General features: G+C 46.1%; 1 protein-coding gene and 1 pseudogene across 1 annotated transcript; one reads left to right on the top strand and one right to left on the bottom strand.

Annotated features, from left to right (window-relative positions):
* The first annotated feature begins 7,212 nt into the window (after positions 1 to 7,212).
* On the top strand, positions 7,213 to 9,224 carry LOC146170831 (uncharacterized; annotated as a pseudogene).
* A 19,676-nt stretch (positions 9,225 to 28,900) lies between these two features.
* LOC146170830 (uncharacterized) lies at positions 28,901 to 58,658 on the bottom strand. The gene is made up of 8 exons (XM_084586744.1): positions 58,548 to 58,658; positions 57,379 to 57,470; positions 56,131 to 56,329; positions 50,717 to 50,768; positions 35,613 to 35,710; positions 32,468 to 32,559; positions 32,059 to 32,290; positions 28,901 to 28,924 (listed from the first exon to the last, which is right to left on the bottom strand). The coding sequence occupies exons 1-8, from the start codon at positions 58,656 to 58,658 to the stop codon at positions 28,901 to 28,903; spliced, it is 900 nt and encodes a 299-aa protein (XP_084442870.1).
* Positions 58,659 to 72,089: the final 13,431 nt, after the last annotated feature.

The raw sequence follows: 72,089 nt of genomic DNA, 5'->3' as shown, positions 1-72,089 counted from the left end.
AGCTTTGCAACGCTTTTGCGCGTTTTTTCCACAGTTTTGACATATTTCGCTCAACTTCGACGTTCGTAGCTGTTTTATTGTATGCACACTATATCGACGTCCTTGGCTACTTTAACGCTGAATTGAATTTTGACGCTGAGGGTTTCACATCGTCATTGTTGAAAAATGAATTGATTGACGAGTTAAAGAATTTATTTATTTATGTATTGCTACCTCAAATGCCCACTAGGGCCGTTACATGAGGGGTGGGCTAACAAATCAAATAATGAATTTTGTGATGAATGACTTGAAAAATTCATGGTCAGGATGGGTTATTTGATATCGCGAGGCCTGACAATAAAGTTTGTGGGCGATTCCTCTACCCACAAGACGCACAGAAAGGCCAAGGTTGGACATAAAATCAAAGGGCGTTTATTCGTCATTCGCTGTCCGTGGCTGAGGTCAGCGGGATTCCGGTCGGCAGCAGCTAGCTCGAAGACCGAAGCGTAGAATAGACCCTTAAGGCGACAGTAGAGAGTTTTAGAATAGGGGGCCCCAAGCTTTGGGGCCCCCAAGGAGCTTGGGGCGTCGAAATGCGCATGCGCAGAACGTAAGGCGCGCTTGGGGTCTTGGGTTAACGCTTGGGGCGGCCCTTATTTTTCCAAAATAGCGTTCGCCCCAAGCCGCCGTTGGGTCGCTTGGGTTACGGCAACATGGCGGCGCTCGGCCAAGCGGCGGCCGCTCGCCTCGGCACACATTCGTCGCCACCGCTTCATGGTGTCACGCGTTCATGGAAAACGAAAGGCCAACGAAGCTTATGCTATGTCTCATGATGCCCGCACAACCAAATTTTAGCGATAAAACGCACTATATTTTCAGATTGCTTCCGGATTTACCGAGCTGTTAGGCTTAGCGAGTTCGCCTCCTTTGGTTGCCATGGGGACCAGACGGCGGAAAGCGAGGAAGGTTCAAATGAGGTTTCCCGGTCTCGGCATGGATTGACAATTGGCCGATTTCGTCTTGTCTGACGAAAACAGTTTATATAACCGGTAGTCTTAAGATAGTTTTTGCACAATAATAGTACTTTTTGATGAATAATATAACGTTATTTGCTTTTATATAATAAAATGCTTTTTCTTGGCTACCATCGTGGCGCTGCAATCGACGAACGCAAGCCCGGCTCCGCTGCGTCGGGAAAACCCCTATTCTAAAACTCGCCGCTCGGCTAGCACGTTGTGCTGCCGCGCGCTATTTCCTTGGGGGCCCAAAGCCTTGGGTCCCCCTATTCTAAAACTCCCTATTTGTGTCTCGCTTTTGTACCCCGCGTGAGGACCGGCTCTCCCAACCCGCGCGGGAGGATGAAGGGGTATTCGGGGGCCGCAATGGGGGGAAGTCCAGGAAATGCGTGCGGGATTTGAATGGGTTTGGCGCGGCCCCACACGCCTTGCAACGTTGTTGCACGTCTTTCGCACCCTTTTCACGTATTTTACACAACTTCGACGTCCGTGGCTGTTTTGACGTCTGCAACACTATATCAACATCCTTGGCTATTTTGACATCGAATTCACTGTTTGCTTCTAATTAACTAATCACTCCAAATGAAGGCAATTTTGCACATAGACACATTTTTGCCCTCTACCTCATAACACCCTTATTTTACTCATCAATAAATTAATTTCTCGACAGGAACGTTGTCATACCCTATACGGAAGCAGAAATCCTGACCACCCCCATCAGCCTACGTGCAATGGTTAAGGCTCTCGGCTACTGTGCCCAAGGATGCGGGATCTAGTCATGGCCGCGGCGACTGATTTTCGATGGAGGCGAAAAGAAAGGTGCCCGCGAGCTGCGCGATGTCAGTGCACTTTAGGGAACGCAAGGTGGTCAAACTTTCCGTCGCCCTCTACTACGGCGTCTCTGAGCCGCTTTGGAAATTTAAACCCTATAAAGTAACCAAACCAACATGAACCTAAAAAGGCTTTCCCCTTAATAGCCGAGTATCTTGAAGAAAGCAGTTGCCCAGGCCTACAATGCGGAGGGTTTGAACCGCCCTGGCAGTTAGGAAGCAATATTTGTGCTAAGCGCTGTAAACATGTTCTTCAAAAAAAATTATTTAAATGAACACACCATAAATAAGTCCTCACAGCATGGCTGCCGGTCTTACGGGTCAATATCGACCGTGGTAATAGAACTAACTTAGTACATCCATTCTTCCTTACACAACTGGACCACAACAATAGTTTCATTCGTGGACTTTAACAAGGCTTTTTGATACAGTTGCATATCCAGCTTTGTTGTAAAGAATGAACTCTAGAGTTCATTTTTTACGACAAAGCTGGATATGCAAAAACAATGATAGCTATGATTATTTTGGCTGGTGGTAATTTAGCATTTTTCGCTAGGCACCTATAACTGCCAGTAGATTGTTCATTTTAACAACGTTTTATCTCGCGCCTAGCATTTTTGACAGGGATTCCCCATGGCATTATGTTTTCACTATACATTAAATACATACCAATAATATCCTGTGTATGCGAAATTAGTATGTACGCTTGTGACGCTGCTATAATTTTTGCTAGAGGAGGAGTGAGAAATGTAAGAGCCATTGTCAATAATGAACGAATACATCTGCATATTTCCGTAATAAATATACACTCACACTTAATAGCTCAAAAGAAATACATGTTTGGCGCTGCATATAATTGTATTCACCTCTAGTTAATAAAAAAGAATTTCAACAACTGCAGATTTGAAGAAGACAGTATATATTTACCTTGTGTTAGATTATAGGATGAATTGGGACGCACGCAATAAAAGCACATATACTCAGTTAGCATTATTATGTTGCGAATTTCTCAGAAGAGACCACTTAGATATACTTATTTTCGGAATGATTTAGTACTCCGTATTTCACTGTGATTTCACATATGATTCGGACTCATGAACTTCGAATTTCAAACCCATTTGAACGCAATCATTCGTCTCCTGACAAGCGTTTTACGCATTATGCCTTTTTGTAACAGCAGACAGAAACGCCATCCACTCTTTCGAGAATTAAAAACAGTTACATTTATGCTTTCGGTATGACTAATGGTGTCTATCACAGTCAGTATCAGTATTTGCAACAATTAGCCCTTAACAGTTGATCTGTTTACTCTGCCAATGAGTAACACCAAATATGCTAACAACCTGAATTTCAGCCTTCCTTTAACACGCAGTGTTTACGGCGAACGGTTATTGCAGCTATAGGGTGCCAAAATGTGAAATAATAATCAGAGTGAAGTCAATGCGTCCAAAAAAACTACGCTATAAATTTTTGTCTTGATAGCGTATAATTATGTGAATTGTTCCCAAATTCACCTTTCCTACCTGAACACAAAAAAGTTCCTTTATTAAATTTTGTAGCGAGAGCTACATTAGCGACCTTCTCGACATTTCGCCGTGCCTGTCCGTGCCTGTCGGGTGCTGGTCCGGTGCCTGTCCGCGCCTGTTCGAAGAGCGAAGAAAGAAGTCGTGGGAGGTGCTAGCTGGAAGCTGACATGGCCAAGCACTAACTGGACGTAGGGCTTTCTGAAGCTACGTTTGGCAGGAGCTGTCAACTTGGGTCTCTCTTTTCATATGGGAAGATATCACAATCATCCTGCCAAAACCCTTGCATTCACGTTATCCCTACGCCACGCAGGCACGTTCAGGTAGCTCGGTTGGCTGGTAGCTTACGCTATCGCGTCATCGCAAAGGTGGGAATGAAAACAGAGAGAAAGAGGCGCCGTAGTGAAAGGCTTCGGACCACCGCACGATAGAGGATTTTGCCTCATCGCACTTAGGTGGTCAAAAGTGCCCCTTATGGCATAAATAAAAATGAAACCATAGAGTAAACTACTATGTGTAAAAGCCATGCCTTTACTTTCAAGCCGAACCTAAGCGTAGCCATGCAGATAGCTCTCGCGTAACTCCAAGTTTAACCACAAGCTAAACGACAACTAATTCTTTTCCTTCGGCGTTTTATTCTGCTGCTGAGCGCGTAGGAATTGAGCCCCTACTAGGCTCGGCTATGGTTCTAAAATATTGTGATGTATAGTATAAATTGGGAGCTAATAAAACTGGAAAGAAAGGGAGTGGTCATAAAGCTGGCAGCAAATGTTTACGCATGTACGTGTGCACAATAAACACTACTTCGCTCTTATTACAGAAACTGGCCCCTTGAGACTTCTGTGAGTATGGTGGTCAGCAAATGAAGATATGAAAGAATATGGACGGCTCATTATGAGATAAATACGAAGGGAGCCAACAGCAGCTGACATAAAAAAAAAAGATTTTTTTAATGAAATAAACCGTTTATGATATCCCTGATGCCAGTCGCTTTCATGGCTCAGTTCATAGGTATGGGATAGCATGCGGGCATCATCGTCTGTTGCCATTAAGGGCTACTGTGTCAATAGGCAGCCCTGGAATAACTTGATTCCAGATCCTTTGCATTTCCCAATAAGTCTGGTAGAGACTTCACCACTACTGCCTGTGGCCGGAGAGTAAACTGAATCCAGTTGGGTGCGTGTTCTTATGGACATGACAACGAGAAAGAGATGGTGTGGATTTTCGATAAATGTACGCAGTGATTGCTCCTTCCTGCTGCTGCCGTTACTTTTTGTCCAGCCAAGCCTACATAGTTCGCTGAAGTGATAATATAGCAACGTGCAGATGTGCGTCCTGATGTTTAAATAGGGCCACATTATCGCCTTCATAATCGCGGTGTGTTGTTGGACAATGTTCTTTGTGCTTACCACTGAGTACTGTTCCTATTAAAAGGATACATAACATAGCTTAAAGAGGTATCGATCGGTGAGTACGGACGAAAAAAAATCAACAGCTAGGCTTGTAACGTGTGTAAATCATATCAATGCAACTAACATCAATAACGTAATGCCACTCAATTATAGCAACTCAGGATTCATAGGGATGCAGTGATACTAAGGTTGCTCCCGGACCCATCTGCCCAGAAAATTTATGTGATAGTTGCAATACTTCTCTAACAAATGGTGGACAAAGTATCATAATTCTCATGTTAGTTCATTTATGCCCTATTCGAGATACGGAATGTGCTGGCTTTCGTCAAAGTGAGAGCAGATCGCTTCAGGGCAAGTTGACGTTTTTTCGCTCACTCTCTCGCTGTCCACCATGCAAAAATCAAAAGAAAAGTGCGTCAGTCTTTTATTGTGCCCTATTTCATCTGCACAAAACGTTTTCGGCCCGATATTATTTTTGTAATAGTAAGTACTCGCTTATCCATGCTTGAAAAGATAATTAGACGGTAATCATTGCCGTCATGAGACTATTACATCAAACGATATGAATGTTCAGACGGCAGTAGATTATTTTGTAAAAGTGGAAGCTTCATTCGAGCACTGAGGCCCTTGTCCTCGAAAATTTAACGAGATACATGAGAGGGTGACTTGCATTTTCAACAGTGTTATTGGCACGGTTCGTTCATTGCAAAGAGGAACCCAGCGATCCAGTTTTGGTCAAATGAACTATAGTAGGAAAAAGCAGTAAGCGACTCATGCGTGAGGCTGCTACTCAAGAGGGAGAACTGGGATACCTAATTCAGCAATCGAGGCCGCAGTTCACGCCCCCCTTCCTTATCGGAAGAGGAGCCAGCCTTCGTGCAAGTACATTTAAAAATGGTCTTTTGCTCTGTCTTTATTCATTTTACATCATGCTGCCCACATCAGGATATTTGCTTATAGGGCCTTTTAACCCAGTAAAATAATTGGAAGTAACTTTCATTAGTGCCAAATCGTGTTTTTCTTTTCGTCCCTTGTAGAGCTGCTGTGACATCAACTGAGGGCAAAGTGTTCACTGTACTATATTTGCCACATTAGAACTTATTTTATTTCAAGTTTATTCATATACAGCTTCAAATAGGCACGATGTTGTCTCCCATGTCGCCTAGAATGACAGTTTCTTCGTTCAAAAGAGGCCTTTTTCTGGCATGAGTGCGTAGGTGGCGTCATCGCGCGGATTCGGCGCGAACCTACACTCTGATCATAAACGGTTTCGACACGAGGCGGCGCACAGTACTCATAGCATGTCAACCTGTCGGTTCCGTTAAGTATACCTTACGCACGCACATTAGCGCGTAAGTTGACTTTATTAGCAGAGAGGAATTATGAAGAATGACTCTGGTAACAGCTAAAAGCAGCGCATGCTGTTTAAGGCGTTCAACAGGGGAGTTCTGCTGCTCAGAGCAATGTTAAGGAATCGAATCCAGGTTCCTGCGGCTGCCTTTTCAGGGAAGCGAAATACTGAAGCCGATTTTGTGTTGCGCAATACCTGTGAGACATAAGTGGCCGAACTTCGTAAAGAGGCTGCAACTACAGTAACTGTTTATTTTTTAACTCTTCCTTGTAAGCCTTTCTGAAGTAGAGGCAGATTAATCACTGAAAGGGGTTGTTAGTACAGGAAGTCCAACGTGGGTAAGGAGGTTAGGCAACGCTACGTGGCTCATTATGGAAGCCTCGCATATTAATGCTCACAGTGAATTAAGTGTCACTTTCGCTGCTGTTTGCTTCAGAACACTGTTCTCATAGGACGTCGTCGTCCTGGGCCATCCTTTTCATGCACTATCTGAAGCTCCTCACAAAACTCCCAGAATTCAAGGCCACTTCACTGCCATATTCCTAGCACTTTATCGATGATGGTGATGGTGGTTAGTTGAATAGTTGCATTTCCGCCGGCACTAACGTTGTAGCTGGGGTGTACTACTGAGTGAGTCAATTATTGTGAATCAGTTAGTCAATGACTCGTTTGTAGTATTCTTGGATAGGACCTATAAGACTGGGAGCATAATTCGTACAATAATTAGCTTCATCTATGCAGCCAAACTATTTCGTGCTATCTTAAAGGGTCCGGATCAATGCGAACACATCGTCCTACTATAGTGCCTAGAATATACTGGCTAGTGTGCTGAGCGCGCGCCCCGCGCTATGCGAGAGGGTGGCTCCTTCCGTGATGCCTGCCCGCTACTGTCAATAGAGGGCGCTGCTCGTCGGGAGGGTGACACAGTCGCAGCTGCGCTGGCTGCGCAGACTGGTCGCCGCCGGTTTTGACGTGTGTTGCAGCTTTCCACGTGCTTCTTCAGTGATTGTTTTGTAGCTTTGCTACTTTTGTGCTTGTCTTGTGGCTGCTCTGTCATTGGGCGTGAAGTTTCGAGAATTGTTTCGGAAGTTCGCGAAACAAATGCCAGTGGCGCAGGACGATGTCAAAAGCAAAGCGGCAGTGCAAGGAACGAAGTGTTTTGTGCCGCTTTGTCGGAGTGGTTACAAGTCTAGCAAAGGGCGTGTCTCGATGTTTACTGCTCCAACCGACCCTGTGCGGCTCGCGGATTGGGAAAGGAAAATCAAGAGAGCGGACAGAAAGTTGACGCCGTCAGCTGTGGTGTGCGAAAAACACTTCGAAGACATCTGCATCGAGCGCTCGTTCAAGGTAACAGTCAACGGCGTTGTTAATGAGATTCTCCGAGAGAAACCCCGTCTAAAGCCCGATGCTGTCCCGGCTGTTTTTGAGAACTACTCTCCACACCTTGTGCCGAAGACGGCACCAAAAAGGAAGGAAAGAAACATATGCGAGCAGCAACCAGCTCGTAAACGCCATAAGCGGGACGCAGGGACTGGACCCGGCGATTCGGGCTCGGAAATCAACGAGGGCTCCTGTTTTCTCGAAGCTGGCTTTCAAGACTGCAACGACTCCTCCGGCTCCAGTGAAGCGGGCATTGTGGGTGAACAGAGTGCCAGCCAGGCTACACTGCAGGCACCTAACCACCACGGAGGCCGTCATCCGTTTGAGGACATTCTCATTCCGGTTACATGGATGTGGATACCTTCCGTGGATGACAGCCTAGCTTATGCTTGCTGCGAAGCACAAGCAAATAATTTTTTCAAATTTGTTCATGGAAAGAGTGGTCAGCTTTGGAAAGCCTTCAGCTGATGAAAGCTCGGTCGTGGCCACTGTTTATTTGAGAGGCCGAGAGGATGGCAAGAAAGCTGTCAGGACACGGAATGAGGCGGAATCTTTGATTGGAGATGTTAATATGAAATACCTGTGCGGTGGCTGCGGTATGAAGCCTACCTCAACAAAGTATGCTTCATACCGGGAAATGTATTTTGCCGAGAGGTGCCTCCTCACAACTGAGTCCAGAGGAGAATCTTGTGCGCAATGCAAATACCAACGCAAGCTTGCCCAAAACCAAATGCGCAGAACAAAGAAAAAAAGTGCGTGCAATGAAAAGAAAAAGTCTAAGAACATCATTCGCAATTTGGCCAGAACAAGAAGGACGCTTACCAGTGCACAGGCACAAATTTCCCAAATGAAAGAACGAAACGAAGCACTAAGTGAACAGGAATTTCAGAAAAGAATCCAGGCACTTCCTCGCAAGCAGCAGCTGGCTGTGAAGAACTGTTTTCTTGCTGCTAATGATAATGGCGGGCTCATTTACCCAAGTCAAGCCTTATCAAGTGCTGTAAAGCTCATGGAAAATAGCTTTACATCATTTTTCAGCAAGAACAAGTTGCATATGGAAAGCTTACTTGAGTTGGCCAGCCTTTTACATTCCCTAACGTTTCCAACTCTTGGGTGCCCCGAGCATCAGAAGCAGACACTGTCAGCTGTGCTAAAGTTTTATGTTCTGTTGAGATTTAGATTCTTTGTCAAGGGACTTAACAAGGAACGAGACGGACAGCGAGAGCGACTGAAACTGTTGAAGTTGCGCCACTGCAATTGAACGCACTTTTCGTAGCTTCTGTTCGCCATAAAAGAATTGCCTTCCACTCGCACTGTCACCTTCGATTAAACATGCTGCCTTCGTCCTATTAAACCGAATCTGTGTTTCGTGACTTGTATTCTTTGAGTTTGAAATCCTCCAAACGCGAAAGCTCTCATGTGCGTTTACCGGGTTAGCCTGTGGCTCATATAAAGATCGAGCTTTCAAGTTCGAGTAATCTGCACAAAGCAATTCGATATTATCATTAGCATGTTAAAACGTTATATCAATCCTAAGCTCCTGAAATAGCTGTAAAACAAAGTATTAAACGTGAGCCAAAGCAACGCGCAGCTCCCTTTCAAACTCTCAGCAGCGCGGCGCAATGTGCGCGAGAAACCGGCTCACACCCTCTCGCACCACAGCGCCGCTATGCGGCCGCCGCCGGCAGGCATCAACTCTGGTGCCACCGCGCCGCCCGCGCTCAGCACACTAGTCAGTATATTCTAGGCGCTATATTTCTACACCCAGGACACACACTTCCGCCAGAACAAGACTTTCCGTCAGTCTGTCTAACGACCATTGATGGTTTTTGCCTGGCCAGGTTGGCTATTTGTGTTGGCGATTTGTTGGCGACATACATCTGGCCACGGTTAGGTCAGTGTGTACCCCTTTAAATACGTTGCACCCGGCTCAACAGGCAACTCATATAGGACCTTTAGCACAACTTGCGAGCTGCGAGGGGTTCATTTATCTTGACCATTTTCATCCGCGTCACAAACTAAAAATTAATGCGAGACTTAATAATAGGTTAAAATAGAAGATAGCGATTACTATTGTAAGCGGTAAGCTGGACTCATGTTTCCATGCAAGTTATGTACGGAAATGCATGCATATTTGACAGGAAGTTATGCATGCATATTGAGCAGGATACTAAAAGGAACAGCGCAAACAAACGGGGACGACAGGAAGAAACAACAGGAACAGGCGCTGATGTTTCTTCCTGTCGTCCCCGTTTGTTTGCGCTGTTTTTTTTGGATGATGTATCACCAACTCGCCCGCTTAACTATCCTACTAAAAGGAACAACGCATAAAAACACCGTGCGCATGCGCCTTGTGGAGAGGACAACGTATGGATGATATTTAATTCAGCAATGGGCGCTTCATTTTCAAGGCTCGCAACTAGCCCGCACCTAGTCAGTTGGCTCTCTCTCAAGATTTTGATCTCTCTTTACCACGCGCTAAAAGCTAACCATATGTGATGCTTTTTTTCCTTACTTAAATTTCTGCCATCTAGTTTATGGAACAACCTCAAAAACGACGAAGCTTCACAAATTATTTTTGCAACAAAAAAAAAGGCAAAAAGACACATTGGTAGATTTCGTTTCAAGGCTGATACCTGTCCTTTCCTGCTTGAGCATAAAACTGTGTCAGTTAATATTATGTACGAGTATCGACTAATGTCTAATCTGAGGTTTTCATCTCCTGTGCTTACTTTATTTCTCAAATACCTTGTCAAACTGATACTGAAGGGCAAACTTGTACCACAAGATTAGGAGAACAACGATCTGTTACAAGAAACCGAGTATACTATGGAAATGAGTGCATTTCCTCATGCCAACCATTTTAAACAAACATAACCTATGGAACACATATGGTCCCACGTTGAGCCTAAATAATGTAAAATGTATTTTGTTCAGATGAAGAAGTAGAAGTCTACGTATGCGAATTTAAACAATCTGTTGACTCCAAGTGGAGCCATATATATATATATATATATATATATATATATATATATATATATATATATATATATATATATATATATATATATATATATATATATATTCATTTCATAGAACTGTCTCAAGCGTGTTTATTGTTTTCATTTCAAGCCCAGTGCTAATGCTTGGTCCGCGTGCCTGGCCACGCACTGTATGCCACGTCTACGTGCGGCACCTCAGGCACTCTCAAGCTGCTGCATTCCAGGTTTTCGTGTGGGGTCCCTTTCCGCTGTATTAGAATGGGAATAAGGTTGCCTTATTAGTATTATTTGCAGTAATGTGTTCATTAAAATATCTTGCAATATCCTGCAGTTGGCTCACAATTAAATGGTATTCCAGAAATCTGGACGTGTTCGAAAGCGCATCAGCTGTTCAAATTTCAAATGCCGTTGGTACATTTGTGAATAAGTTGATTTGATGAGAAGCTTGTGGTTGCCAAAATGGGCAGGAATTCTCGCGCTCAGGTGCGGGCCATGTAAACCAGGCCTGGTTTGAAAATGACCTTCTCACCTTCTCTCGCTGTACCTAAAGACGTTGAAAAGCATGAATCTCACTGTATGAAGGTGTGTTGAATGTACGATTGAGGAGCAGGTAATGAAAAAAGTAAACCTAAATAAGCTTGTAAGCTTCATGTGTGACAGGGAGCGAATGTATGAAAAGAAATGCCATTTACCTTCGTCAGAGATAAGACATTTCGCACTGCTTTCGGTTCAACGGTTCTTAAGGGATGTTAAATTTCGCTCATGAATTGTCGTAATCAAGGTGGGTCTATGTAAATGTGCTCTAGTCTTTACAAAGTAAAACAGAAGACAAGTAGTACAGCTGGAAACAATTTTAACACATGATGCTGTACCCTTTGTAGATTTCCCAATTAGCTTTTTGCAGTATAAGTTGTCTAAACGCGAGGATCGTTCCTCATGCAGGTCTCTTGGCAAGCTGCCATGGTTTGATACCGGTTGGGACCGGTCAGGCAGCGGCGGTCGAAGTGGTTAACGGCCGAAACCCTCAAGCACTGCACCTCGGCTTCGGCGACGGCGAAGTAAGGAAACCTTAGGTTGTCGCTGTAACAGACCTCAGGAGTGGCCGCCCGGCAAAGCAGCTTTCCAGTCCTGGCACCGCACTTGGCTAAACAGTCTTGCTGGGACTTGAAAACGTCGCTGCGATACGAAGGACACAGGCCGGAGGCGAAATTCCAGGAGCGACACGCATGGCCATCGAAGTGCCACCACTCACTGCGGACGTCTTCCCTGCGTACACAGCGCGCGGCCGCGTTAAACACGAGCAGATGCTGGGATTCAAGCGGTGAGCTGCGCTTCTGCAAATGACCTCACTTAACTGCAGCCTCAGTCACAAGGATCTAATGGCTTTTGGGTGCTCCAACACAAGTCGCATATCTGGAGGATTTGCTATGGCGTGATCATGGATATAAGAGCCACTTAATCTCTATTAGGTTGAGGTAGAATGAAGTTCGCAAAAGTTCCGGGCACATTGTCTAACATAAAATGCCGTTGTTTGAAAAGTCGAGTGGCGCGACAGCCTTCGTTTTAATAATATAACGTAATGCTCATTTTGCATTCTGGAAATATTGGTCAGAGATAAGGACAGCGACAAAAACAAGGAAAAGAGAGCTAGAAGGAAGCACAACATGGTTGGCGGCCGCCATTTGAGAGATAGTTTTATCAAGCACAAAACATGTTCAAGATATGTAACTAGTATCAGATTTTTGTATACCTTGTATTGTGTAAGAAAATAAACTTATACTCGGCTTCGATCAGCGCTCTTGTTCGCTGTCCTTTCGTGCAGCGTCCTTTTCGGTCTGTTTCCAGTGTGTTTACGCCAACACTTTAAACCTGAACCGTCCCGAACGCAGTCTTGTATTTTGTTAAATAGTCTTTACCTATCCAACGGATTAAGGTTAAGAATACCTGTAATTACCTATCCAACGGATTAAGGTTAAGAATACCTGTAATACAAAGCCTCGCTGATGTACCATCCATCTTCGTTGCTTTGGTTAGGGAAATAGGAAGCGCACATTAGGGAAAAACAAAACTCACTGATGTCATTACTGGAGGATGAATGATACTCTCGCTCGCAGTGTGCAAAAGAAATCTCGGCAGCGCAATGCACATGCTGATGGCGCTAACGATTTTTTGCGCTTTCTGCATCTTATATAGCACCTCTCTGACGGGCCTGGTGTTCAGGCGGGGGGGGGGGGGGGGGAAACGCGGGGTAGAGCAAAAGACACGAGTTTGAACCCGTTCTGTTTTTCTCTCTTGGTTCAGGGTTCTTTTATGTCGAATAAATAGCTACACTGACTCTCGTTGCGTCGCATTCAGCTTCGGAAACAGCATACGGCGGTCACGTTGCAAGTTTTCGATGGACAATCGCCCAGCATTTTTGTGGTTCCGGCACAAAGCTGGGCCATTTCTTCATTTTTATGGTGATAAAATAATCTCCACGGTACTTTTTAAGATTATTACACATCTATCACTTATGAAAATGCACTTTACAGACCGCTGCCTTCCTCATAGATCGAACTATTAGGCTACATTCATTGAAATCAACACTAAATCAAGGAATTTATTCCCGTAACTTCATTATTATTGCCCCAAGAAAGGAACAACTTTAAACCGAAACGATGTGCTCACAAAACGACCAAAAGCCAACACTGAGCACCATCCTTTTTTTTGTAACGAAATACTCCAATGCCCTGCCAAACATAAACAACATTCTGCGGAAAGACCCCTGCATGCTAACGCGTAATGAACGCCTGAAGAAAATGTTCCCAGAGTAACCAAAGGTAGCATACAAACGTAGCATTACCTAACCTAAGAGATATTTTAGTACATTCTAAACTCGACAACAGGTATCCAACACAACCACATTCTTGGTTTCGCTCGGATGTAAGACGTGCAAACATTTACAAAAAAAAAAAAGAAAATTGCGGTTAAAATACTGCAAGCGATTTCACTTTTCACATACAATCGGACTTGAGCCTTAAGTTCGAAAAAAAAATATTCTCCAGTCAGGCTTTAAATCGTCAAGAGACAGAAAATATAGAGAAGCATATCTAATTAATAAATTTAGAACATTGGAACCAGCAGAAATAAATATCTCAAAAGGAACAATAGAATCTCTTACATATATTCCCTCTGCGCCATAACTAGTCGGGAAAGCAATCACATATAGCATTAATTGCACAGTTAAGAACGCAGCATGGTTTGTTCAAAGCACATGTACACTCTATTCTCCCTCTGCAATAGCATACGCTGCACGTGGTTTTCCAAGCATGTTTCCGCCTTGTTACTTCCTACTTTGGTTTACCCTTGAACCCTTTTCTTCAGTACCTGGCAGGTGTGCTTCAGTTGACCTGTTATTATTCGGTTTCTTCGTCCTTCTACACTCCTTGTAGAAAGCTTTTGAGAATTGTTCCCCTGCATCTGTACTCTTTATCAGATTGCTTTGGAATGCCTGTCCCCTTTAATAAAAGGCGTGTCAACGTCGAATCTGCTTTAGGTGGTGACTCATCACCGACTACGCATTGTAGTTTTCCTGCTCCTGCCGCTTTTTATTTTCTTTTTCAGGCCACGGGATCACAGGTTCCAGGCTAAGAAATACACACCAGATGAACATTTTTTCACTCATCGCCCTACTTCTGTCTCTCCCACCCAACTCTCTCCCCCCTCCCTAGCTTTTCTTCTTCGGGAGCAAAAGCATATAAAATCCCCGCCAGTGATGATCGCGCCGACGAGACGAAGACAAGGGAGCTTGTCGAAACGATGACTCTGCTTGCGAACTGACGCTTCCCCTCTACCCTTATTCAGTGCTCTTTCAACCTATTCGGTTTCGTCAAAGACACATTTGGCGTGATAGGCATTTTGAATATCAAATTCTTTACTCACCTACCACATTTTTGGAACACAGGTCCCGCCAGACAGTGCTCAGGGCGGATTTTCGTCTCTACGCACGCCTCCCGGCAGCTTCTCTTTGAGGTGAACTTATTGTTCCCGCGACTGCAAAGGCCCACGTGATCGGCAGCCACCGATACGCAGGCGTTCACTGCTTGTTTGTAGTAAAATTCCACCCTTGGAGTCTGGCAGTAGGTGAACACGAATCCACCGCAAGGCGACTGTTCCTGAAGAAGGAAAAAGCTGCCCTTTTAGAGTTCTGACGGTTGTGGTTTCGAGGTTTTCTTGCTATCGTTTTGGCCGATGTTCTTGTTTCGATGGTTTTTCGAGGTGGCATATCTGTTCTCTAGGTTGGCTTAACGTTAAGATGCTACAAATGATCATGGAGCTAATATGACGCCCTGAAAACAGTAAACGAAAAGCTACAAATTGTCTGCTCAGCACAGCTCAGTGCAGTGATTTCTGCATTGTTCAAACCGATACGGCCTTACACTATTGTCGTTAAGTTTAGTGAAGAAAAATAGGCCAATATTTTCGCTGTGCATTCATTCACCGAGAATAAGACCATGGGTTCAAAGTGAGCTATTAAGAATGCAGCTTTTGAAATAAAGGTACCACGCTCAAGTTACGTGTTCTCAAAGGCTGGATCTACGCTAATGTCAAAAAAGAGCTGCTCAAAACATAACTGTGGGTTTGAGAATTGCGCGCAGCTTGAATACCTTTGCCTCGAACCGGCATGCAGATGGCAGCGAAGTTCACCTGCCCAGTAGTGAAGCGACAGCGTGTTTCTCCAAACTGCCGCGTGGGACTTACTCCGCACGCTTATTTGTCATGTCGCCTGAGATGAACAGCACAATGATCTTGTCCAGAATTAAGTAGCCAAAGTACTCGAGTTGTCAACTAGGACAACATAAACTTTATAGTGCCTGTAATACTGTCAAAGCTTCCCAACACGAAAAATGTCACCGTATACCAGACTAGCGTGTGTTCAGGCGATACGGCGTTGCTGTTGAAGAGTCCCTCTCCTAAGTAAGCTCCACCTTAGTGTGCCTAGTGCACGAGAGTAAATTTCATCTAGCGGTTTCTGTAGTCAAACAACTAAAAATGCGTGGTTACAGAAATTGTACTCACAGGAACATTGCTTATGTTAGCCAAGGGTGCGCCGGACCAGTGCTTCAAGCTCCCTGCCATCTTTTCTTGAGTGCGAGGCTTTGCTGGTAAACCTTCGTCTTGAAGAATACCCGCAGTGTCCTCGTTGAGTAATATCTCTCCTTCTTGCATCGGTGCATGTAAAGGGGGCCAATGTGTGCGCATCCCCACCTGTCCCTCCACAGTTCCTGTCGGTTGTGTGGAGACCTCAATGCCCTCCGCTTTTATTCCTGAAAGCCCACTTTTCCCTTCAGGTGATACAGCCCCAGCCGGTTGAGCAGCGGCCCTTCCTGCAGCTTGGGCCTTGTCCTTCTGAAGTATAATTGATGATATTTCTCCATCGCTGCCTCCCAGCGTTTTGCCGACGTCGGCGGCAATGCCCACCAAAAGCGGCACTACTGAGACAGCCAGTACAGCAAGCACCGTGTTTCGAGCTAGGACGATGCGACGGAATTCGCGCTCCGTCGATTTGTCCTTGCAATTTGCTGTGGCACTATAAGGCGACAAGGACGGGCCTGCGGATTTGCAGCCGTGGTTGAGGAAGTAGCGCTTGATTTCATCCGGAACCCAGTACAAGGCCATGCTGCTAATGCTGTGCGCTGAAGAGTCATCGTCACTTTTTGCTGTACCGCTGTTGCTGCTATCCATGGCGGTCGCGCAAGAAGGGTTCACGTCGACATCTTTACGACATTTGTAGGCCCGGGACGTCGAACATCGCGCACCACGATTGCCGCTTTTGACACTATCTCGCTCATTTTCGGATAGCGAGGCGAGTGCTGACACAGGCATCGGGCAATTAATCTCGCCTGCGTTGTCCGCCCAGGAACTTTGCACATCATAAACCGGCTGCTGCAGTCCATGCACTTGGTAGAAAGGTACCAGGGTAACGAACCTGGAGGTGCCTGGAGGATGTGTTGACAGCTGTGATGGGGGCTGTAGAGAGGCGCTCATGCCATGCTGTTGCCGATTTTCACGGTAGTAATAATCCATGACGAACTGTTCCGATTTCGGATGAAAGCAGGGCGCTATGACTGCTCGTTTTCTTCTCTTCCTGTTGCCTATAGGCACGTGAAAGAGCGCAGAAATGGAATGTTCGAATAGCGTTGGTGAAAAAAAAGAAACAGATTTTGAGGGTATCGTTCGGGCATTGACATAGGTAGAAAACATCTACGCACATAAACTGGTGTTACCTGTAGAGGCATATTTAATTAGGTAGTCATTTTCTTTCGGTAAAACGTACTATGATAATTAGGTTAGGTGATGACACGCTGACTTGTACAATGAATTGTGGCCGCCAGATATGCGTTCAAAGAGTACCGGCACTTAACTATACATGGTGGTTTGCATGATAAGGAGAGCTAGCAGTGAGGCAAACACTGGTAAGTCGTGTTCGCGCTCTGAAGGAACATTCGGTGGCTCTTCGAAAGAATGGGGAGCTTTTTGGGGATTCGTGGAGGCGCTAATGCAGATGGGGTGATTGTTTTTATTACTTAGAAAGGTGTTTTTTATTAGACACCTTCAGTATGCTGTGTACCGCGCTAGCGTTAACGTTATCCGGGTACCGTGAGCAGGCCCGCCATTTGTATCTACGCGCTGTTTGATCTCGATGTACGGCAAAGCTCATTGAAGGTGCAGATGGCGCCAGGCGCCCGTCAACTACGGCTACACCTGTCGAGTTGGAACCAATGAGCTCTTGCGCATTGAAGGTGGACCGGCTCCCAGTGGTGCGGTAACGCTAACCATGTACACGCCCTGCTAAAGGTGTCTACTCTCCATACCTGCTATAGGGGAGTGGCCAAAAATTGGGCGTTAACGAAATAGTCTCAGTGAAAATTTAAACCTAAGGCCAAATTAAAGTCTGTGTCAATCGCTGACTGCTACATGCTTACTGCCCGACTCCTATTTATAACACCTATAGTCGCTACTTCTTTCTCATTCTTTTTACTTAGCTGCCGTGAAGCAAAGAGCTCAATTAACTAAGAAGTTCTAGGTATAGCTTATAAAGAAAGTATAATTATGCTTTGTTGGAGACAAAAATCCTTCAGAATCTGAGCGCCTGCTGAATATCGGTAAACGTGCCGCCTGCAAGTCTGCAACCACGGCTGTGCAGGTTACATCAACTTTTCGTGCATTGGTGTCAGCCGACAAAGCCTGAAGTTTTGCTACAATTGTACCAAATGGAAAAGAAAAAGAATAGTAGCACTAGTGAATATCGCTTATCCATCCTTATCCACCCCTTCCATCACGAATCGGCGTACCAAGTCGAATTTGCAGAACACAGCACGAAGCGGCCAGGTCCCACAGTGGTGCACTTTTGTGCGCGAGCGCTCATTCCGGAGATGTTTTGGTTGAAAATCGTACAGGTAATAAACACGGAAGGTTTATTCAGTTTTATTAACGAAACAAATAATGGCAATGATGCTGATGGGAGCCGGGCTCTTTGAAACGATGATGATGACGAGCAGGACGATGATGTACTGTAGCGTGTCATTCTTAACTGGCTGCCGCTGAAGACCTGCGCCCTAGTCGCGGTAAGCTAGAAGGGATAAAAGAAGAGGCTGTAATTCTAAAGCTCAAGAATCAATAAATATTTCACCGCCACCACAAAAGAGCGAGTGAAATATGGAGAAGAAGGGAAACAGATTGCATGCTCAGTACGCGTCGGATCACAGCAGATCACATTCGAAGCCGGGTCTTTGGATGACGACGACGATGGACTGTGTAAGTTAGCCATTTTAACGGTCGCATATAAATGCGTCCTGACCGGTTGATATATAAAGGAAAATCAGGGGATTCCAATTCCAGTCTCAACTGTAATTTAGTACCTCAACTGCTTTCTCCATTCTAGTTTGTCTGTCTATATTTTAAACAGCGATTTCGGCTCAAAAGTACCTCTTAGTACAAATTCTACCCTATTGATTACGACTCGGAATGTACAGTAAGTGGTGAAATAGCCGATTATGATCACATACTGCGGAATAGTAAAGAGGAGCCACACCCGTAATCGCTAACACAAGTTCCTACCCGACAATGGGAGGCCGTGGTGGTTATCCCCGTTAGCCCAGACCAGGGAGTTCAAACCCGGGTTATTGAATAGGCTACTCAGGTCGCTGTCAGTAGTAGAATGATAACCATCCAGGTTGGACCATCTGAACTTTGCCTCTTCTGAGGAAACAATTATTTTTCGCTCTAATATCTCTCCGTATAACCTGAGAAGTGACAGCCACCTAGGAAAGCGCAGGAAACAGGATAATTTAGGCGCTGCTAACTGCGTCTTAATAAAGTGCTGTGCGCCAACATTTGAAATCACCTCTGGGACCTGCTCCAAACTGTTTTGAAGTCTTGAACATCATCATCACCATTATGTGTGCGGCTGTAGTGCTGAGAGAAGAAAATCAAGCCCATCGCAGGGCAAGATTCTGTTCCCTCAGTCACGATGAGAATTGCTCCGACTGCACGGCGGGCTGTCGTGTTGTGGCAAGAGAACGGCTGCTTACTACTTGGTCGGTCTGGAGGCGAGCTAGCGCTTCCTCCCAGACCTGGCGTGGTTTCTTGACAGAAGGGGACCGGCGTCGCCGGGGGCAACACGTGCTGAAGGGGCCATTCTCTCCGCTGATTCTGCTGTTGTTACTAAAGCAACGTCACTCAAGCCGACACTTTTCCACAGAATTCATCATTCTAACACCGCAACCTTAATACATTCCTTTTTTCTCTATTTCGGTTGGTAGAGTCTTGTATGCTTTTTCCAGGGAAAGTAACTTTATTTTCGATCCCAGAGAAGCGCGTCGTCGTCGCAGGGAAAGATTGGTTGTGCACGATGATTCAGTGCAGGCATTCATAGGAGTCGCATTCGATGCTATGTTGTATAGTATGGCCAATCAGAGGCCATTTTGCGATACCACGAGGCCGACAAGAGTCCCTGTATATGTGACTGGTAGTTCGTCTAACGGGCATGGGGGTGTGCGCAAGCATCTCGCGCGTTCCTTTCGGATGAATCAAGATGCATGGTTTTAACCGCAGTTTTAATTATCAGTCTATTACTGTAAAAAACTCCATAACAAACTCCACAATTTAGAAGGCCCTTTCGAGATCCCGAGAACGACACTAGAAAAAGCATAGAGAAAGTTTATTATTCGGAACAACCAGCCCTCCAGTTTGTTTATTATGTGTATGGAATTTATTTCGAGACTGGATGTGGCAGCGGAAGCAGTTTTACATTTGTAAAAATGAGCTGCAGAGCCTTATCAGCAACACAGCACCGCAGGCGAGATTCTATACTCGGGGAGAACTTTCTGTGGCAATGTGGTGGAAGCTACGGAGCCGGAACGCACCAGCTCACTCCGCACAAGCATATAGTGCCTCCAGAAATTTCGCAGTGGATGCTCTAGAATGTTAAACCATTACGGAACTATTAAGCTTATTATTGTATCAGGCTTAAACTACAGTACTGGCCAGTACAGTGGGAGTTTAATAGACAGCGTTCATGTTGATGGCTGTGCGGCCTGTCGACAATCTCGTAAAGCGCAAGAGCGTAGGCGGGTCCGGGTGGGATGCGTCGGCCGCTTTTCTCCGCCCATTTCTGCGCGCGTTCGTATCGCTCGTCTGCTTTTGAGAGCGTACGTCGTGCGCGTTGCCGAAACCGCAGCCGAAGCCAGGTACTTGGAACTGCATGGCGTAGTAATACAGTTAGGAAAGCCCCGCCCTCGTAGCTTTGGCTCCATTGCCACAGAAAGTTGACCCCGGGTATAGTAAACACCACATTGCAATTCCACACCCTGATCCCAAAGGGCATATACCATGGCATCTTCTCTACAATTATGTGGCGTTGAATACGGCACACTCAAGTATCTGGCAGCAGCAAATCGTGTAAATTTAAAACGCTCACGAAGGTACTTTTCTGGCAGCTTAGGTGAAAATATTAACGACAGTGTTGGTTCAAAGGTGATCGCATGAAAGCCAGACCATTTCTTAAGGATTCCACTATCCACATGATATTACAAAACCGACCAAATACGGAGCTGTTTACCGACAGCGTATGCTCGTTGATAGTTGATACGGTATAAGCTTCAAAACCAAATGCTTGCGCACTCTTTCTGATTGTAAAGCCTTGTTCATGGCTGCTTGCTTCTTGCACTGGAGCAATTGAAGCCGTGGCTTGAGGAACACCCTTCGTCTGCTTGACTTTTTCACGCACGACGTCCGCGAGCCTCGCCACCTGGGGGTGTTGGGATGGTGGCAGCAACCGGCGGAGTTCTCGGACAACCTCTCCGTTGCGGTCTGACTGAAAAGTTGGTACGTTGACACTTTGGGCCCTACAGAATCCTTCGCCGCATCGGACAGCTCGACTATGAACTCATTCCCGACGATATACGACAGCATCACAATGACGACGCGTACGCCAAGAAATCCTACATGTTGTTTGTCTGAAGCCATATTACCCGCGTTAAATAATCCGAGGTGTTTACGCTCCTTAATGTTTATGCTTAAGTTGCTTTTTCAAGGGGGGAGTAATGCTGAAAACCATTCAGATGTTTATTGGTTCTTTTTTGACAGCCGCAGGCATGCGGCGTTATCATTGTCAATTTAGCGCGTGAATCACTTCTGTATTCTTGGTTTGTTCGTTGTCGTGGGACACGGCTTCATCATTTCCTTTTTTGCTCTAGATCAAGATGTATCTCGAAGGATTATAGCCACGCGCTTGTATTTCTATAATGTTCCCGCTTATGCTAGTAACTGTCCGCGGCCTTATCTAGATGTGTCTATGCCGCTTTTAAACTGAACGCTGACGACTGAAACCGGCATTTTTTTTTTTCGTCGACGCTGAGCGCGATTTTTGCTATCGCCGAGCCGAGTTGTTCAGTTCTTTTGCGGGCGCAAGTCAGCCCAACAACAATTTGATTCCCGTGACTCATTTGTTGCCAACGCTACTGTCCTCACCACGTGACATTATGCATTCGCGGCGAAGAGCGCTTGCCTGTTAGTTCCGAGCCCTCTCGTGTTTTGGTAACACAGCTTATTTTCATCTGCCATTTTCTAATGAAGTCATAGCACCGTTAGGATAACCTTGCCCGTGAGTACAACAGATTTCAATGGAGAGTGCGAAATACGCAACCTTCAGGCCACACTTCAGGTTTGCGCACAAGTTCATATAAATACTCATCCAGAGAAACGTGGAAGGACAAATGTGTATCTTACTTAGTTTTCCGTTCTGTGCACGTAACACCTTGTCACCCGCCGGGATGGCGCAGTGGCTAGGGCGCTCGACCACTGTGCCCAAGGACGCGGGATCGAATCCCGGTCTCGGCGGCCGCTTTTCGATGGAGGCGAAGACCTAGGCGCCTGAGTGCTGTGCGATGTCAGTGCACGTTAAAGGACCCCAGGTGGTCGAAATTTCCGGAGTCCATCACTACGGCGTCTCTCATAGCCTGAGTCACTTTGGGACACTAAACCCCAAAACCAAACCAAACCAAACCACCTATTTCCGCCAAAGTTCCTGTTTGTCTTACACTATTGTCGTCGGGTACAGGAGAGAAACAAATAGGAGTTTTTTCGCCGGCAGTTTGGACGCTACTTCAAGGCGGTAATATACTCCGACGTACCGCGCGCGCGCGTGCGCGCCGGCACGGCGACGTCACTTCGGCCAAAACGCGACCTGCTACACTCCGGCGGCGCTCGACGCCGGCGCGTTGGGCGGCTTCCGGCGTGGTCCGACTGCGCCCGGCGCCGAATGCATCCGGATGCATCTCGCTCGGGTGTTGCTCGGGGAAGGCCGCACGTGCACCCTCTCCCCTCGGTGCTTCTCGCCTTCTGCGCATGCGCCTGTCCAGCCGCAGGCGTCTCTTCGCGGTGGAACCGGTTTCACTGTAGGGAGCCGGTTTCGTGCCTGGTGCGGCGTCGCCGACTTGACGTATCCGACTTCGACAGGTGCTTGCCTGCGCGCCGAAGACGTCGGAGTATAACTCCGCCTTAAGCATGGACTATGTTGCTCGAGGCCGAAGTGGTTGGATAAGGGCTTTCGCATCGGCCGCCATCTTGGTAGTCCGAGATCTGCAGCCGTGCTAAAGGTTTACCTGCTCTAGCGTAAATCGTTGAACGAAAACAGGTAACGATTTCTTGAAGTTCGAAAACTTGTTAGATTTGGTTTGGTTTGGTTTGTGGGGTTTAACGTCCCAAAGCGACTTAGGCTATGAGAGACGCCTAATTGGAGGACTCCACAAATCTCGACCACCTGGAGTTATTTAACGTGCATTGAGTTTGCACAGCACACGGGCGCCTTGCCTTTCGCCTCCACAAAAATCTGCCGCCGAGGCCGGGATTCGATTCCGCGTCCTTGGACGCAGTAGTTGAGCGCCCTAACCACTGAGTCATTCCGGCGGTACGAATACTTACTATACTCGGGGACAACTTTCTGTGGCATGGCGCGAAAGCTACGAGGGCGGGGATTTCTTCACTGTGTTACTGCACCATATAGGTCCGAGTACCTGGCCTGAAAATTTTACAGTCGCGACCAATCAATACCGCGCACGACAATGTACGCTGTCAAAAATAGACGCCTGTTACGAACGCGTGTTACGAACGCGAACGCGTGTTACGAACGCGCATCTGTCACAAACTAACGTGGGTTACGAACGCGCGCAGAAATGGGCGGAGAAAAGCGACAGACGCATCCCACCCGGTCGCGCGTACGCTGCTTGCGCTTTGCGAGATTGTCGGCAGGCCGCGCAGCCATCGACATGAGCGCTACGTATTAAACTGCCGCTGTAATGGCTATTACTGTGGTAGAAGCCCGATACAATAATAAGGTTAATAGTTTCGTAATGGTATAACATTCCAGAGCATCACTTGCGAAATTTCTGGACGCACTATATTCTTGTGCGGAGCTAGCTGGTGTGTTTTGGGTCCGTAGCTTCCACCACATTGCCTCAGAAAGTTGTCCCCGAATATAGATGCCTTCGCCAGAGCATATGGGAGCTGTGGGTATTGTCAGGCTGATGATGATGATAGTTTCCTTCGCCAGAGCATAGGTGCATTTTCCCTGAGCAGGATGTTGCCTTTGAAATAAAAAGCCATGTTATACTTTGTTAGAATGCAGTGAAATATGCCCGTTACTAACGCCAAAGCTACGGTATCCGCTAAAACCAAATACAATGCTTACACTGAAACAGATAGAAACGCGTTGTACACAGTACTTTGAAAAAGCAAATTTGTTTGCGTCTGGTCCCAGGAATTTTCATGCGACCCCTGAAATTCCATAAAAATTCGTTGGACGCTATTAGGCAGTACCTGTTAACTGTTGTAAGCTGCAAGCTCTTATGCGACTCCTTGTACTCATTTGCCTCGTTTGATCATCCAAGCTTGTTCGTTTTTTGCACAAATTGACACCGAATATAGGTCATTTGGTTATTTTCAGAATTAAGTACGCCTAATTAGACATTCTGATCTAACTGAACACAAATCCGGTATTTGTACTTATTTTCTGAGGCCTCACGTTGCCTCGGCGTCTCTTCGCCGGATGTGACGTTATGATTCAAGTTTATTCGTTTTTTTTTTTTCGCACCCAAATATGTGTCATTCGGTGATCTTAAGTTTATATTACGCCTAAGTACACGTTCCTAATGTAATTCAACACAAATCCGCCGTTTCTAATCAATTTTTGACTAGAGGAACAGGTTCATCTTCTTTTCAGACAAGGAGGATTGGCGAAATTAGGACATTGTATCTTCTACCTCATACTCGCGCTAATGCTCTGCAATCGCCGCAGAGCAGTGTAGCGCTAACGCTTCCTGCGTTAACGATCGCACCAGCGCTGCCAGAAAAAAGGTAACGATTTCTTGAAGTTCGAAAACCTGTTAGATTTGCTTTGGTTTGGTGTGTGGGGTGTAACGTCCCAAAGCGACTTAGGCTATGAGGGACGCCGAAGTGGAGGACTCCAGAACTTTCGACCGCCTGGGATTCTTTAACATGCATTGACATCGCACAGCACACGGGCGCTTTGCTTTTCGCCTCCACCGAAAAGCGGCCGCCGAGGCCGGGATTCAATCTCGCGTCCTTGGGCGAAGTAGTTGAGTGCTCTAACCACTAGGCCCTCCCGCCGGTGCGAAAACTTAGATGACTTCGCCAGAGCATGGGTACATTTTCCCCTGATTATTTTTCCCTAGAGAAATTCGTCCGAGATTGCGTGTACAAAGATTGAAGGTCCGTGCTTTATTGTTGTTTACGCAGCCCATACTTCTGCAATGCTTAGTCGCCCTCCGCACTCCGGGCTTAATACACCGCTGATCGGAAGCTTCTGGCTCGGCGGCAAGGATAATTTGTTCTTGTCTACGCGATTTCGAATTGAAGGAGAACCTGTTCACACAAGAAATTCTGCTGCAACTCAAGATGGAAGTTATATATCCACCAACCAAAGCTATGCTATAGCAATCTTAGCCGAATTCAGAATTCAAAAACAAAAATTGTCTTCAGGGCAGGAGAGGTACCATAACCATCTCACTGGAAGGTGGATACAGTACGTCACCGTGAAAAAGGTGGAAAGAAGAAACGGAACCATGGTTGGGGGGGGGGGGGGGGGGGGGCGTCGCCAAGAGGATCAGTGATTCTTAAACGGTATTGATATCGCACACCATATCAGTCGCTTTTGCATTTCGACTCCATCATAGCGCGGTCATTGCTCTCGGGATTCCGCCAGCGTCTCTTGGCTGCGCTGGCGAGCCCCTCCACTGGTGAGCCACCACGGGGACCCCGTATTTCACGTGCGATTTCGCTTTGACACCAATTTCTACCATGGTTGCACCGCTCTTTCCACTTTCAGTCACACCCTCCCTTTCCTTACGATACGGTTCAGGTGTCCACAGAACAAGTTTGACAGATACTACACCTTTCCGTTTCTGTGAACCAATTAAAAATGGAGAGGCAGCCCAGGCTTGTGCGATGTCACCTTAAACCATCTGGAAGGTCAAAGACATATACTGCGCCTTTCCTTTCTTATAAACCAATGAACAATATACAATAAAAAATATGACGACATGATAAGGTGTAGGTGTCCACAATTCCCAGGCGCCTACTCAAAAGTATAAGGGTCCTTTCTTTCCCCAAAACTTAATTTAAATAAAAAAGATAAAAAAGAATGCGGATTGAAAAGCGGGTGTCAAACAGGCTATCGCTACAACACTCAGCTTTCGCTATATCACTAAGTCGAAGCCATACTTAAACCCCCCTATTTTTTTTTTTTCACAGTCCTGACATCTTCGGGAAGCTGTTCAACTAGTACTAAAATTAGGAAAAGTTGATTTTCCAAATCTTCAGGTTCTAAATGACCATTGATCGCATGATCACTGCAGGTGCATCACGCAGCGGAAAGAGGAAGATGATTGCCATAAAGCGTGCGTCACGCGGTGCATTCGAAACGTTGCGAGCGTGATGGAGCTTCTGCGGCGATCACGGATTTAGCAGTATTCTGAAGGGTAAGAAGGCGAGTTTCCAAAGCTACCGGGCGTTTACTGCGTACTAACACCCAGCTTTCTGCTCAGGAAGGACATCCATGCCCTTGCACCTGGACGGCCGCTCGGGTGCAGCAACATGGCCATAGGAGACGAGGCGCCGAACATTTCCCACAGCGGTCCGACTGTCATCTCCACCGAGTCTGGCCAGGAGGTATTCTGGGGAGGTCTGAGCACGTCTAGAACATGGAGACCTCGATCCATGCGTCGTACATGGCTCGAAACGGTCGAGTTGAACGAAATGGCTCAGTCGCCGCCCCCAGCTGCCGTGGAGAGCGCCCACGGGGATGTTCCAGTGCCAACGGAGGCAAACACACTCCAGGACCCAAATCAAAGTCGAGAACTGCCAGCAGAGCGGGTAAGATAAGACAGACTAACTTCTGTATTGGCTCTTCTTATTCGCATTTGCACAGGAGGGGAAGAAGATGTGTTTTAACAGCAGTGCTTCTGATGGCCGAAGGCCAACTGTTTTAGACCGTAGCAATTTATTTCCTGTAGACAAGAGAGACGGAGCAAAAAACGGAGCGAGTGAGGGGACATTTCACCTCCGCTTTAAATGCCATCACGCGATAGAGTCAACGCCTCCCGTCCGCGACTCCACATTCGGGTTCGTGTTTGGGTCCATGCACTTCTCCACAGGCTTAATCACTAATCACTTGGAATGCAACGGTACTGAAGGGTTCGATTCGTCTCACCCTTCAGTTTGATTGACAAGCCGGTGTTAGCAGCTGCTGTCAGGTTTGCAGTGTCAAGTGGTCCCTTGACGTGGTTAAACCAAAAGGCTTATCAGTCCCCGACTATATCATAGGCCATAGTCATGCCCATGATGTTTCTCTCACGGGGCCGATGATGACGCTGGCAACACGAACTCCGGAATCTTTCGGAGAGCGTGGTCTTTAACACCACCGTGTTAGGAAGCAGATGCAAGATCTTATGCACGGCTCTTTATGATGCGACAACATTAGCCTGGTTTCCTTGTTTAAGTAGATACGACTATGGGCTCCAGAGATCCGTGTACACATTTCGCGTAAGCAATATTCCATTCACTAAATACAGGCAGTGCTGCTCTCATAACTGGAAACTTCTATTGAACTGTACAGGTCACCCGTAGTAGGTACTGCGCGGCAGGCTGCGGCTATAGTACAATTAACCTTGGAAGCAGGTGAGACGTATACAACTGCACCGACACCTTGAACATCGTAGCTCATGTTTCGATATCTTCTCCCGTACCAACGCGAAAAGCATCGCACGTCAAGACCATAGATCTTCCCAAGAAATAGCTTAGCGGTCACTATCTTGCTGTCCGGGCCTCTTTAGCACTACCGAGAAAGCATGACTGTGTACACATGGACTTTAAGACATACAACAATAGACGCATCCTTGCAACTTACAATTCATGCCGACTAATACAGCGTTTACTGCACGTGATAGATGTGTTAGCTGCGCTGCCCAAAACTAAGGAGATCAGTTAACCACGAGCGAGAAAATCACAGTTTCTTTAGGACGCTAAACACTAAAAACCAACCAACCAACCGAGGATGCTCGCCCTAAAAAGTAGGTATAGCCCGTGATTCGCGACGTGGTTTTCCCAAGACGATGGATTTCTTAATTCATTCAACGGAGCTAAAATCTTCAATTTCTCCAAGTCGAAAATTGCCACATCAGTGTGTCAAAAATACGACAAAATATTTTTTGGTTCTGTCGTAAGCATCGGATTTTCCGATAGTTTTGTGGTACTTTCCTGTAGTTGTTTTTTTTTCTTCCTTACAAATGTGTTGTCTGTAGTTCTGAAATAATTATCTGTTGTAACTACAGAAAATTCACTCGTTAGTACAGATATTTCTGTTATTACAACAGGTTGACTTTCAAAAACCGCACAGAAAATCTGTTGTTTGTTATTTTAGACGGCGGGCCGCGTTAGTTATGTACTTTATGCAACAGTAAAATTACGCCATATTATTAAGAATTCAGAAAGGAATATATGTTGGTGTAGTGATTGTCACACACAAAGCTTACCGCAATAAAGGATGAGAGGACGAGATAGGGTAGGACAAGAGCTTCTATCAAAAGACGTTTATAGCGGTCATATCTATAGGTTTGCGAACCGAACAGAGCTCGAGAGGAGCACAGAAGCTGACGAGTGGTTTGTGACGGCGACGTGTAGGTGGCTGCTAGCGTCACGTGCCAAAGAACAACTTCACGAACCACGCCGCCGACGACGACGACGTCGGCACGCCGGATGCTGCCGCAGCATCAGGGCGCCGGGGCACCCTGGTAAGCGTGGGCTTGATCTTCTACCCGGTGCTTGTGGTGTTGTGGCTCCAGCGATGGCTGTGCACCCGGGGGGACGGTTCCGAAGCGATGCCGGCCGCCAGTAGGGAATGCTATGCGAGCCTGCTGATCCGGCAGAAGCAACACCACAAAGGCCTTCGACTTCATCTCCAAGGCTCTTAAATACGACGACGATAATGACGATCATAAGGAGCAAGCAGTTGACCTCTACCCGACCAGTCGGCCGCCAGTTACACTATAAGCTCTGGGTGACTAATGTGCCGAACACTAAGCTGCGCTCTACCTAAGTTTTTGTAACGTGTAAAACGAATTAAAACTATCCACGACACATTAAATCTTAAGCAATAACTCCTCCTTATTTTAAAACATGTCATGCTGAAAGCCACGCGGAGACATGACGCGGAAACTTCTTTATTAAATTTTTAATGTGAATACCAGCATTGTGTCCTCTCAAAATATCGCACGTGGTAAACGACCATATCTTGTTCTCAAAATGAATATTCGGTGAATTCGAAAAGCTTCGTATAATTCTTCTGTTCGCTAGGAAGTAAACGTGCTCCACTCCTGAAAAGAAAAAAAACAAGCGCAGATCAGAATTCTGTTTCACATAAGTCGCGCTGCCGATACATACAAGTGACGACGAGCGCTGACGTAAATCGTAGAGCAATCAGAATTTACAACCATAGCGATGCACACAAATGCGCAACGTTGTTTGCAGAACGGCGTGCGGCGCTTCACTTCTCCGGCATTCATCAGAAATGCATGGCTGAGTATGATAATGGTGAAGGCATCCGACTTATGGACACCCTATTAATTCCATATGGATGAAAGTGCTGGTTAGAAGATAACCTATCCGTCCCATAAAGGTGAAATGGCAGAGGCGGAAGAAAACAGCTCTAAACGTCAAACGCTCTGAAAGCATTTCGGTAACTCTTCCCAGAACCCTCCACTTATGTATCGACAATGGTCACATTGGCAAGGATAATGACTGTGCATTTAGTTGCTAATGATAAAGAGGTCAAACGTGATGCACATTGTACACGAGCAGCACTTAGGCTTTCGCATTTCCGCAGTGTAGATCAGGGCTCTCGGGATTTTTTAATCCTTCACGCCGCACACGCGGCGTAAACCCGCTTTTCCGCGGCTAGTTAAGACTACCCTCTGATGACACGGGAACATCAAAGTCGTCATAGTGCTTAGATGGATGGAAACAAGCACTGCATATTGCGGGTACCTAGAGTGCGGTTGACCACCCCACGGAATTTGGGCGCAGTCTCATTTCGATGGTTATTGGTCAGAATGTAGTGGCCCATAATCAATTTAGTTTCGCTTTAGGCGTCCAGAAGCCATCAAAAACGGTCTTATGACGTGATATCTGGTTTGTACGAACCTGCACAGAACGACTACAGCGGCAGGCCATCTTCCCTCATCTATATTTAAAATATATAAAACTGCATTTGTGCATTCAGAGTACTATACTACCAGTGTCTTATCACAAGATGTGAAGCATCTCTGCGTGTAACCCGCGCAACATTGCAGTTTAATTGAAATATTTTGCTTAGAGGTGAAAAAGCCCTGTGTGCCTGTTTTTCTATGCTGCCTCAGCAAATGGCGAACATAATGAAATTCCGTGCATTAAGGTGATATCAAGGTACAAAATACAATGTAGAACTCAACGTGCACAACTTCACTAACGCAAGGCAGGGGTTCTTCCCTCTTTAGCAATTGGCTGTAGCACACGTTTTCCCCGCCGGGCTGGCGCAGTGGTTACGGCGCTCGACTACTGTTCCCAAGAATGCTGGATCGAATCCCTGCCTCAGCGGCCGCTTTTCCCTCGAGACGAAAAGCACGGCACCCGTGGACTGTGTGATGACAGTGCACGATAAAGGATCCCAGGTGGTCGAAAATTCCGGAGTCCTCCACTACGGCGTCTCTCGTAGTCTTAGTCGCTTTAGAACGTTAAACCCCAAAAACCTACACATGTTTTCGAAGTTAGCAATGTTATTGGTAGCTTGAGCTGCTGAGATACCCATGCATGCACTACGTGCAATCTGTTTAACGCTCGTGAAACGCTTTTTATCGGAATGCCTCGAGATGCGATGCATGCCGCGTGGCTGAATCTTGAAAATGAGTTAGCGCAGCGCTCTTTTCTCGAATGGTTGCCAACCCTATGGGCAGAAGTACCATTAGAGACTGAGTTGATAAATGAGAAAAGGAACTAAGGGAAACAACTAGCACAACCGGTGACGAAAAAAGGTGCGGTACATGATCGCCCTTGAAAATTACGCTAGTATTGCCGCGTTCCTGCAGACCGGAACTTCGAGTGTTGGATATGCGCATTTCAACGAATATTAAATGCTCTGAGTGGTTGCATGTTTATGGGAGCGACTCGCAACCAACCATAGGAACTCCAGGCAAAGTGCCGCTTAAAATCTGTTATATTCCGCTCTTGAGACTCATATATTTACCACCGTCATACGGCGAACAAGAGCCAAGTTTCTTTCGCTCTTTTGAAACTGTGCAGATTGGGGATTATTTCCGATTCATTGTTTTCCTCTGCGTCACCTCTGGCTGCGTTTGGTTATGGTAAGAACTAGGAAAAAACAGCAGGTGCTGTCTTTCGGCCATGGCATACATGTCGAGTGTAATACTCTGCTGAATACTAAACGGAATCAGTTTTATTTTTGAGAAAATCGGAAAAAGCAAAAGGCATGGAAATTTAATAGCATATATTTTGGCCTGATATTTAGCTGTGTAGTTAGGTGACAAGAAAGCTTTTAAAAGCGGAATACTTTCTGTCGCGGAGTAGTTGAGTGTGGCAGTTACTGCAGGCTTGAGTTGTATTCGTCTATATCATCCTCCATTCCACGTGTATTGCTAGCTCCAGGTTCATACGCAAGTCTCGGTGTAGTGAAAGCGGCCCCGACGACATCACATAAAGGGGGAGAGAGGGGCAGGGGGGGGGCTTGAACTTTTCGAGCTGCCGTATCGTACTAACTTCTTGTTACAATCACTACGTTGAAAAGATAGTTTGGTCTAGTTTATAGGTTTTAATGCCTCAAAGCAACTCTGCTGTGAGAGACGCGAGAAGAGCGAAAGCGTCAGAACCATTAGCAGGAAGCAGCCGCTACTGCCTTCCCGCCCCCGGCTCGAGCGTTTTATTTCCCGTCATATAGCCCTAGCACATGCACTCCTGACCCATTCCAAGGTCCTACCACAGCATCTCCAATGTATTTGCAAGTGCCAAGAATGACTGTGGAATTCGATTAGGGTTGTTTCTTACATGGGCTTCCCATCGAGCTCGGCGCCGTTTTGTTTTTTTTGCAGCGTATGCTTCCTGACTTGACATACTGTTTTTTGTGCACCAACAATTCAGTTGCTCGCGCGTTGTTATGTTATGAAGCGCAACCTCCTATCCCGTATACCATCCCGGCATTCTCCGCGTAGCACTTTGGACGGCTTTTTAGTGAGTCGTATTAAGGTTAATGCTTTGTCTCTCGTGAACAAGTGTTCCCCATCAGCAAGTGGAGCACCGCGAATTCAGTTATCCAGATGGCGTAGTCTTCACCATAACTGAAAGCTGTAGACTAGACGGAATTAAGAGGACATTACTTTATCATATTAAGTTTAGTAAAGGCGCATGATACTTTGTGAACATTATTTTATGACGAATCGCAAAGCAAACAGGGCGCACTTACGACATAGACGTTCAAAAGTCGGAAACTGTCGCTGAACTCCGGCTTGATCTCTCCGCTCTTGTACGGCTCGTCTCGGGGCGTTACTCTTTTGGCGTTCTCGTTTGCAAAATCTGTTAGAACCAGAAACGACTCTTCCGTCCTTTTTACCAGGAAAGCGATGGTTTTACCCACGTACCAACTTCCGGAATTGTACGCAAGGTTCATGTCGGGATGGCCAAAGTTCGCTTCAATGCTGCAAAGTAAAAGTAATGCAAGTAAGAATGCATACTTGTTCACGATATAGAAACCAGAGCTGATGTCAAAGGGGCGTGTGTATACCAAAAAACTCAAAGTTCATATACCATGGAGTCTATTATGTTTGCTTTGTTCGACCTGGAGAGGAGTTCGGACAATAGAAATTATTGCTTACATGTCTGCCTCGTTGAACCGGACGACTTCGCCCTGGAATTTTACTGATGTACCGACTTTGAGCTTTAACCCCGGGAACCAGAACGATGGTCCCTGCGGGCAACAACGAGGTTGTCAAGCGTAAGTTGACATGTTCCGAACCTTTTTCATTCATGCCAAGCGAAAGCTTGGTCTGTAGAATGAAAAGTTGATGGTTGCTAGAGAGAAGAACATCTCCACAAATTTTGTTGCGCTGAACTTTACCGCATGTCTCATTTAGGAGGGTAAAGAAGAAAGCGTTCAATGGCGTGTCGAATAGGCTTAGGGGCGCCGAGTTGTTCATGCAAAGAAAAAACTTTAGCTGGCTGAAATTCTGTGCAGTGAAAATAATGTTGCCCTTCTGAACGTGGTCAAATTAGCAAGCCCCTTTTTTCCTTCATTACAAGTAGAGCTGCCCTCAGAATGGGGCCAGGGCTCTTCTCGCTCTCTAGGGGGAGTTACAAAATAAGAATGGAAGCGTCTACTAACAAAGGCGACCAAAGCTTCGTATCTCTTTGATCACGTATAAAAGGAGAGAGAACACACTGACACGTGTTTAAAGGCTTTGCTGGCTTTCAGTGCATTATGTTAATAGTGAAGACAACAGAGAGGCAAAGCTTTTTTTTTCTTGTCGCGCATTACTCTGTCTCGTAATGTTTTTTTTTTTTTTCACTCGACTGCACCGATATTTCATGCTGTCGAATGGAACCTTTAACTGAGCCTCTAAAATTATGCAGTTCGCTCTGCAATCGTAAAAAGCGTAAACATTAGCGAGCTCTCGATCTTGATGCAGAACGTTTGGGCAGCATGATAGGAACCAAAGCTTGAATGCGGCTGTTGAACTAGATTAAAATTATGATTTAATTTTAATTAGGGAGAACCGGCTGTGTTTTACCAGCTCGCTAGGGCTGCTTTCGTTTTTCCTCCAATTATAAGCCCAGGCTAAATGAATAAACAGTTTCAAAACATATATAATTTAGGTATGTGGTATATCATCGTGTGGTTCTTTAAGGACGCCATAGAGGATATTCCGGAGGTTGGAATAATCTCCATACAGGTCGGCATTAAATCGTTTGCCCCGCACCGCAAAAACGGTTAATGTGCATTATCAGCACCGGAAACATCGCCGATTAAACATGATGCATCTCTGCCCTCCTCTTAAAGAGTGAGTTACATGTGATAAAAAAAAAAAGAGAGCGACGCAACGAGCGGCCCGGCGAAAGCGATCATGGTTCACTCCGTTGCCTACTGGGCAAGATGCACGCGACAGCGCCAACTGACGGCAACGCGAAACGGCGACGGCGCTCAATGTTGCTGGCATAGTACACCGCAGAACTATTGCAAATGCAAAAACAGTCATAACAATTTCAAGAATTGAAGTATTTTGCGAAAACATGCAAAATAAAATGGATTTGAAGCGTCTAACTTGTGTTATTTTGCACTATACGAGTAGTCACGTCATCGCATGCTTTTTTGTTTTTTTTTGGTTGCGATCAGACGGTCCTTCGAATACTTGGTCATTCACCATTGTTCGTACGAAGCGAAACATTTACACGGTAATGCATAATCACAATGCAACACTGCAAAAGAACAAAACCGTGCGAAATGAGCGGCAGTGACGAACGCTTCGTGATTGGCTAATGGGGCATCCACTTCCGGCCGAGAACGCGAAATTTTCTATTTCGGCATGTCCGAGCGACGAGCCAAACGACACATGCATATCTGTTCGCGCGAAGGCTTCGCGCGACGCGTGCCGCCGTCGCTTTCGCGTTCGCGTGAGCTTTCACGTACATGTAGCTCAGCCTTTACTCAGACACACCCATGCGAGAAAAAAAATTAAGAAAAAGGACAGCCTCTAGGCAGTTATAATCTTCGCCCCACAGGGCCTCGCCCTAGTTACTTGGGCACAGCCAGGTCTAAAGGTTCATCCAGATCTCAACCACTACGTACAAAGCGCAGAGGCGCCTGTGAAGTCGTGGTGAGGTGGACGACACCGTATCGGCCGCCGAACAGCCGTTTTTCAATAATTGTTTATTAGTTACAAACTCCACACAATGCTTTAAACTTCACTCTTTTACTACATTCTATACAGATCCATTGCACTAGAATATTATTTCGTGTACTCTCACATGAACAATGGCAATAAATTATATTTCGCGTTTAACGAGAAACTACCGCGTTTATAGAAACAGGCGTATTTGACTCAAAAGATTGCTGAAGTAATTCTCGCCCCTCCCCACCATAAGTTAAAATAGCGGTATCGCCAAAAACTGGCTGGTCTCTCAAGTCGAAAGTGGTGGCGTAGATGCTGATTTAGAATACGCACTCTGATGATACGCCACACCTACAATCACTGCCAAAGGGCGCTCACGGTGTCCTATTGGATATTTATTTCACAACTTTGAACCGAGTGGTGGAAAAGTAACTTTCCAGTTTAAAACTCGACTCACTCAGAACTGGATGCAGCTTTCGGTTGCAAAGAACCTTTGCGGAACGTTAAGGATCTCAGTCAGCGCATGAATTCTGGAACCGATTGTTGCATCCTCGCTTAATGGATGTGCAATTTTCTTGCCCTAATTTAGCAACGGAAAGTTTACCCTCAGCAGTGGTTAAGTCGTTCAGCTACTGATCCCAAGTCTCCAGGTTCGAACTCGACAGTGGCTGCTCCATTTTGATGGAGGCAAAGCACAAAGGCTGCCGTGTGCTGTGCGATGTCAGTGCACGTTAAAGATCCCCAGGTGGTCGAAATTCTTGCAGAGCCCCAGCACTGCGGCACCTTTTCGGCCTTCCTACTTTCACTCCTTAGCCCTTACGGCTAACATTATGTGTTCACCGAGAAGTGTTAGAGACACTGCGCCTTTCCTTTCCTATAAGCGAATTTACAATTTTCATTTAATAAACCAAACAATCAAATTTTTAAACCACAAAAACAGACGAAGTTGTCCTCAGTATATGTTTATAGCGAAGCCTGTACGGAAAAATTAGTCTGTGGCAGCAGTTCATTCACAGTATAAAAGCTTGGAGGAACGTAAGGTGGTGCATGCACTATGCATTGGGAGTATACGTTATCTTTACAAACACACAGTTTTTAGCAATGAATCAGTAAAAGAGAAAATAAAATGGCTTACCAGTCCGTTTGCTGGAAAGAATTTCTTGTTTTCGTCAGTGTAGTGCAGCGACCATACGACGTGATCTCCAACAGAAAACCTGACTTTCCAGGTTCGTCCTGTAAAAGCCACATCAGGACAAAGGTACAGGGCATTTTAAAGTCAGTGCAGTACATCGTTCAGCTGACACAAAGCGCCGAGTGTATGGAGGCTCTATAACCGATTAGTGGACACATCGCAAAAAAAGTATGCGCTTGAATTTTTTTTTTTAATATTGCATCCCGCTAGCGTCCCGCTTAATTACTTTGCCGAAACTGCTTGTGTAAAGCAGTTAAGTTGAGGATTTGAGGATCCAGGGTAGAACTAGAGAAAGAATATGGCTACACAGTATGAAAGAGGCTCTGAACAAGGGTTGAGGGAGAGCCTCAGTTCTAGACCCGAGCCAACGTTTCGGCAAATAGACTTGTCTCCATCAGGGCAGCGCGATCATGATTTTGCTTCTGAAGAACAGCCATGGGGGTGGGAGGGAAGAGGGACGAGGAGTAAGAAGTAGGGAAAGGAGAGAAAGAGTGTTTTTTCTAAGCCTGGAACCGGGGATCCCGTGGGCCGGAAAAATAACATAAAAAGCGGCAGCAGAAAAAAAAAATTCCAATGCATGGTCGATGAGGAGTCAACACCTATAACAGGTTCGATGCTGACACGCCTTTCTTGTGAAGGGAAAGGCATTTCAAATGGTCCTGATAAGAATGCAGCTGCAGGGGAACAGTTATCAAAAGCTTTCGGCAAGGAGTTATCTGAAGAGAAGGATTCAAGGGGGCACGAAAGTAAGAAGTGACAAGAAAGAAACATATTTGGAAAAACACATGCAGTGTATGCTATTCCGGAGCAGGGATAGAGTGTACACAAGCTGTGAACAAACTGTATAATTAACGCTATATAGGATTGTTTTCCCCAGCTTGTTATGGCGCAGAGGGAATATATTTGAAGGATTGTAATATTATTTTCGAGATCTTTATTCCTGTTGGTTCTAATATTCCAAATGTGTGGATTGATATGCCTCCCCATATATTCTGTCCCTTGAAGATTTATAGCCTAAGGGAAAAATAATTAAATGTCTTTGAACATATGATCTTTCTGATTGAAATGCTCAGAAAATGCTTTCGTGAGGTTTTTGCCTGTGTCTGCCCGATGACCATTTAGCCCTATGTTCAAAGATTCTTGTCACACGTACGGACTGCTTATGACTAAATGAGCATTCTAGAAGGTAAATAACGTTTGTCGATGTGCGAATAAAGCATGAATTTACGTGAAAAGTGAAATTGCTTGCACTAATTTTAACCATTATGTCTTTTTCTAAATGATTGCACGTCTTACATTTCATTTTGCAAGCCACGCCCTTGAGTACTTTGCCGAAACTGCCTGTGTAACACACTTACGTTGAGGGGTTGAAATAGCTGATGGTCACACCTGGCACCTGGACTGCGTTATTTCGAATTCGTGATCCTAGGGGTGCGATCCAGAGGACCATAGACTCGTAGCAGGTTAACTAAAACGTTAACTCCTGTAATTGATCACTGGCTGGCATTTTGCAGTAGGTTTTTTTACTAAGTGCTTGCGCCAAAGTGTCAACATTTGTCGTCACGTTAATGCGCCACAGCTCACCGCAGCGACTGCCTCCTGTCCCGACTTTCAACGATGGTGTTATGACTATGACACGACACACGATTTGTTGAATACATTTATCCCTTGTCGGCCGGGCGGCTGAATGCACCAGCGCAACAAAAGTGAAGGAAGCTAGAATGGTTCACTTTAACAAAACACCCCCTATTTTTTTTTAAAGTAGCGACAACTACACGAGCGCCCTCTCGAGGTGTCCGGGGAGCAGCGCTAGCAGATGAAGCGCCGCACTCTTTCGTGCATACCGCGTCCTCATGAAGCCGCGATCGGTGCACACATAAACCTGTTAATTCAACAGATTTGTGTCCTATCCTGCTCAAGAAGCTTCAAAAGACCGGGACAATAACTTAAACATGCGTGTGCAGCATAAACCTCAAAAAACAAAAACAAAACGCGTGCGTTAAACGAGCCAGTTCATTCTTCTGAACCATTCCCCTCCGTATAGCGGTTAGGAAACTGTTCATTAATTATGCTTTGAAATTAGTAGCGAACTTTAAGTAGAAACGATACATCAGTAAACTTATTGGGCTCGTTTCCTTACTAAACAATAAGTAGACTGCGAGTTTTGTGCAACTTTTGGGAACGTCGTTGCGCACAGAGCTCTAATGCAATATGGGCGTCATTGCGTTTGTAACCGTTCAGGTACACTCCGTTTTACACACTTTTTTGGCGTGAGTTTATTTCGTTTACACAGTAGTCCAATAGGTTTATTTTTTAGAAAAGCCAGTTTCTCTACAGCTGTACATTACCAACGCAAGTATATCTTCCAACAACTACACAAAAAAAAAAAACAATCGGGTGTAATGCGATACAAAGCTCACAAATAATGCTTCCTCCCTTTTTTTATTATTTATTTGCTTCATATCGTTTTCCTTATAGGCTGCCGGGCAATAATGTCACCAGTAAGCCTGGATGCCACCTCTTTAAACTTGACGAGTCCCTGTTCGCGTTCAGCGGAGCTTTTTGCATTCCATGCAACGTCGCGGGACTCCTCCGTTAAAACAATGGCTCAATAGCGTTTCACACACACGGTTGTTTTCACACTTTTTATGGTACAATGTTTTTTTAATTTTATACACCCATATTTAGCATAGACAAATAATGGCTCTCCATTTCGATAATTTTGACACATTTGCAACCTCCTCTTGTTCCAATGTTTCCTTTACATCAATTAACTGACGAATTCTATGGACTAAATTTTCATAATACGCATTACCAAGCACTGCCTTTCCATTATGAGCAGCTTGATAGCATTGATTCCACGCGTTATATTGCAGTCCTGGTCTGTTAGGGGAAAGTAAGGGGGCGCAAAATGGCAGTGGCTTTTTACTAGACATCTACAGTACAAGTAATGGCTACGCAGTCATAGCGTCATTGATATTTTGCTCATGAAACAGCATATGCCCAAACAAAGGCCATCCAGGGCAATCGAGCCGCTTTTTAAGCAGACAGAAATCCCTTTGCATAGTCGGGTGTTTTCCGTGGCCATGAAAATCTTGTGCCCGATCTCATGAGGCCATAGCTTCCTTCTGTTGCTATTATCGTCACCGCGAGGAATGAAAAATGACTTTTTCGCATCTTCCGCACGGTTCCAGCAGCCAAAAGCACCACAGCCCGGCGCAGCCACATGTCACGCGTACGCTTCAAAATTTCAGTTCAGAGATGCAATTCTTGCGTCCACTTAAACATTAAGTACTTCCCTTCATGGATCACTGCCTTGTCGTGGCGGAGGGGGTTGCGAAACTCGATGAAGTCGTGAGCTCTGCTGTGTAGGGCCACCCAAGATAGACAGGTCACGGCAGAGAGTTCTGACAAAATGTGATTCACTGGAGAAGGTAATGGCAACCCACTCCAGTATTTCCTGCCAAGAAAACCCTATGGCCAGTCACAATACCATTAATGATATGGCGCCGGAAGATGAGCCCCCAGGTTGGAAGGCGTCCCACATGTTACTGGGGATGAACAAAGGGCGATTCCTAGTAGCTCCAGGACGAATGAAGCAGGTGGGCTAAAGCCAAAAGGACGCTCAGTTGTGGATGTGTCGGGAAGCGACCGGAAAGTCCGATGTTGCAAGGAGATATATCATATAGCAACATGGAATGTAAGATCTATGACGCAAGGTAAACTGGATGTCGTCAAGCGAGAAATGGACAGATTGAACATTGATATCTTGGGTATCAGCGAGCTCAAGTGGACCGGAATAGGGGAATTTACTCCGGCGACCATTATGTCTTTTATTGTGGGCACGAATCCAAGAGAAGGAATGGGGTCGCTCTCATAGTAAACAGAAGAATGGGCAAAACAGTGCTAGGGTACAACCCCAAATACGACCAAATGATTTCACTTCAGATCCAAGGTCACACTTTCAACATAACAGTTATCCAAGTTTATGCGCCGACCACTACTGCTGAAGAAGCTGACGTTGAGAGATTTTATGCGGACCTACAATGCCTTTTAGACCGCACCCCATTATCAGACGTCGTTTTGCTCATAGGAGACTGGAATGCTAAGGTCAGGAGTGAACAAATATCCGGAATTATAGGCAAGTTCGATCTTGGCGAGCCAAATGAAGCTGGGCAGAGGCTATGTAGAGTTTTGTCAAGAAAACAACCTGTCCATAGCGAATACTCATTTTCAACAGCACAAGAGGCGCCTGAACACATGGACTTCACCGTACGGTCTGTACAGGAATCAGATCGATTATATTCTTTGCCGGCAGAGATGGAGAAGCTCTATACAAGCAGTAAAAACAAGGCCTGGGGCCGATTGTGGCACCGATCATCAGCTTCTTGTTGCCAAAATTAGGCTTCGATTGAGGAAAACGCAGAAAACTAGAAGGCCTTTCAGGTATGATCTGGATCAAATTCCATTAGAATATGCTGTGGAAGTGAGGAATCGATTTCAAGAATTAGATTTAGAAGACAGAGAGCCCGAAGAGATGTGGACTGATGTTCGTTATATAATACAAGAAGTTGCTACTAAGGTAGTTCCAAAGAAAAAGAAATGCAAGAAAGCAAACTGGTTATCTGAAGAGGCTTTGTAAATAGCTGAGGAAAGGAGGATGACAAAAGTTATGGGGAAAGAGAAAGATACATGGTTCTCAATGCAGATTTTCAGAAAACAGCAAGGAGAGATAAGAATGCCTTCCTGAACATACAGTGCCAAGCAGTTGAGGACAACGGCCAATTAAGGAACACAAGAGCTCTGTATAAGACAATCTATGATATGAAAGGAAGCTTCTGTGCTAAGCTGGGCGTGATAAAGGACAAACGAGGCAAGGACCTCACTGAAGCCTCAGAGATAAAGAAGAGGTGGCAGGAATACACAGAAGAACTGTACAAGAAGGACCCGAATGTGCAAACCCAAAATAAGACGGTTGTGATTAGTGATCTTGAGCATCCTGAAGAGTGAAGTCGAATGGGCCTTAGCCAGCCTTGCTCAGAACAAAGCAAGCGGAATTGATGACATTCCAGCTGAGTTGCTTCAAAACCTCAACCATGACGCTGTTAACATTCTGCATACATTATGTCAGAAGATTTGGACAACCCTGCAATGGCCACAGGATTGGAGAAGGTCAGTTTACATCCCCATTCCAAAGAAAGGCAGTGCCAAAGATTGTTCCAACTATCGCACAATCGCGCTTATTTCGCATGCTAGCAAGGTGATGTTGAAAATCCTCCAAGGTAGGCTGCAGCAGTATGTGGATCGGGAGCTTCCGGACGTGCAAGTTGGGTTTCGCAAGGGCAGAGGAACTAGAGACCAAATTGCCAACCTTCGCTGGATCATAGAAAAAGCAAGAGAGTTCCAGAAACCCATCTACTTCTGCTTTATTGATTATGCGAAAGTGTTTGACTGCGTAGATCACAGCAGATTGTGGCAAGCTCTCCAAGAAATGGGAGTTCCAATTCACCTCATCTGTCTCCTCAGGAACCTGTATGAAGGGCAAGAGGCCACAGTCAGAACTGGGCATGGTCTTAGTGATTGGTTTCCGATTGAGAAAGGAGTGAGGCAAGGCTGCATACTGTCGCCCTGCCTATTTAACCTATATGCAGAGTGCATCATGAGGAAGGCCGGTCTGGACGAGTCCTCAGCTGGAGTGAAGATTGCTGGAAAACGTATCAACAACCTTAGATATGCGGATGATACCACTTTAATGGCAGAAAGTGAAGTGGAACTCAAGAGACTTCTTATGCGCGTACAAGAAGAGAGTGAGAAGTTTGGGCTTAAACTGAACATTAAAAAGACAAAGATCATGGCGTCTTGTCCTATCAAGTCCTGGAGCATCAATGGACAAGAAGTGGAAGCTGTGACAGATTTTCTCTTCTTGGGCTCCAAGATTACCTCGGAAGGAGATTGCAGCCATGAAATTAGGAGACGCCTGCTTCTGGGAAAGAGAGCAAAGGTTAGCCTTGACCGCCTACTAAAGAGCAGATACATTAGTCTGCCAACCAAGATCCATATAACTCGTGCTATGGTCTTTCCAGTTGTGATGTATGGATGCGAGAGTTGGACTGTGAAAAAGGCTGACCGCCGAAGAATTGACGCGTTTGAATTGTGGTGCTGGAGAAGACTCTTGAGAGTTCCTTGGACTGCCAGAAGATCAAATCTGTCCATATTGTCGACCGTAAACCCTGACTGCTCATTGGAGGGTCAAATTCTAAAGTTAAAGCTCAGCTACTTTGGTCATCTGATGAGAAGAGAGGAGTCGCTGGAGAAAGATTTGATATTGGGAAAGGTTGAGGGTCGCCGGAGAAGGGGTAGGCAGCGAACGCGATGGTTAGATGGCATCCTCGAGGCACTGCAGATGAAGTTATGTGATGTTAGGAAGATAGTGAGAAACCGGAAACGTGGCGTGACATGGTCCATAGGGTCACGAAGAGTCAGACACGACTGAACAACTGAACTGAACTGACTACATAAACACTCCTAAAAATACAATAGAGGCATGTGAAGTATTTTTTGCTTAGCTAATCGGCCAATATCACGCTGGCAAGCGGAGATCGCGTGTATTTTTGCTGCGCAGCGATCACCACTGAACCCTTTGGGCGGAGCTTGGCGGCGAACACGCCACCCCATGGCGGACAAAAACCCTAGGGCTTTTTTTACCAGTGTCCGCCCGTTCCAGCAGATGACGCCACAGACTTTAAATCTTTTTGCTAAAAAGTGAGGCGGCTTTGAACACAATCCAACTTTTTTTTTATGGCTTTGGAACAAACTTTTGCTTTTTTCCTTCTCAGTAATGCTTCAAAATCAATGTGCACCAACTTTCAACCTGACAAGTAGATACCGTTTTCCCGCAATTTTTTCCTCTTCTTTAGCTTCTTAAAGGGACAGAACACTGGCCCAAATATGTCATGCCATTATGGTGGAAATGAAAAGATCTTGCCTCATATAGTACAGATCGAGCACTATAATATCAAAGAAAAGAGGCTTTACAATTTTAATTTGCCATTGAAAATCGCATAAAAACAACCGAGGCGCTATCTAGCGGAGAAACCCTAGTAGTTTGAGTGTAGCCCTCCACGTGACATGTTAGCAAAATATCGCTGATCTTCGTAGCTGCACATTGTTCTTTTTTATTCTAGGAGTGCTTGCGATAATTTATTATATTTTGCGCTCTCTCCAGTGCGTCCTTAAATAAAAACCACCCCCCTTTCGCACCGCGAGAGGTATGCTTTCAGGTTTTGCCACTAGATGGCGCCACAATGTTTGCAATTTCGTGAATGAAGCAATGACAGTGCCCACTAAAACTTTCGTCGAGGAGGGCTTGCGTTATTGTGTCATAACAGCATTGGGTGTGAAACTGAAACGGACGTTACTCTACGCAAAAAATGTCGAATTAATTCCTGCCGACTGAAATTTATATTTGTTTTCGGTACGTCTTTTTTGTCGACCACCAGTCGTCATCGCGGTCGATGCTCATGGTTCCCAGCATCGGACTACATAAAAACGGGCGCACGCCTTGATCGAAAAATTCCCGGTAAAATTTTCTACAGCGTTTCTAACAAAACCGTTATGGAATCGAACATTTTAGACATCAATCTTTCCACTGCGGCGAAAAAAAGTCGAGACCTAAATTCCAGTGTTCTGTCCCTTTAAAAGCCTGCAGGCTCGAAAAAATACGGTAAAAGACTTATTTCATATGATTTGCAATTGTGAATGTATGCTGCTCTTCATGACAATCTGTTTTTTTTCCTACTAAACATATTTGGTGACAACGTTTCGTGGTGTAGCATTTGAACGTACGATACAACATATCCATAGTGAAAAAACCCTATGAGTCACAATAACCTCACAAATTCTCATACCAAATTCGTACTGAACTCATCCAAATCTCTTATAATCTTATGCTAAACTCATTCATCGTATGAAAATTATATGAGAAATAATGAGATTTGTATTAGATTAGTGTTAGAAATCTTTATGAGGTTATTGTGACTCATGCGATCTTTTTTTCACCAGGGATTGCACCAAAAATTCAGAAATCATCATTCTGAGCAAAAAAAAAAGCTTTCCAGTCAATTTATTTGACCTCAGGCTGTGCAAAACACAGCGGAGAGTCAAAGTCAATCCTCTCACAGTAAACAGACTGTTACTGAAGAAAGCACTGACAAACCAGTTATATTTGGATTTGCTCAACTTGCGGGGTTTAAACGTCACAAAGCGACCTAGGCAATGAGAAAGGGCGTAATGTAGGACTCCGGCATTGTCGACCACTTGAGCTTATTTAACGTGCATTGACATTGCGCAGCACATGGCAGCCTTGATGTCCGCCTGTATCAAAAAGCGGCCGTCATGGTTGGTATTCGATTACGCGTCCCTAGACACAGTAGTCGAGCGGCCTAACCGCTGCACCGCCACGGCGGAGCAAACCACTGATGTCAAAGAGGAAAATTGCTCAAGTAATAAATATATTTAAGAAATCGTTTCCACTATGTCATTAGCAGGCTAGGAAGACAGTTTTGAGAAAAATGCACTCACATTTGAGCACCAGTTTTGTTCTTCTCAAGGCACCATCACTGTAGCAGTTTATGATCTTTGAGTGCAGGACTCACGAAAAGCCCACGGACTTAGTGACTCCTTACTATACATGATATGGTTTCTTTCAGGACCATGTATTATATTATTGCGCAATAAAAGTAGTGATTGCAGTATAGGCTTCACTGCTATGATATTCGCCCCGTGGATTGCATCGCTCATCAGGTATACTCTCAGAAGAATGGCTACCAGCGCAACCTGAATCGCTGGGATACGCGTCTATGACGCTATCCGCCATAAATTCACTCGCGAAAACCCGGAGAAGCGTTTTCTGATGTTTCTTGCTTGTAGCCGCTTCTCTTGTCGCTTCTCCAACAATGCGCAGTTTCGTACTAGGTTTTCAATTGAGTATCATTCAATCATGACCTTGGTGTCGATGAGCTGCGATTACAAAGCAATACACCGTGAGGCGAGTAAGCCTACCTGACCAGGTGGGAGAGCAGGCACCGCGGTATCAGCCTCCGCGTGAACTACACTGCTTGCTGGATGCACCACAGATACCGCTATGGTGTTTATCAAGAGAGTGCCTAACCGCAACATGCCAGAAAATGGCTGCCTGCGGACGGAATGATCTCTCGACTGAAGTGGCGACGCGACCATCATCGACCAAGGACAATTCATAATCGTACCTATTCGAAAAACGACATTAATCAAAAAAGCTGCTGAGGATAATAATAATGCCCACTCGGGTAGTCAGATGAAGAAAACGTCGAACTTCGGTATTTATGTGTATAATTTTGGGCGAAGTACCGAGTTAAACTTCCAGTCTTGACGATAACGCAACATGCACTTCGACACGCACATCAAGTAAAGACACCTGGGCTGAAAAATAAAAAAACTTATCTTCCAACTAATTAAAGCACTAGTGCGGCTGATGAAATATGTTTGGAATACTTCCAGGTGTATTGCCGAAGTAACACTTCGAGGGTGCTCACAAAACGAGTTTTACAAGTGGATGGCTTGCCTTGCTGAAGAGCCGATTTTGCGCGATTTGAAACGCCTTCACCTTCAAAAGGAGTCGAATGTAAAAACATATTTATGAGAGGTATATAGGAGAATATTTCAATATAAAAAAAGAATATTTTATCAACCATATGTAAGTTTATTACCATATATTAAACTTGTAATCTACCATGCTCTGTTTGAATGTCATGTTAAGCATTGCCATCTGGTCTGGGGTACAACGACGCAAACTAATATTTAGAAAGTTTCAGTATAGCAAAAAATGTAGTGAGCGCAATGGCAGATGCTTCATATTTCCGCGAACTATTCAAGTGAACATTTGTTCTTTTTCTGCAGCCGCAGCCAAGCGGCCTTAGACTCTTATTCTAGCGTACGAATAAATTCTGTATTCTTTCTGCTTGTTCGTGCTCGTTGTCGCGATACGCGGCTTTATAATTTCCCGTGTTGCGGCAGATCATTCCTCGAAAGATTCCAGCCATGCGCTTGTATTTCTACGCTAGTCCAGGTTATGTTAGTCTCCGTTCGCGGTATTATCTATATGTTTCTCAGCCGCTTTTAGATTGAGCTCTGACAATTGAAACGGGCATTCGCATTTCGAAGACCATATAGCACGTTTGCTGTTATCGCTGCCGCCGCCCATACAAAAATTTCCTATGGTCAGCTCTAGAAAATCTTTTGTATGGTCGGCTATACATATTTGGCCCAAAAAACTGCAGCAGTTCTTATGGTAGTCTTTAGGTTTTGCTATAGGCTGTGCTATAGAAGTTTTTAACCATTTCTATGGGCTTATAGTTGCCTATGTACTGTAGTCTAACATTTTCTATGGTCGCGTACGAACTGTTATGGTCCACACTAGTCCCTTGTATGATCGGCTATAGTAATATTATTTGGCCCAAAAAGTTATACCCTGCTTAGAACTCTATAACCTGTGGACTACTTCTGGTGTCTTAATGTATTGCAGTCTTTAGCATTTTCTGTGGTCAGCAATGGAAAATTTACGTGCGCGCATGTGTGTGTATGTGCGTGCGTTCTGTGTGTCTGCGTGTGCATGCGCATGTGTGTATATGTATGTGTGTCATGCGCTACATCTTCAAGTGTTCATTTTCAATTCGATGCCTAAATAACTGAAAATTGACCACCACTCCCCACGACTAAATCCAACGTGGGTCGGAGGCAGAGTCCCATACAGCGACAGTGCTCCCACCAGTTATACCAATAATGTGACGCAATCCATTTGACGTAGAGCATTGCAGTTCACGACATGCGGTTTCTCGTTGCATGCAGCCCACAACTCTTGATCAAGTTAGAGCACAAGTCGCACGAGGGGCTCGAACCGACGATATATGTAACTTCATATAAGGGGGTATGACTACTGGTCTATAGCTTTTGCTATATACAATATTCTATAGCCATATAAAGTAGCTTATATTGCTTTCAGTATCTAGCTTTAGAGGCATTCACATTTCTATAGAAAGCTAAAGATAACTGCATGACTATACTAGTCTATAGCTTTAGGAGCGTGCACTGTTCTATAGCCAGCTAAGAAGCTTATATGGCTTGCTGTCTAGATTCAGTGGCATTCACATTTCTATAGAAAGCTAAAGATAACTGCATGACTATACTAGTCTATAGCTTTAGGAGCGTGCACTGTTCTATAGCCAGCTAAGAAGCTTATATGGCTTGCTGTCTAGATTCAGTGGCATTCACATTTCTATAGAAAGCTAAAGATAACTGCATGACTATACTAGTCTATAGCTTTAGGAGCGTGCACTGTTCTATAGCCAGCTAAGAAGCTTATATGGCTTGCTGTCTAGATTCAGTGGCATTCACATTTCTATAGAAAGCTAAAGATAACTGCATGACTATACTAGTCTATAGCTTTAGGAGCGTGCACTGTTCTATAGCCAGCTAAGAAGCTTATATGGCTTGCTGTCTAGATTCAGTGGCATTCACATTTCTATAGAAAGCTAAAGATAACTGCATGACTATACTAGTCTATAGCTTTAGGAGCGTGCACTGTTCTATAGCCAGCTAAGAAGCTTATATGGCTTGCTGTCTAGATTCAGTGGCATTCACATTTCTATAGAAAGCTAAAGATAACTGCATGACTATACTAGTCTATAGCTTTAGGAGCGTGCACTGTTCTATAGCCAGCTAAGAAGCTTATATGGCTTGCTGTCTAGATTCAGTGGCATTCACATTTCTATAGAAAGCTAAAGATAACTGCATGACTATACTAGTCTATAGCTTTAGGAGCGTGCACTGTTCTATAGCCAGCTAAGAAGCTTATATGGCTTGCTGTCTAGATTCAGAGGCATTCACATTTCTATAGAAAGCTAAAGATAACTGCATGACTATACTAGTCTATAGCTTTAGGAGCGTGCACTGTTCTATAGCCAGCTAAGAAGCTTATATGGCTTGCTGTCTAGATTCAGAGGCATTCACATTTCTATAGAAAGCTAAAGATAACTGCATGACTATACTAGTCTATAGCTTTAGGAGCGTGCACTGAAGAAGCTTAAATGGTTTGCTGTCTAGCTTCAGAAGCATTCACATTTCTATAGACAGCTAAAGATAACTATATGACTAATAATCTATAGCTTCATGGACTTATGGTTTTCTATAATTAGCTAAAGAGATTTTATGGTTCAGAAGCTACAGACAAAGTGGTATAGAATTTTCTATAGCTGTCTGTACATGTTGCAATGAGACGTTATAGCTGACCATAAAAGTCCATAGATATACATAGCTGACCATAACCTTTTCCATTGAAGCATATAGACCATTTCAGTAAGGGCGATTCGCTTATTTCTTTTGCAGGCGCAAGTCATCCCAATAAGAGTTTCATTCAGGTGCAACGCCAGTGTCTGAATTTGTGCCTACCGGGCTTGTCACTATTACGTGAAATCGGGTGGTTCACCTCCGGCCTACCTCTTCAAGCGAAGACCTCGGCATCACTCCTGTTGCCCTGAGGGACCAGCCTACCGGTCATCGAGCAAGCCGCCCACTTCAAGGGCTCCAACCCGAACACGGTCTGCGGCCGGACCCCTTTCGACCCCGAAAGAAGGTGCCAACGTCGACAATGGGCCAGTCTACTGCACCGCTCGCCTTTGTTTAGCCACAGGAGCCCCCACTTTCCAAGGACTGCCCAAACAAGATGCGGAAGACTGGATGAACCTTTTCGACCTGGTGGCATCATTCAATTTCTAGAACAAGGCCTTGAAACTCAGGCAAACCTACTTTGCTTTTCAAGCACCTGCACGAACCTGGTTCCAAAATAATGAGACTTCATTGAAGGACAGGCAAAAATTCAAAGCAGCGTTTTTGGCGGCCTTTGCAAGTTCTGTACCGAAAGAAAGAGCGAAGGCTCTCCCCTAATCAAGAATTCAGCTCTCAAATGAGCCAGTCCTGGCATGCGTTGAGGAAACGAAGTGCCTCTTCGGCCGCGCAGATCCCTACATGAATGAGGAAACCAAGGAGAACCTGTTGATGCGCATTCAGCTATTTGCAGGTCTACTTCGCCAGCCATCAAGCAGCCAATACAGAAAGAACATTAGAAGCAACGACGCGACTCTACAGCCGGCCTCTTGAAGCGCTATCTGCCAGCCACTATGAAACTACACCTACAAGCGGAGATGACCTCCATGCGACCATCCATCAAGTAGTTCGTGAACTGCGCTGACTCCTGTCATTCGAAGCGCGGCCCCAGTTTGCCTGACAAAGAAGTTCTTTATTTTCAAAATGCCGCATTATGAATGCAAGGGTCAGCCATCAGTATCGTGTGATTCCGCTATATAAATCCCAGGCACAGAGTAAAATTAAATTTCTAACTGACCTTGCTAATCTACAGGAAAATTCTCCACAATGCAGGACGTAAGAATACATGTGTGTACCTTGCCCACGCACAAACTACCGATTTCAAACATTAAGATATATACTGCCGTCATTCCTAACCAATACAATTTCACTTACCCACTCATTCTCTCAGTTTTTTATAACATCCGAAATATGCTCCTACATAGCAATGAAGAGTATGTGACCCTAAGAAATACAAAGTAACCATGCGGTATGAAGCTGCTATCTTTTTTATTTTGTATGCAACTGCAAATAAACTATAATGTGTTCTGTCGGAAAATACTGTATAGAATATTTATTTCCATGTCTACTCTTGTTTTTGTTTTTTGCTGTTATCGGCAACCGCCCTGTGGAACCACTGCGGGAGATTGGAGCTTTGTCGAGCCGCGTGCGCGGCTTTTTTTCCTTTCTCCTCAGCCATTGTAAATGATTGGAATAAACTGAGAACTGAAACTGAAACTGAAACGCTTTTTGAGTCATTTTGTATATAATGTATGAGGTGTAATATATCTTGGAGGTGACATCAGATTTGCAGAACTAAAATTGAACTAACTCTGAAGCCCTCTCCGTGCTAATAGTAAAGAAAAAAAAAACAGAACACCATTCCCAACATATGTTTCATATCATTAAGTGGATAAGCGGTACAAATACATGTCACTTGGACTTCCATTCGATCAGGACTAACAGGGACAATGAAACAATCACCGTTGAACATATCCTTTTTCTCTTTTTTTCGAGCCTTCAGAGTATTAGGCTAGTTGTTTTCATACTCCTATCATTAGGTGAAAGCTTCCCGAAGACTGGCATGGTTATACGCGGCTGTTCAATTACTGGCTGTGTCATGCTTTCGGGCGCATATTTAACAAAACGTTATGTTGGCCTAATGGCCATGGTGTTCCGTTAGCTTCAAAATGAAGTCATCAAAAGAGACATTAACAATCCCCCAGCAGCGATACGGGGTTCAGTAGGCCAGACAGAGGCCAGCAGATGAGACACAACGTTAGAACAAGAACCTTGCGCAGAGGCGGGAAAAGGAAGCGAAGGTAGGACAGGCGCTGCAGCTGCAACTGAATCCAATGAAATTTAAGTGCGTCTCGCAATGAGCGTGTATGCGCAAAGCTTCCTGTTCTGTCTCTGAGTGGTACGATCTCCTTTTCAACACGATATATATTCATTAGGTAAAGAACTAAACATTCTTTCCAACCGATATTGAAATTTCGTGCCAAAACCTTTCACGGTGATATGATGAGCTCCAGCTCCAGTTCTTGGACTGTAGCTGTGGACTGTGGCTAAGAGTCGGCAATATATGGTATGCCATTTTAGTTAATGATTTGCAGTCTCTGAGCTGATTGGTTGGTTTGTGGGGTTTAACGTCCCAAAGCGACTCAGGCTATGCGAGACGCCGTAGTAGAGGATTCCGGAAATTTAGACCACCTGGGGATCTTTAACGTGCACTGACATCGCACAGCACACGGGCGCCTTGCTTTTCACCTCCAGCAAAAAATGGCCGCCGAGGCCGGAATTCGGTCCCGCATCCTCGGGAACATTAGTCGAGCGCTTTAACCACTGCACCACCCAGGCGGGTCTCTTACCTGATATTTTGTCCATATTAGCACTGTATTTCTCCTCGTCGTTGAAAAATAGCTGTAAAATAAAGAAGCCTATTACTGATTTGCGCGCAATTGAAGTTTGTCGCAGTAAATCAAACACATTTTAAAGCGAGGATACCCCTGAATGTCACAACTCACGAACATTGCTCGCCGCTTAGAGATCTGCTAGGGAAACCAACGATTCCGGTTTGGTATAGTATAAGCGCGCTTGTTTTCCCTTGATCATCAAACGACATCTCTGTTCTCGACTGCTCGTGATGACCTCGTGCGAATGAAGAATAACGGAAAAAATAGCCCAAAAAGATTGTTTCTTCATTCCAGTTAACATGAATTCTCTCTGGAAAATATGTGCAGTGTAACTCATTCCTCTAGATGAGCAGACGACATGTCCAGTGAAGTAAGTTGTGGATAAAATCAGCCCTCGAAGAATGTGATCATGATCGTTTGATCAAAACTTCTAACTTGGGGCGATTTTCCCCTTTTCAGCAATCGTCAACTTACATTCTGTCATCCATTTAATGCCTCATGAGTCATGAGCGTTTTGTGATCACGTGCTTTTATTTTGTAGGTGCGCTATCACTTGCACCTAAATTTGTCATTTACATTACAGTAATAGTCCAGCCCACTTATAACAGCCGCATATATTACGAACGCTCGCTTAGTACGAACGAGGGCGGTGCTACCGTCAAAATATATATTGGGGCAATGGCACAGTGTCTCACATAGAACGAACTGTTGTGGCCTCAACACTCGGTTAGAGCGAACGCGAAGCTGGCGGGCCCCTGTAGTTGACCGAGCCGGCGGTGTTTGGCGCGGTTTGGCTCGACTGCGAACCCGCGGCAGGCGAATTTCGCGCACTTTGCGTTCCCGACACGACGCGAACACAAAGCGCACAAAGCATCCCCCGGCGCTCCTTTGCGGGTAAAATAAAGTAAAAAAAAGAAAAAGCGCGCTTTGAAAAACGAAAACGAAAAAGCGCGCGCACGCGGTGACGAAAGTGAAAGTGGTGCCGCCCGCGTCGCTGTGATGCATCCACGTGATCTACGTCGGCCAATCCGGAAAGTCAGGCGCCTGCTCTACCGGCTCAAACCGGTTCTCCATTTGTTGCTCCGGTGCCACCCCGCACTGAGTGCATTGCGCCGTCGATTCTTTCTGTGCGATGGCACTGCGTTGACATCGTTGCCGCATCCGTGCCTTTCCCAGATCGGGAAGTTGAAGGCTGCCTCAACGCGCGAGCCCAAGGGCTTGACTTGCGCCTGGTGCGATGGAGGACTGCACGCCAACCTCTTCAGCTGCTAAAGGGAAAGCTGTCGACATCGCAACGAAGATGGCCATTGTTAATGAACTTGCTCAAGGTGCAAAAACCTGCGAACTGGTCAAAAAGTACGGACTGTCGAAATCGACCATTTCAACCATTGCTAAGGGCTAGGAAAAGATTCTTAGTGCTACCGTGAATGCCGACCCGACGACTAGAAAGCGCCTTCGGAAGGCGACCTACGCGGACGTTGAGGACGCACTGCTGAAGTGGTTCGCTGACGCCCGGTCTCGCAACGTTCCGATCAGTGGACCGCTGATGCTCTCCAAGGCTAAAGACTTCGCCTTCCTTTTGGACTTTCCCGATTTCAGCCCAGGCAATGGGTGGCTCCACTGGTTTAAGGCTCGCCACGGAATTGTTTTCAAGGCGGTCGTCGGCGAGGCCGCGTCTGTGAACAACGAGGACGTCGATGCGTGGCTTTCCGGCAAACTCCCAACAATCACGAGCTATGCTCCACGGGACGTTTACAATGCCGATTAGACTGCGTTGTTTTATCAGATGTTGCCATCTAAAACGCATGCCTTGAAAGGCGACAAATGCACAGGAGGGAAGAACAGCAAGTTGCGCATAACTGTTCTTCTGTGTGTCAATATGGACGGCAGTGACCGGCGGCTGCCTTTTGTCATTGGCAAGTGACGTAAGCCGCGATGCTTTGGAAGCTACGTGCCCGTACGCTACAGGAACAATACAAAAGCCTGGATGAGTCGTGACTTATTTGCCAAGTGACTTGTCGAGTTCGACCGCGACATGGCACGAAAAAACAGGAAGGCCCTGCTCGTGCTGGATGGCTGTGCGGCGCACCATGTGCAGCTTCCTTGAGTGCTTTTACAGTGCTCTTCTTGCTGCCCAATGCAATCTGCAAAATTCAGCCGCTGGATATGGGCATCATTCATGCGTTCAAGGTGTGCTACCGGCGGCGCGTCATCCAACGTTTGTTGATAGCGATTGATGCTGTCATGCCAGTTCGCATAAGCTTGCTTGCCGCCGTGGAGATGTTGAAAGCGGCGTGGATGGAACTCACCGTGGAGTGCATAGCAAACTGCTTCAGCAAGGCGGGTTTTATGGGCCCAGGCACCGAGGACACCATAGATCACCCACCGGAAAGCCGGTCGCACGAGTACTTGTGGCAACGCGCCGTTGACACGCAGCTGGCCGCACCTGACGTTGCCTGGGACGATTTCGTTTCTGCTGATGACAACGCCGACATTGCGGAGCCATGCACTGACGAAGCTATTGTGCGTGAAGTGAGAGCCCTTCCTGACTGCCCAGATACCGACGAGGACGATGACGAGGATGCTGCTCTACCGCCGGTCGCTGTGAACGCTTCAACCGCGATCGGTTACATCGCGTCGCTTAAGGAACTCGTGTGCACGAAAGGCCTTGGCGATGAACATATTACCGCGCTGGAAAAATTAGAAACGGCAGTGATGCGATCAGTTTTGAAGAAGCAGACATGCATCACGGACTTTTTTCAAAAATAAAGTTAACTTTCACCTCGCTTGCTCTTTTTGCCCGTATTATAGGTGGTCCACTTACTACGAACTTTGGATACAACGAACAAATGCCGCGTGACGATCAAGTTCGTTATAAATGGAGCTGGACTGTATCGCAGATGATTGTACGCATCTGTAACAGATTGTTGCCCTCGGTAATTAAACCATAGTGTTAAAGAGGCTTTGAAATGGCTAGAAAGGCAATATAATAAACGTTTTGAATGTGTAGAAGGAACGCTTCTGAGCATTTTCCCAAAGTACAACCCCTAGGAACAAAGCAAGCGATTTATTATTAATTTGTAAGAACGGCGTTTTTTTGAAATTCGCTGGCTGCACGGTTCTCGCATGGCGGTGAGATTTTGACTATTCTACGTTACGGAATCCCTTCCGGCAGCTGCGGTAGTCATCTGCGTGGGTGCTGCGTGCACTGAATGCGTGTGGCCCTGAGGTTGGCGCTTCGGTTCGCGACGTTAACCGAGAGGTAGTGGCATTTGATTGAAAGTAATCGTCAGTGTACGAGTGCCAAAAGGGCACGAGCTGGTCCGATTCTACGTCGTTCTTACTGTATACTTCTGCTTCAGACTATATCTCAGAAGCAGTCCATAAAATAGACGGCGTCAACCTTCGAGTACCGACCGACGGCGCAGCAACAGCATTCAGTAGTCCCGTTTCGTCTTTGCTGCATCGATTTGTGCGGCTTGTTGATAATTAAATGAAACGTGTGGCAAAAGGCCTGCCCTTAGCTGCATTGCGAAAGTACAGAAATCCGAGCCGGTTAAGTGCAGCACCGGATACCGCCAGATTATCGGAGAGATACCATCCGCTAGTGCTGCGGCCGACGACACTGCTGCCGTGCACTGCCCTGGTCGTCGCTAGGCCTTGTTTGTTTGGCGTCGAACCCATGGCGGACGGCCCTTTTGAAATTGGCTGCTTTGCTGCCTCTCTAGCGTAGCCGCTCGCGTGCTCCTGTCAGTGATTCTTGCGTGTAGTCGCGGAAAGCGCTGACAACCGGCGCTGCCGAACTGCATGTGCCGAGCTGCTTTTCTGATGTTTTGCTTCGTCAATTCTGGCCCGGACGACGCGTACACATGAGATAAAACACGCATGCACGTTACGTATTGGCACTTCATAAACGATTTGCGAAGGGATAAAAAAAAAATACTGCACTACCCCTTTGTTAATCTCAATTCTTAAGATTCGCGGATAAGTAATTCGTGCTCACTTATAATCCGATATTCAAACATTGTAGCGATCTCTTAAATTATCAGTCATGCATGCTCACGCCGATAATACGTACATGCATTCCATTCGTTATGCACCACAAGAGACACCTTTCCCCGACGGTCGTGAAAGGGCCTGTCCTGATTAAAAAGAAGGACGGCATGTTTTCGCGCGTTAAACTCGCACGCTCGTGTGCAAGCATCCATGCAGAGTCGTTTCTATCGCATCAACTCTGGTAGGAGACCGGCCGCTGTTGGTCAAACCGCAGAAGACGGTACGAAAGCTACAGACACGGGAGATTAAGCGGCAGTGCGGAAGAAGAAAGGGGTCTTGTAGAAGGCCGTACTCGGTGGGACTTCACACTAATTTGCGCTCAATGGGGCAGGTATATGAATGGAAGCGCTTCTCCGCGGTGGCCGCTGGAGTCGACAGCAGCTGCAGGCATGCGCTCGCGAACGACCCGGGTCATTCGGGCTGCTTTCGCACACAATTCCAAGAGGTCAAGAAATTGCCCAAGCAGGTGGCCGCGGAAGACACAAGACAAGGTTCAAAGCTATTCAAGCGCAGACGGGAAGGGAAAGGCAGAGACCGTTGAATGCGTAGGCTACGCTCGGGAAAACGGTCGCAAAAACCAATAGTCTGCGGACCCAGCGTCACCCGATGACTTTTCACTGGCGGGGCGGAGTTCCCGAGCTGCTTTCTCTTCGTTTGTTTCTGGTGTCTGGGAGTGTTGAGTTGAGGGGGGAGAGGAGCAGTGCCATTTTTAATAGCCGATATCTCATGGGTTAATGAAGATAGCTGAAAAATTCTTGCGATGAATGGATTCTGAGGGAGTACCTATCACTCGACCGATTTGCTTTACCTCATTTTAGGCATCTCATGGTCTTTTTAATTGTTTCGCTGGGCATGGACGTATGGAAAAGTAACGGTGCGCACAGCACTGGGCCGACGTAATGGATGGCAAGTAGGCAGTCGGCAGGGTATGATGTCGGAAGGAAGGGCCTCAACGCATGCCAAGGACGTGTGAGGTAAGGGTAATGGCGCATGGTGTCCGTCATCTTTTCATGCGAGTAACGATGAAAACAGGGAAAATTAAAAGTGTTACATGAAGACGGGGCGTTATAATCTCTCCAAAAAAACCGCTTAACTATCCTGTTATAACCGCTGCATGGCGGGTTATTACACGAGGGAACGTGGGACCTGTCATGAGTCAACTCCTTCCCTACAATGTTTCATAACTAAATAAAACTTGGCGCTTAGCGGGGATTCCACATGAGGGTAATGATCTGTGTGCGTGCGTGTGCGTCTTTGAGTGGGAAGGAGAACGGCATATGTGCAGCTCCCATACCCTGCGTGCGTTTACGAACCTTAAACATCCTGTCTTCAAACATCTGGATAGCGATGCTGTAGTAGCTGCCAATTGGCGCAATGGCGGCTGCATAGACTCGCTTCTTGCCTCGCGGGCCCTCCAACACCGAGTAGTACACGTAGCCTCCGGTGACGTCCAGTCCGACGTTCCACTCCTGCTCGTGACCTTCTTCGTACACCAGGATATTGACTTGCTTCCTGTGCAGTTGAGAAGTAGAAGCCATCCCTTTGTTCAGTCGTAAATAATTTTGTATCAGTTGCTTTTAATATAACGCCACTAGCGCTGACTTCGTATCTTTTTCTAGTAATTGCTTGTTTTAATTTTTGGTAACAACTTCAACTCGCTTTAACAGCCAGTACAACGTACTGAGACAGATTATTGCAGGTGCTTGAAGAATTCTAAGCAGCACGGCTATTTGATTTTTTTTTATTACAATCCGTGGGATAAAAACGAGGCAATTTTCACGTCAAAGCCATTTCTCGAACAGCCAGTATGCATTTAGGTTTTCCCGCTAAACCTGCCATTTCATCTTTCTCTTCACTCTGACTATTTATTTCTGCTCGGTATCATACGCACCACCAAAATCTATTCAAATTCATGGCCTGAATTACTGCACGCTATGGTGTATGTGGGGTTTAATGCCCCAAAACGATGTGGGCAATAAGGCCGCCGTAGTCGAGGCCACAAGTTTTGATTTCATGATCTAGGTTATTTTTACACGCACTGACATCAGACGCTACATGGCCAACTTGTTTAAATTGTGTGTAATCTCTGTGGAGACGACGCATGGTGCCGCTGGTTTGAGCCCGCAACCCTGGTCTCAGCTGTAAAGTATTCTAAACGCTGACCCACAGAGGCAGGCCGGAGTTAGTGCGGTGCATAAAGCAAGATACATGTAATACGGTGATCCGCATATATGTGAAAGCTTTAATACTACAGCAGGAAGAATAAATAACACTGACAAAAGGAATATATCAGTTTTCATAACAAACTGTACAGTAGCGAAGAAACTTAAATTAAAATCAATATAGCACTCGAAATTTAAGAACCGGTAGTACCAGTGGCTATGGCCCAATTAGGTCTCTAAGGGCAGAGTCCATCACATGTGTTTACGGGGCTCTGAGGACGTAAAGTGAAAATATCAGGCCTGTGGTGCGGGTATCTACTGACAACTGTTATGCTCTAGCGCACGAAATGCAGTTATCCTTGAAAACGCGGATACAGAGATGGAAAAGACAAAGCTTACACGAGGCTCGGAACGAAGCAGAACATTCTTGCTGTCATACCATGGAAATATGGTGTTGGAAGAGTTGTCTCAAAATCTTTCGTCCAGCCAAACTGTGAGGCAAAAGTAAAACCATTTTTTATCAAAAAAAAACGGTGGCCTCCACCATTGTTCATATATATTTGCATTATGAAAACAGAGAACATATTTATGAACCAGTTGTGAGAAAAGTTAGAAAAGAAGGGCGGTAGCATAAAAGCAGTCAAGAAACTAGGAGTTGATAGAAATGAGATGTATGCACTGAGTGACAAGGAGGGCAAAGTCAATACGGATTCGATAGTCATTGTAGCCGAGTTCTACACTGTTTTGAACGGTAGGCGAAGAAATCAGGGTGATGTCTGTTTGGTTTGGTTCATGGGATTTAACGTCTCGAAGAGACTCAGGTTATGAGAGACGCAGCAGAGGCGGGCACCGGAAATTCCGACCAATGTCGCGTTTAGAACTTTTTAAGATATAAGGTAGGGCTTTAATGCCAGGCTTAAAGTAAAAATCGTCAAAATGTGTGACTGCGGGACATTAGTGGCAGTGTTCTATAACATTTTGGAACCGATCAGACAAACAGGGGCCTTTATCTGACACCGGTGCGGCCAGCTTTGTCCCCACCTATATATCTTGCGCTGTGACCAGGGCCAATATAGAAAAATAAAAAAGGGAGATATAATACAGTAAAAATTGCGAGAGCAGTGTGGAAAATACGCTGCAGAAATGCGAATGGTGGGGTTTGCTGCTGCACCCGGTGCAACACGTTCGCTCTCATGGTTTCCAAATTCTGCAATTAGGCAGGCAAGTGAGCCCCTAGAATATTTAGTGATCCCAATAAAGGGATTTAGATCTTGTACGTGGCAGTCACTTTTAAATGAAGGCGAAAAGCAAGGCCCCTCTTAACTGTGCGACGTCATTACACGTTAAAAAACCCCCAAGTAGCCAAAATTTACGCATCTTCCCAAAACGGAGCCCCTCGTAGCTGGAGTCACTTTTATGGCGTTTTTCCTTCTAGGCAATGCTAACCGTTTAACTGTTCTGTTGCCTAATCTAGCGATGTTTCTTCACAACTCCATAGTCGCACGGAGACAGCTAGAAATAGCAAGGACTTGTAGAAATGCTTCTTTGTCGATGAGATTCATACTCACAGGGTAGAAGATGTGAATGCCTCTGTTGGCTTTTACGTCGATAAAAAGTTTGAGAAGTGGCAACGGCAGTGGCCTGTGCGGGTCCCAGACGTTTGAAGGAGCGACTCCCATGATTCTAACTGCAGTTTTTCTGCTCTATGACGAGCGAGTGTGAAGATGATCAAGGAAGTGGCGTTAGATGCCGTCCTCTTCTCGGTCCTTTAGGTGCTTAAAGCGTGACTGCTCGAAACGGCCAGCACTGCGAAAATGGAGCGCAGTGCGAGGCAAATCACCAATGTATAGGTTGGATTTTTTGTTGATGGAATATATAGTGCCAATGAAGCAGTTTGACTCTGCGCTGGCAGCCGCTCTCCCATTCACACATCGAAAGAGTGACGCAAGCTTGCCATTCAGTGGCTTCCCAATGTTGTTCGTCATGGCTACGGTGTGTGGTTTATGACCGCATTGAGCCGCTGCCTGCGCTCTATGTGCCTGTTGAGGCTTAGCAATATAACTTTCCAAGTGCGAGGCACCGGGAAGAAACTGTGACTAACAACTCTAAAGCATGCGGCTGATTGAAGATACTTAATATTTGATCCTACAGTAGGAACGTGGAACGAGCTGATAGAAAAGTAGTTGCTTCTGCGATAATAAAATATGCATTTACAACTGAGTACAGCGATGCAATGTGCTTTGCTCAAATTCCATTAGTAGATATGCGAAATTGAGAATATATGGGTTGTCGCAGGCTCGCGTTGCAGTAAGGACGCATCAGAGGGAACATAATTCTAGTGTTAAGTATTTTGACAGACTACTTTAATAGGTAAGACCACAAAGATACTTCTACCTGACTTAGAGGGCCACTGTCCAGGGAAGGACCTTTTAAGCAAAGGAGCCCAGTGCTTGGATCAGGTACCGGAGATAGTCCGTGCAAAATGCTACAGCGATACGTACGCCGCAAAGCAGCAAAAATACAAATCAAAGCTCTCTCATCCTCGCCGTTGGGAAGCCAGCTTTCCCGTTCTCTACGAGCCGCAAGGCTGACGTCGCAGTCGAAATCGACATCCATAGGTCCGTCTCGCTGTCTGACGTGTGAATGATGGGCGCGCTTTTCCCTCGCCACGGCCGGACTGAATGCAGCGGCGCGCGCTCCCTCCCCGTTTTTTTTTTTTTCTTTTTCTTTTTTTTTTTGCGCACCTCGACTACCACTTCCCACCTCCCGCCAAACGCAGAGGAGCAAGGGAAATTTGTCTTGCGGAGGCTAGACGACCGGGGAGGAGAGTTAAAAACCTTTGCGAGGGAATGGGAGGAGAAAAACACGACAGAATCGGGTGATCGCGGTGGCTGTAACTGCTTTAATAATTACTCTTTTCAAAAAAATTTTGAGGCTTTGCGTTCTGGGGGCGAAGTCTCGCGGTAACCGGGGAAGAAAATACTTTCGACTAGAAGGTGGACAATGGGCCTTTATTAGATGGGTTCAAACAGTTCTTAAATACACATGCCTGGTGGGGAAAGGCGCACCTGAGCAGGAAACATTTTTATGTCACTGTAATGAAAAAAAAAAACAGGTATAAGAAATAAATAGCGTTTTATCAGTTAGGTGCGCGTTTCGCTAACACATACGAACGTCGATTCCCAACTCCCATGAGCACCTGACCCACAGTGCCACAGATCCCCACTTCTTTTTATCGTTGACCAAGCATATTCATTGATCAGAAGGTCTTTTCGTAGCGAATAGTTTTGCAATTTTGAACAGACTTAACGTGGCAGGTCGAAAGTACCAACGGCCATTGGCGAGAATGCCACCTTTGCACGTGTAAATGCAGAAAACATTGCTTGTGAAACAAGTCTGCGACGGAAGCATCTCTATTCCAGAAGCCCCAAGCATCATCGACCTCCACACTCTCCTGCAGCGAAGTCGGCAGTACACGATCCGCCAGTCGAGTGGGCCTCTCAGCATGCGATCGCAGCCCATATGCAACAGCCATGTTGCTCCTGGAATGTGGACATACATCGCTCTCAGGTTTCGCACCTGTCTGCTGCTTCCCAAAAAACGGAATCTTCTGTGGGCTGGCAAACGTCTTTTTCCTTCCTTTTTTGTTTATTGAATAAAAACCACTTACTACTACCATGAGTTATGAGTCCGTCAGAATAAACACTGCGAGCGGCGGGAAATGTCCTCGTGGTCTCTCCTGTCTGCAGCGTTAAACCAAATGGTACACGGCTCGTAAAACAGAGAGAGGGCACGCTTCCCGTCGGGACGATATGCTGTTGTGGGGAGGGAACTGGAATGAGAACAGAAGCGCGACTGTCAGCAGTCGCGTGGTTTGAATCTCTCATGGTCGTACGGCAGCTCGACATATTTACGAGCAGTCGTGCGCGCCTTGCCCGGCTTTTAACGACTTGGGAGACTTGATTGTGCCGTGCGCTGTACGACCAGAGCTTTGCAACGAGCTGGGTAAACGCAAGAGAGATTTTTTTAGTTTTTTACTGAAGACAAGTGATATACGCCTTTTGCACTACGTTTACCTGCAACGTCTGCTGAGTGCCTTCCTAAATGTCACTCCCATCTACGAGGGGACACCCAACCCTTCGAAAAGAACATTACTCCCCCAGTGTGTTCACTAAGCACACCCTGCCTCTCTTGGAGTGCAGTGGTCTGTTCACTTGTCTGCCGTTCATACATACATACATACATACATACATACATACATACATACATACATACATACATACATACATACATACATACATACATACATACATACATACATACATACATACATACATACATACATACATACATACATACATACATACATACATACATACATACATACATACATACATACATACATACATACATACATACATACATACATACATACTGTGAAAGAAGGCCAAGTCCAGACGGCAAGGTCGTGAAGGCAAGGCAAGGTATGCCGTGTCAGCGTTTAATCTGATGGAGAAAACCCAAGCGCGCGCCAGAGCCGGCGCCGCGGGACGATGATGATGGTATGTACAAGAGGAAGAAGAAGATCATGGTATGTACAAATGAAAGAAGATCCGTGGAGAGCTCACACAATCTGTCCGGGGGGGCGGAAGCGGCCAGCCTGGCCGCTCCTAACCAACCGATGTACCACGGCGCACAAACGGCTTCAAGCGAGATACATGAACAATTTCAGTTCCACGGTGGCGTCGGTCAGCTGGGGGATCAACAGGTGTGACTTGGTAGTTTACTGGGGAAGTTTGGTTGATTACCTTGTAGGGACCAAGATAGCGGTGCTGAAATTTATCACTAAGGCCAGGGGTGCGCAGTGGTGTATAGAGCAGTACTTCGTCACCAGGACGAAAAGAGACGACGCGATGCTTCAAATCGTAGCGACTCTTGCGGTCTTGCTGGCACGCTTCTGTGTTGAGGCGGGCAAGATGACGGCATCTGGCCACACGGGATAAGAACTGGGCTGATAATGATGAGGAGTAGTCGGGCGTAGAGAAGAAGGAAGTGTCGAGGATTGTAGTGGGAGGACGGCCGAAAACGAGGAAAAATGGGGAGTAACCGGTTGTCCGCTGTACTGCAGTATTATAGGCGAATGTGACGAATGGTAGAACAGTATCCCAATTTCGATGATCCGGTGTGATGTACATGGATAGCATATCCGATAGGGTGCGGTGAAATCGCTCAGTCAGACCGTTAGTCTGGGAATGGTAGCTTGAGGTTGTCTTATGGAGGGTCGGTGACGCACGAAGAACTTCGGATACGACTGTCGATAAGAAGGCCGTTCCTCGGTCACTTAGAAGCACCCGAGGAGCGCCATGACGCAATAGAATTGACCGCAAAAAGAAATTAGCTACCTCTTCAGCGGAACCAGTTGGTACAGGGGCCGTCTCAGCATAGCGTGTAAGGTGGTCGACAGCTGTTATAATCCAATGGTTACCACCATTGGAGAGAGGTAGGGGACCATATAAGTCGATGCCGACTACGTCGAATGGTGTGGCGGGCTGTAGAAGACCAGCGGGGGAAGAAGTCGGCCGCTTGCGACGTTGGCACAGGTGGCAGGAAGCAACGTATTTAGCTACGTAGAATCCAGCGGCCAAGTCTGAATGTCAAATTTTTCAACGAAGATAACCAACAAAGAGCATGGTGATTGGTCACAACTGTGAAATGCCGACCATATAGGTAAGGGCGAAACTTTTGAACAGCCCAGACGACGGCGAGACATTCCTGCTCGGTAATGGTGTAGTTTTTCTCAGCTGGAGTCATGGTCCGACTGGCGAAGGCAATCACTTTCTGACGTGAAGTTGCATCGCGCTGCAGAAGTACAGCGCCAAGACCGTGACCACTGGCATCAGTGTGCAGGATGGTAGGAGCGCTGTCGCTGAAGTGGCCAAACTGGATTTGATGTGAGGGCGTGCTTTAGGTCGTTAAAAGCAGTGTTGCACTGTTCAGTCCACACGAAAGGGCTGTGCGCTTTAAGTAGTTCATGAAGTGGCGCAGCAATAGTTGCAAAATGTCTTATAAATCGCCGGAAATAGGACGCCAGGCCGAGGAAACTGCGCAAATCTGTAGTCCGTTGCGGACGAGGAAAGTTCAAGACCGCGGTTATTTTTTCAGGGTCTGGGCGAATGCCGTCATGGCTAACCAGATGTCCTAATATTTTAATTTCCTTCTCTGCAAAGTGGCACTTCTTGGTGTTGAGCTGAAGGCCCGCTGAAGCAAGACACGTGAGGACTTCATTCAGGCGCGTGAGATGGTCTGTAAAAGTTGACGAAAAGATAACAATGTCATCCAAGTAACATAAACAGGTTCTCCATTTGAGACCACGAAGTACAATATCGATCATTCTTTCAAATGTTGCGGGTGCGTTACAAAGGCCGAAGGGCATAACATTAAACTCGTAAAGTCCGTCGGGAGTTGCGAAAGCGGTTTTTTCTTTGTCGTCCTCATGCATAGGTATTTGCCAATAACCTGAGCGGAGGTCCAATGTCGAGAAATATTCGGCACCTTGGAGAGAGTCAAGGGCATCATCAATACGCGGCATCGGGTAGACGTCTTTGCGGGTAATTCTGTTTAGTGCGCGATAATCAACACAAAATTGCACCGATCCGTCCTTTTTGTTAACCAATACTACTGGGGAGGACCATGGGCTTGTTGATGGACTAATAATATCGCGACGGAGCATGTCATTGACATTTTCTTCAATTACTTTTCTTTCCGAGAGAGAAACTCGATAAGGTCGTCGGCGTACAATTGAGTTACCTTCGGTAAGGATGCGGTGATGTGCAACACTAGTCCGTCCCAGTGGTGGGGAAGTGGCATCAAAAATGGCTTGGTGGGCTTGAAGCAATTGCAGCAATTCTTGTCGTTGGTGTGGCATGAGGTTCGGATTGATTGTCTTCGACAGCATGGAAAGAGAGACTTGCGATGAATCACGTTGCGGAGGTAGCGGGGCAGTGAGCACCATCATGGATATAGGGTGAGCATCCATTATGCATGGCAGGGAAGTTCCTTTAGTCAGCACGAGGGATTCACGGGAAGTGTTCGTGGCAGCTACTATTGCTGAGCTGCTGCGGAATCGTACAAGACTTGATGGGAAGGCGATTCCACGTGCAAGATGACGATGAGATGGTGCGATGAGTACATCCCCGTCACTGATGTGTTCGGAAACAACGGTAATAAGTGTTTCGCACTGTGGAGGCAATACAGTATCAGCTGCGGCAATGAGGAAATGGTGCCGTGCAGGTATGGCAGATGAAAAATCACTGTCTGTCATATGCATGACACGGTCGCCACAAGAAATTAACGCTGAAGTGGTTGACAAAAAATCCCATCCTAAAATCATCAAATGCGCACACGGTGAAAGCACAGCAAACTGCACATGGTGGCGGACGCCGTCTATAACAACTCGAACTGTACATTTTGCTGAAGGGTGCAGAGGGAAGCCATTTGCTCCACGAAGTTCAGGTCCATTATATGGTGTCGTTACTTTCCGCAAACGGTGGCACAAATCAGCATGAATAACAGAAAGTGCAGCTCCTGTGTCAATCAAAGCTTCGACCGGGAATCCTTCAGCTAAAACGGAAATCATATTGTACGGGCGATGAGGAGGACTTTTTGTAAGTTCGCAAAGTGCAGTTTCTCCTCCGGAAACTGCATCGCTTAGTTTTCCGAATTACGGACAGGAACAGTTGTTGCTGGCCGAAGTGGCGAAATAGAGCGGCGGTATGGGGAAGGGGACCGGCGTCGGGATACATGAGCCCCACTTGGTTCAGACGAGGATACCGGCGGTGGAGAGAATCGACGAGGTTGGTTGGGAATTGGTCGTCGCTGATAATATGCAGGTATGTCACTTTCGAAGGCGTCATAACCACGTCGCTCGTTCTGAATGCGTCGGCGACAAAAGCGAGATATATGTCCTCGAATTCCACAATAATAGCACACTGGGCGAGAGGGGCGCCAAGGTGCGTAATAGGGTGGCGTCGGTTGAGCCGTCGTCATGGCGTTGACGTGGTTGTAGGGTGGTGCTTGGGGTGGGGGAACAAAAGGAGGAGGGGATGCAGCGACGTGAGCGTAAGTCGGTGCTGGGCGAGGTGCAGAAGGATCAGGTGTGACAGGGTGGTTGATAGTGGCCAACTCTTCTTTAATGATGTGGCGGAGGCCGGCGTCGTTAGGAGGACACGAATGATCGCACCCGTGCCGGCAGAAAGGGCTGAGGGCTTGGAGCTCCTCGCGGATTATCGCTCGAATCATGGCTCGTAGATCGAGGTCAGTAGAGGTCGGGGCAGTAGTGAAGCCGGGCTGCAATCGGGAGGACTGTAGCTGGTCGAGGCGTTGGCAGGTCGTTATAATGGAATCAACACTTGATGGATTTTGGGCAACTAGGGTGGTATAAGCCATTGAATTGATTCCCTTCAAGACATGGTGTACACGTTCAGATTCCGGCATGGTGGGACTGATACGCCGACAGAGTGCCAGCACGGCCTCTATGTATGACGCACAGGACTCATCGGGACCTTGACGGCGGGTAGCGAGCTTGTTCCTTGCGATCTCCGTCCGAACAGCCGGGTCGGCGAAGTACTGACGGAACTGCTGCTTGAAAGTGGGCCAGTTTGTGGTGTGGGGCTCGCGGTTAATAAACCAATTTCTGGCGACCTCAATAAGGTAGAAAGATACGTTCAAAAATTTCAAAGCATCATCCCACCGGTTGTAGGCACTGCAGCGTTCATAAGTGTCAAGCCAGTCATCGACGTCTTCGTCGCGACGACTAGCGAACAGCGGCGGGTCGCGTTATCGTGTGGGCACCATCGGAGACGGCGGTGTAGCCGAGGTAGAGGGTCCGGCCGGGTCGGGACTGCTCTCGGTTCACATGACGATGGTAGTTGTTAAACGGCGACCGGAACGTAGCTCCAGCGAGAGGCAGGACACAAGGCAGCAAGGGGATCAAATTTCACCTCCACCACTTGTGAAAGAAGGCCAGGTCCAGACGGCAAGGTCGTGAAGGCAAGGCAAGGTATGCCGTGTCAGCGTTTAATCTGATGGAGAAAACCCAAGCGCGCGCCAGAGCCGGCGCCGCGGGACGATGATGATGGTATGTACAAGAGGAAGAAGATCATGGTATGTACAAATGAAAGAAGATCCGTGGAGAGCTCACAATACATACATACATACATACATACATACATACATACATACATACATACATACATACATACATACATACATACATACATACATACATACATACATACATACATACATACATACATACATACATACATACATACATACATACATACATACATACATACATACATACATACATACATACATACATACATACATACACACACACACATACATACATACATACATACATACATACATACATACATACATACATACATACATACATACATACATACATACATACATACATACATACATACATACATACATACATACATACATACATACATACATACATACATACATACATACATACATACATACATACATACATACATACATACATACATACATACATACATACATACATACATACATACATACATACATACATCAGCGAGGGTTCTAAGGTCTTCGGGCTTTACTCAGGGCCAAAAGCCACGCCGCTCGCTCGGGCCACATCCGTGGCAGGGAAGAACGACACACCGAGGTACAGCCAGCGAACCAAGCTGTTTATTTGGAGTTCCCAATGATTTTCTTGGTCGTTGCAACATCGGCACGCTCCGACGTCGCTGCGTCGTCTCCCTACCTTTGCTGCCGAGGGTGTCAATAGAGCTGAGCGAGGAGGGCGAAGGAGGGCCGACCGGGGCGCCACTGCTACGCCAGTCTTTTCTCTCCTCAGCAGCTCCACGGTAAAGAGGCCAGGAAGGGAAGTATTAAAGCTTACCTCGAGAGAGAGAGGGGAAAAGTTCTCGCCGCGTCTTGCGAGTAAACGGAATGTTAAATCCCCATACCCTGAGAACCACAGTCGTGACCTCTGACCGGGCGCCGGTTGAAACATTGGGGCTCCTCGGCTGGCCCATCAGCATGTGCAGGACTGGAGTCGGAACTCGGGGCCGGTAGGCTCCGCCTCTGCGCCGCAGCCAACGCGAGGATGGCAGCCCCAGCGTCGGGTCCCGGCACAGCGTGCAGGCCGTACATCCTCGTATCAGAGAAAAATCTGCTGGTGCAGTCACGGGGATGATTAAGAGGCGAAGCCCTCTGGCCCGTTACCTGGAGAGGAACCGCCGGTAAGTTCCGAGTGCGCTGCTCTCAAACGCCTGCGCCGGCATCTCGCAGGTGGTAAATCAGGGCAGCAGGCTCCGTCTCTCCATGCACCAGGTGTCTTGCAGAACTCCATGTACAGGAACCATGCCTGCCGGCGTATATACACGCGCCGTGTCCTTCGGCACGATTACTCTCGCACCATCTGTCTCGGGGGTGGCCAGTGTTGATATTTGGGGAGCTCGCTAGTTTCGGATATTGTGCCTCCGGTTGCGAATATATCGTCGCATTATAACTGTCTTTGCGTGAACTCGTACATATGGCGTTTCTATATCATGGACACGGTCTTCAAGTTGTATAGGCAGCCAAATCAACCAGCGCTGTGCGTTATTTCACGCTCGAAGCGTTCCAACGTCTTTACGAGATCTCGCTGGCTTAACGTTCTCTGCGCGTGACCTCACATGCGCAGCATTTAAAGACCCTTAAGCGATTTCCCGTGCTGGGGGTGTTACTGAGCCGCTGTTTGCGCGATTTAACGCGCGGGACATTTTCACGTTGTCGCAGTGAGTTCGCTGGTTTCGAGTGTGGCAGCAATGTCTCTTTGGGCTTCGCTGGCTTTCGAGCTATTCAGCACGTGCAGTTTCCGCTTCCACGGCCAATTTTTTTGGAAAGTACTTTAGGCATAGTTCCGCAGATTCGGCCCGACCTCGGGTCTTCCAGCTTGCAGCTGGGAAAGCATCTCAGAAACCTAAAATGGCTAACATCGATCTGGGCGCATGACTCGTAGCAGTATCACGGTCCCGTCACTTAATGCATAGTTGCGCTTGAGGACCGAGTCGTTGTCTCTGTGCGCAGAATCATAGCTAGCCATCTCAGTAGCAGTGTTCCTACTACTCTGCTGTTCACCTTCCTATTTACATTGGTCATAGTCTCGAGCAATCGCTTTACCTTGTTGTGGACATCATCAGGGACCTTGCGTTCATGCGCAGAGCGAAGGAAAGGGCGTGCCATTGCACATTCCGGTAGTTATAGGCGATCTCGTGCAAGTGGCATGATTTAAACCCCGCTCTCGGCATTCGCTCCTTTCATCTTAGGCGTCGTTAAAGGCGCCATTGCCTAGCCCTTATTGTATCTAAGGCTAATGATAGAGCAGCAGGAATTCAACAACTTACCTGTAGCAATACAGCAGCACTAGAGGTAATCAACGCCAACCAAGCTAATTCTGGCTTCACAGTGCCTTTGGGACTGACTAGTCGGAGGGTTTTGTCTCTTAAGTGAGACTTGCGACCCTCTTATGACAGAAACTGAGCCTCCCGTTTAACCCATGACTAGCTTTCAACTGCCATCATGTATTTATACTGATATGCTGCCACAAGCACGCACTCACAAACCCACGAGCGCACAAAAGCAGTCATATCTGGAATTGATACCGGACAGATATTTACACTCCTCAACTCCAGCCGGAACGATCATGAAGCTCAACCAAAATAACCATGCCAGAGCATGCCAGTCCGCTAAATAAGCATGAATCTAAACAAATTATAGGTTACAAATTGTCTGTATATGTGAATTACGCTTTGCTAAATAAATACCTCTGAAGATATGAAGCCGTCGAAGTGTGCGTTACCAATTACACGCGTGCATCGCGCCGCCTTTGTGCGTGCAACTGTCACTGCAGCTCGTACGAGAAAGTGGGGTGCAACTTCAACTCTACGACTAAACATCTTCTCCAAGCTTCGACGCGAAAATGCTAGCAAGAAGGGAGCGTTCCGTTACTGAGACAAAAATATACTCGAGGATAAATAAAACACATCGCTTATCATCGAAATATACCCAGGGAGCCGAATATCACGCGACGCTTCCTCGAGTGCTTACATATGCAAAATTCTTAATCGGAAGTGTATCATTACCTCGCTGCTCCGCTGGCAGCAGGTGAAGCCAAAAATCACATTATTACAGGCATATTAGCGCACTGGATATCTTGGTATGCAGCAAAATTTACATTCATACGAAGGAGATGACAAAACACATCAGCACTAGTAAATTACGATACACTGAGGTTTGCCTGCAAGAAAGCAATGCATATAAAGGTTCGGAATATCGGTGACCCCTCGTGATAGCCAGAAAAAGTTTCAGCGCATTGAAAAAGCAGTCGGTGAATTACGACCACAAATCCTACTCCCGAGAAAGATATATACAAAGTACGAAAGACCAAAGTTATCTTATAAGCAAGCGTATAGCCACTAGCACCTTACCCTGGCGTGGAGTAGTTCTGGGTACGGTTCTAATGGAGGACAATAAAGAAAAAAAGCTGTGGAGTGGTTCCAGATAGTAGCAGAGAAAAAGGACACCCTTGTCTTAGATGTCTGCACAAGCACTCTTTGTGCAAGGCATTTATTAGTTACAAGCTGTGTTGTGCAATCCCGATAGACCATCGTTACTTCATTCACTATTGGGTTTCCAAGATTCGTAAGACTTAGCATGCTGAATAAGACCTCCCGTGACATCTTATCGAAGGCTTTCGCCAAGTCGAGTTGGAGCATGACAACTTGGCCTTCAATCCATATCATCACAGCACTCTGAAACGTTTTGGCTATATGCGTGTTGGTAAAGCTTAGATGCGGCCCAACTATGTGCCTAATTGCTTCCTTTACACGAGCACTTTCATGAATGGTTTGTACCGGGTGGCGCAGTGGTTACGGCGCTCGACTACTGTACCCAAGGATGCGGGATCGAATCCCGGCCTCGGCGGCCGCCTTTCGATGGAGGCGAGGCTCAAAGCGCCCGTGTGCTGTGCGATGTCAGTGCACCTTAAAAAACCCCAGTTAGTCGATATTTCCGGAGTCCTGAACTACGGCGTCTCTCATAGCCTGAGCAGCTTTGGGACGTTAAACCCCACAAACCAAACCAAATCAAACCATCATTAATGGTTTGTAATCTGTATTCGTAAAACCCATAGGCCTGCACGATCCTACTGAAAGGAGCTTGTATCGGTCATCCGATTGAGGAATCAGTACCATGTCAGTGGTTTCAAAGGACGGTGGTATCTGTTTATGTCTGTATACCTAATTCATCACTCCATGTAAAATACTAGCCTGGTCGCTGGAAAAGGCCTTGTAACACACAGCGCCTAAACCATCGGGCCCCTGCGACTTCATGTACCTTGGAGTGCCACTGGAGCAAGTTTCTTTTTTTTTTGTACAGTACTGCATGTTTGACTGGCGAAAGTGCTTCCTGACTTTATTGTCACCGCTAGCGATTTGACATGCGGCTGAGTGACTGACTGCTTTCACGAAGTTGTTTCTTTCCGCACGTTGCACGCGCGGTTCACTATCGATTACGTATGCGCTGTGAAGAAGAGAAAATTGTACTCAGATTTACTAGATACACTGTTACCAGCTCCATAGTAAAGATCAGTTTACAGTGAAGACCCAGGGAAAGATGTGTTGTTAGTGAAGCGAATGCCAGTAAAGGCTAGCGTTCAATCTTTTTTGTTTAACTTGCATACGAATCAACTTCTTGTAAAAGTACCACTGCATCAGAGATACATTTTTGTACCCTGAAGCACTAATTGCTTACTCTGTAAATGCCAAAAACCATCGAACGTGTATTTATAGACTGCTGAGATGCAGTATTCCACTGGGACTTTTTACAGCAAACCCTAAACACACAGTTACCCATAATGTCATACGTGATCAGGTTTCTCCGTGTCGAGAGCCATAGTGATGTGCCTTTAGGCATGTTCCTGAGCCTCCACATTATCTGGCTGACCACAATGTCAGTGCGCCACGCACATGCTCACGTTCGTACCGTTCGTGAAAACTAAGTTCAAAGATGGGCTTACATGTGGGATATCTACCTTTAAATCCCTTATCCGCCTGCATGAATAAGTGTATTTGATGAACTGACGCTCATGAAGCAATTTTAATTTTTCACGTCAGCTGAAGCTTGGCTGACGGGTTTATTAACCTTTGCTTACCGGTGATAAAGAAAAAGGAAAGTGTGAAGTAGTGGTTGAAGTCCCTGTCTGTGAGCGTCAGAACCGGAGATCGAATCCCGGTCATATTTGTCATATTTGTTTTCGGTATTTTTTTATTTTTCAGATGTAGTCGTTTCATTAAATAGCTCTGCATATTTTTTCCCAGCCTGATGTCGCATTTTTATTTTTATTTTTCAGAAAAATGAGGGTCACCGACCATACAAAAAAATCCGGAATCAGAGTTCCGCGTGGTTTTATGGCGGTTCAGCCTGTATTAATAAATTGGTATTCCGGATCTGGTATGCAACTAATACCGGATCTTTCAGTAGGGGAACTGTGAAGTTTCCCGGCAATAAAGGTAAAAAATAAACATACGAGGCGGCGGAACTTGAAAAACAAAAAGCAACTTCCTATTCTCCAATATGCTCGAATAAGGCAGTAGCGGGTGTGGGAAAATCCATTAGCTGAAGTGTGGCGCCTGAGATTGCTTTGTCGGCTATCCAGCCCAACTCGGTGACCGCGCGATTCCCGAGCTTAGCGTGAGTGCCTGTCGTAAGTCGGTCTTACGCCTCAGGAGGCGAGCAACAGCTCGAAGCTGTCCGGGGTTCTCCACCAGCACTTATTTTTGAGCGTACAGGATGACGCCATGGTGAAATATTTTCAAGAAGGCCAAGCCAGCGTCCAGCCGGAATGCCACGATTCATAGTTAGTGATTTTGTGTTTTGACATGCGCACAATCGTTTGTTCAGCATCGACAATTGCGGGGCCTAACACTTCGAGCGTCTGCTCATTCGTCTCTTGGATAGAAGCGGCGAGTTCTTCAGCTCATGGGATGGCCACGCCGAAGGCATTC

Source organism: Amblyomma maculatum, unplaced genomic scaffold, assembly GCF_055883805.1.
Source record: "Amblyomma maculatum isolate TAMU_Amacu unplaced genomic scaffold, ASM5588380v1 scaffold_37, whole genome shotgun sequence".
Taxonomy (NCBI): Eukaryota; Metazoa; Arthropoda; class Arachnida; order Ixodida; family Ixodidae; genus Amblyomma; species Amblyomma maculatum.
The sequence above is the reverse complement of the archived record's forward strand: the minus strand, read 5'-3'. Positions and strand labels throughout refer to the sequence as shown.

Excerpts from the sequence above, each read along its gene's own strand:
- LOC146170830 (XM_084586744.1), bottom strand. The coding sequence starts at position 58,658 with ATGGGAGTCGCTCCTTCAAACGTCTGGGACCCGCACAGGCCACTGCCG. Across the intron at positions 32,291-32,467 it reads CGGTTCAACGAGGCAGACAT|CATTGAAGCGAACTTTGGCC; the intron begins GTAAGCAATAAT and ends TTTACTTTGCAG. Across the intron at positions 28,925-32,058 it reads GACTTTTGAACGTCTATGTC|GAGTGGAGCACGTTTACTTC; the intron begins GTAAGTGCGCCC and ends TTTTCTTTTCAG.